The 71,609-nt window shown below is 46.1% G+C and overlaps 1 protein-coding gene across 3 annotated transcripts; it reads right to left on the reverse strand.

The window, feature by feature from the left end:
- Positions 1–11,412: 11,412 nt before the first annotated feature.
- Positions 11,413–52,549, reverse strand: MYL3 (myosin light chain 3). Of its 3 annotated transcripts, XR_014540518.1 has the most exons (8): positions 52,126–52,549; positions 39,307–39,334; positions 28,679–28,828; positions 27,547–27,720; positions 25,388–25,465; positions 22,821–22,856; positions 12,895–13,336; positions 11,413–12,837 (listed from the first exon to the last, which is right to left on the reverse strand). XR_014540518.1 is itself a non-coding variant. In XM_083580061.1 (7 exons), exons 1-6 carry the CDS (start codon positions 52,255–52,257, stop codon positions 22,828–22,830), a joined length of 591 nt encoding a protein of 196 aa, XP_083436187.1. In that variant the 5' UTR covers positions 52,258–52,421; the 3' UTR covers positions 11,413–13,336; positions 22,807–22,827. The 3 variants fall into 3 exon arrangements, 2 of the variants coding, with proteins under 2 accessions (XP_083436187.1, XP_083436186.1); XM_083580061.1 differs by having other exon boundaries at positions 11,413–13,336; positions 22,807–22,856; positions 52,126–52,421; XM_083580060.1 differs by having other exon boundaries at positions 11,413–13,336; positions 52,126–52,417.
- Positions 52,550–71,609: the final 19,060 nt, after the last annotated feature.

Below are 71,609 nucleotides of genomic sequence, written 5' to 3' on the forward strand. Positions count from 1 at the left end.
ATGTTTGCTGATTGGGAGCAGTTGTGGACCACCGGTATGAAATTTACGGCATGTATTGCCTTAAAGGAGAACATTATGAAAATGATTTACAGGTGGTACATGACCCCAGTCAAGCTTGCTAAAATCTATCACCTGCCTGATAATAAATGTTGGAAATGTAAAGAAGCTGAGGGAACATTCTTTCACCTCTGGTGGACTTGCCCAAGAGTTAAGGCTTACTGGGAAATGATATATAATGAACTTAAGAAAGTACTTAAAAGTACCTTCCCCAAGAAACCAGAGGCCTTTCTCTTGGGCATAGTTGGCCAATGGGTGCCAAAGAAAGATAGAACATTCTTTATGTATGCAACAACAGCAGCAAGAATACTTTTAGCTAAATATTGGAAGATACAGGATCTACCCACCGTGGAGGAATGGCAGACGCAAGTGATAGACTACATGGAGATGGCTGAAATGACTGGCAGAATCCGTGACCAGGGAGAAGAATCGATGGAACAGGACTGGAAAAAGTTTAAGGACTATCTACAAAAATACTGTAAAATCTTTGAGTGTCAATAGGATGTGGGAAGTAAAAGTAACAGGGTTTGTGTGACCTTGGCCAAAGGTGTGTGAAAAGAAGAATCTAAGAAAAAAAAGGATAAGGGGTTATGAATAGAACAATATTATGTCATACTTTATAAGATGAGGTACGGATTAAAAAAAATGGAAAATGGGGACATAATAATTAGAATATAACATTAAGTAGGGTTGAAACAAGGTTTTGAATTTGCTGAATCTGATTGGAGTAAAGAGGAACACAAAAAAGGGGGATGTGAGGAGGTCAAGACAGAGGGGCATGGAACTTTACAAATTTAAGAAAGAGTGTTTTTCTTTTTTCTGTTTTTTATTTTTCTTCTTTTATTTTTTTCCTTTTTCTGTCACATATTGTTGTTTTTCTTGAGCTTTATGTATGGAAATGATACATTTTGAAATGATGAATTCTTTGTTTTCTAAAACTTTAATAAATATGTATTTAAAAAAAAACAACAAAAGCATCCATTCTTTGGCGATCAGCCTTCTTGATGGTCCAGCTCTCACTTCCATACATCACTACTGGGAAAACCACAGCTTTAACTATATGGACCTTTGTTGGCAAGGTGATGTCTCTGCTTTTTAAGATGCTGTCTAGGTTTGTTATTGCTTTTCTCCCAAGAAGCAGGCGTCTTTTAATTTCGTGGCTGCTGTCACCATCTGCAGTGATCATGGAGCCCAAGAAAGTAAAATCTCTCACTGCCTCCATTTCTTCCCCTTCTATTTGCCAGGAGGTGATGGGACCAGTGGCCATGATCTTCGTTTCTTTGATGTTGAGCTTCAGACCATATTTTGTGCTCTCCTCTTTCACCCTCATTAAAAGGTTCTTTAATTCCTCCTCACCTTCTGCCATCAAGGTTGTGTCATCTGCATATCTGAGGTTGTTGATATTTCTTCAAGAGGTACTACCCCTCCCCTAACACCCCACGTACCCCAATCAATTAAAACAAGTGAAGCAAGCCTGTGAGTAGGAACTGAGACACGACACACAAGGAAAAACAGGACAGGTTGGGAAGAGGAAAGAGAAGCCCTTTGATTCTTACTACTATTTTAAATATCCGGTGCATTCTGAGCTCCGCCTGTTTTTCAAGGATGCTGAAATCAAACACTACATGCATCCACATTAAAATAGGGGCAATTACTGGCAGAAATGACTGGCAGAATCCGGGACCAGGGAGAAGAGGCGGTGGAAGAAGATTGGAAGAAATTTAAAAACTATTTACAGAAATATTGCAAAATTAATGAATGTTAGAATGATGTTGGATAGAAATTGAGTGGTTTCCAGCTGTAATGCTTTAAGAATATGGAAGAAGGGTTAATTAGGTAAAAATAAAATAACTAAAATGGTGTTGCATTGGAAATAAGTGGTATTGGCAACAAAGTTAATAAGAATATGCAAAAATGAATTGATAATGTATGAAAATACTGAGTTATAAAATGTTAAGTTATAGAGATAAGATAAATGAAAGAGGGTAAGGATTTGCTGATTTGATTATTTAAATGGGAATACAAGAAGGGGAGGTGTGAGGAAGTCAAAGAAACAAACAAATGAGTTTTAAGTTATGAAAAATAATTGTTTTTAATTTTTCTTGTTTTTTCTGTATGTTTTATCTTTTTATTTTTTATTTTTTCTCTTTTGTTATTATGTGTTTTTGTATGTTTGTCTTTGTGAAATCTTAATAAATATTTCTTAAAAAAAATAAAAATAAAATAGGGGCAATTAGCCCCATTGCCGTCACATGTAATACATGTAGCGATATGTCGAAAACAGCACATCCAAATCATCTAAGCCAGGCACCCCCAAACTCGGCCCTCCAGATGTTTTGGGACTACAATGCCGATCATCCCTGACCACTGGCCCTGTTAGCTAGGGATGATGGGAGTTGTAGTCCCAAAACATCTGGAGAACCAAGTTTGGAGATGCCTAATCTAAGCAGACGTTCTACAGCTTATTGCTATTCAAAATTAATTGCCTTTAATATAAAGGCTGACAATTTTGGGTTTGTTTTTTTCTTCCATTCCTCGCTGCTTCCAGCTGCTTCAGAGAAGGATCAGCAAATTCAAATCAGCAAATGCCAGCTGGCTTATTTTTCCGAACAAGAATTACAGGGATTTCTTTGACAAGATATTTCTAATTGGCCCATTCTCTCTCTCTCTCTCTTTCTCTCTCTCTCCCTCCTTTCTGTCCTGTCTCCATTTATTCATTTACTGCATTTAAGAATTACATCCTATGAAGCCATTTCACAGCGAAGAACGATTGTGTTTCCTAGCTGCACCTCTTTAAAAAGAAAAGGAAGAAACTCACAAATACGTATACAGATAAACAGATGGTATGGAAGGAGAGGCAGCATAGTGTAGTGGTTAGAGTGTCGGACTAGGAACCGGGAGAGACCAGGGTTCAAATCCCCTCGCTTGGCCATGACACTCACTGGGTGACCTCATGGGGCAGTCGCTGAACCTCACAGCCTATCCTACCTCACAGGGTTGTTGTACCACCTTGAACTCCTTGGAGGAAAAAGTGAAATTTAAATGAAATGGAAGGCGCCTTCCTGGTGAATTGGTATAAAATGGTCTGGAAATGGATACTTTGTTGAGAAATGCATGAATAAAGGTAGAATAGCACAGGCTATAAAATGAAAAGGGTACTTTACGGCAGAGTGGTAGAGTTTTATTATGCATACAGTGAAGCATGGCTATAAAAGATTTCGTACTTCCCAGGTGTGCAGCCTGGGAGTCATTCTGGACTCACAGCTGTCCATGGAGGCGCAGGTCAATTCTGTGTCCAGAGCAGCAGTCTACCAGCTCCATCTGGTACGCAGGATGAGACCCTCCCTGCCTGCAGACTGTCTCGCCAGAGTGGTGCATGCTCTGGTTATCTTCCGCTTGGACTACTGCAATGCGCTCTACGTGGGGCTACCTTTCAAGGTGACCCGGAAACTACAACTAATCCAGAATGCGGCAGCTAGATTGGTAACTGGGAGCGGCTGCCGAGGCCACATAACACCAGTCTTGAAAGAACAACATTGGCTTCCAGTATGTTTCCGAGCACAATTCAAAGTGTTGGTGCTGACCTTGAAAGCCCTAAACGGCCTCGGCTCAGTATACCTGAAGGAGCGTCTCCACCCACTTCGTTCTGCCTGGACACTGAGGTCCAGCTCCGAGGGCCTTCTGGCTGTTCCCTCCCTGCGAGAAGCCAAGTTACAGGGAACCAGGTAGAGGGCCTTCTCAGTAGTGGCCCCCGCCCTGTGGAACGCCCTCCCACCACATGTCAAAGAGAAGAACAACTACCAGACTTTTAGAAGACATCTGAAGGCAGCCTTGTTTAGGGAAGTGTTTAATGTTTAACAGACCACTGTATTTTAATACTTTGTTGGAAGCTGCCCAGGGTGGCTAGGGAGACCCTGCCAGATGGGCGGGGTAAAATAATAAATTATTATTATTATTATTAGCCCTTTTGCTTGATTTGATCATTGTTATCTTTGTGTTATCTTTTGGGGGCCTCAGGAACCTGGGTATACAACATGGACTTGAATGGACTCTTCAGATCTGGAAGGAGATTTCTTATCTCAGGGAGAGAGGGTTGGGAGATACATTTTTTTCATTGCCAACTTCTGTGCTTGTATCACTTTGTAATATAGTAATTAAATAAACAGAGAATTAAAAATAATTAACAGATCTCTCTCACACACGTTTCCTGTAACTGTTGCATCAAGTAATGAAGACAGAGATTAAGCCTTTCAAGTAAGTTAAACCTTCCCAGTAATTTAATAATACACCGATCGGCTCATTTGAAATATTATATCCTGTGATCTGTTCGTTATAATGCAGACCTAATTTCCAAATGCTTTTAATTTTAATTTAGTGCTCATTCCCCCCCACCCCTAGAGAAAAGTTTCTTTCCCTTCTTTGCTGACTTTGCATGCAAACATATTTGCTTATTGATTTATTCATTCATTTACTCACTCGGCCCATTTCTGGCTCTCCTTTCGAAATGCCTGCTTCTATTTGGGTTTAAATTTTGTGAGCTCTAACCACTCATCGTCGTCTCACCACCACTCCCCTGGCTTTGAGCCTTCTTTCCTTGGGGGTTCCCCAGCTGGTCCCTTCAACCCGTCCTCTGCCTGAAGGAGCGTCTCCACCCCCATCATTCTGCCCGGACACTGAGGTCCAGCTCCGAGGGCCTTCTGGCGGTTCCCTCACTGCAAGAAGTGAGGTTACAGGGAACCAGGCAGAGGGCCTTCTCAGTAGTGGCGCCTGCCCTGTGGAACGCCCTCCCACCAGATGTCAAAGAGAACAACAACTACCAGACTTTTAGAACACATCTGAAGGCAGCCCTGTTCAGGGAAGCTTTTAATGTTTGATGCAGTACTATATTTTAATATTTTGTTGGAAGCCGCCCAGAGTAGCTAGGGAAGCCCAGCCAGATGGGCGGGGTATAAATAATAAATTATTAGGTAAAGGTAAAGGTAACTGGACCATTAGGTCCAGTCGTGACCGACTCTGGGGTTGTGGCGCTCATCTCGCTTTATTGGCCGAGGGAGCTGGCGTACAGCTTCCGGGTCATGTGGCCAGCATGACTAAGCTGCTTCTGGCGAACCAGAGCAGCACATGGAAACGCCATTTACCTTCCCACTGGAGCGGTACCTATTTATCTACTTGCACTTTGGCGTGCTTTCAAACTGCTAGGTTGGCAGGAGCAGGGACCGAGAAACGGGAGCTCACCCCGTTGCGGGGATTTGAACTGCCAACCTTCTGATTGGCAAGTCCTAGGCTCTGTGGTTTAACCCACAGTGCCACCCGCGTCCCAAATAAATTATTATTATTATTATTATCATTATTATTATTATTATTGCAATTGACTTGACCAAAGTCAGAAAGGAGCATCCTTCTCCTAACCGTGAACCCCCCCCCCCTTTTAAGAATTGTTTGGAAGGTGCCAATCTCAACAAAATGGCCAAGTTGCCCACAGTGAGAAAGGAAATAACCAATGCAGACAGCGTTTTGTGGGAGCGAGTAGCCACAACGCCCATTTCCTTGCCCGTGACCTGAAGCACTACTAGACATGATGTAAACGCTCAATCATTGTTCCTGGGATTTGGGTTATGGTGAGTTGGGCTGTTTGTGTATCTGTGGGCGAGGGAGAGGGAGAAACAGACAGTTTGCCAGTGGGCTGCAGGATGGATATTGGAAACGACAAGCAGTTGGGTGAGGTCTCTCCAGCTGATTTATGATACGCAAGATGGTTTCATGGTCACGTACTGAGGTCGCTTTGCGGCACAAGTTATTCATAGAAGCAAGGTCATCAGAAAGTCGGGTTTTGGAGAACAAAACTTTTGCTAATGGGTTCAGAGGCTGCGCTTGGTTCTACATAGATCAGCCTTCCCCAAGCTGGTTCTCTCCAGATTTTGCTGGACTACAGCTCCCATCATCCCTGACATGGTGGCTGGGGCAGATGGGAATTGGAGTCCCATGCCATTTGAGCCCCCACCCCCAAATTATTAACTAATATATAAATCTTAGAATCACAGAGTTGTAGAGTTGGAAGAGCTCCAAAGCATCATTTAGTTCATCCCCCAGCAATGCAAGAATAATTTGTTAAATTCAACTAATTATTTTGTTAATTCCTGGTTGTCAATCTGTTCCACCACCATCAGCCACTTTTGAGATTTTGGTGCCCTTGCAGGAGGAATGCCCACCATCAGATCAGAGGTTTTGTTCCTTAAGGCTACTAGCCATTGTGGATTTCCTGAAGGCAACTGGTTGGACACTTTGAGAACAGGATGGTGGACTAAATGGGCCATTGGCCTGATCCAGTAGGCTCTGTTTTCTTAGGATCTAAGGTCCCCACAAGAAGGTGGAGCCTGGGAAAGGTAGTATGAGAGGCAAAAATGTGGTTTGCTTTCCACATTTGTTGGAGCAGGTCTCTCACTTGGAGCTCTCCATGGTGCTGAAATGCCCTGTGGACTCCAGTACGAGGACATTACAGTGGTACCTCGGGTTACATATGCTTCAGGTCACATACACTTCAGGTTACAGACTCTGCTAACCCAGAAATAGTGCTTCAGATTAAGAACTTTGCTTCAGGATAAGAACAGAAATCATGCTTCGGCGGTGCGGCGGCAGCAGGAGGCCCCATTAGCTAAAGTGGTGCTTCAGGTTAAGAACAGTTTCAAGTTGAGAACGGACCTCCGGAACAAATTAAGTACTTAACCCAAGGTACCACTGTACTTTGTTGTGCATTGCTCAAGATTGCCAGAAAACAGGGCTGGCGCCAAGGGTCTGCACCCCAGCCAAGGGCCTGCTGAAAAGAGCCCCCTGGGCCTGCTCCTCTTCTTCACCATTGCAACCTACTTGCTCTCTGACCTCTTGCTCTGGCAAGCAAATCAACAGCAGCAGTGGTGGGGAATAGTTAGAACATCTGCCAGGACCTGTTTACCCATTGGCTCTGCCGGGCATGAGCAAGCAGGTGGCAGTAACAGGTAGAGGAGAGGGAGAGCAATTGGCAACCATGGCAGGAGAGCAGGGATTGGGAACCCAAGAGTCAGATGCACCCACCCATTTTCTGGCCCTTTGTGCTCTGCACCCCATTCGAGTGCTTGTGCCTGGCTGCAATGTGTCCTTCAAAGGTATGAATGCCTTGCAGAATGTAGAATGTAGATGTGTGGCTTGTGTACCAGTTCCATCTGGTATGCAGGCTGAGACCCTCCCTGCCCGCGGACTGTCTCGCTAGAGTGGTGCATGCTCTGGTTATCTCCCGCTTGCACTACTGCAGTGCGCTCTACGTGGGGCTACCTTTGAAGTTGACCCGGAAACTACAACTTATCCAGAATGCGGCAGCTAGACTGGTGACTGGGAGCGGCCGCTGAGACCACATAACACCAGTCCTGAAAGACCTACATTGGTTCCCAGTACGTTTCCGAGCACAATTCAAAGTGTTGGTGCTGACCTTGAAAGCCCTAAATGGCCTCAGCCCTGTATACCTGAAGGAGCATCTCCACCCCCATCATTCTGCCCCGACACTGAGGTCCAGCGCCAAGGGCCTTCTGGCAGTTCCCTCCCTGTGAGAAGCCAAGTTACAGGGAACCATACAGAGGGCCTTCTCGGTGGTGGCACCCACCCTGTGGAACGCCCTCCCACCAGATGTCAAAGAGAACAACAACTACCAGACCTTTAGAAGACACCTGAAGGCAGCCCTGTTTAGGGAAGCTTTTAATGTTTAATAGATTGTTGTATTTTAATATTCTGTTGAAAGCTGCCCAGATGAAACCCAGCCAGATGGGCGGGGTATAAATAAATTATTATTATTATTATTATTATTATTATTATTATTATTATTATTATCCAAGACAGGAGGATGAGGGCAACCATACTGTACTCTACTGTCACAATGGCAGGCAGGCGGAAAGTGATATCGCTGCTTCAAGAACCAGGCATTGGGGGCCTTGACAGCCAGTATGGCTCCACAATATCATCATCATCATCATCATCATCATCATTATTGCAGTGGTACCTCGGGTTACATATGTTTCAGGTTACATACGCTTCAGGTTACAGACTCCACTAACCCAGAAATAGTGCTTCAGGTTAAGAACTTTGCTTCAGGATGAGAACAGAAATCATGCTCCAGCGGTGTGGCATCAGCAGGAGGCCCCATTAGCTAAAGTGGTGCTTCAGGTTAAGAACAGTTTCAGGTTAAGAACGGACCTCTGGAACGAATTAAGTACTTAACCTGAGGTACCACTGTATTATCATCACCATGCTCACAATGTTCAGTAAATAAACCAGAAAATAACACTTGTGACTGTATCTTATTTTCCCTTTTAATAATTGCATTGTGGGGGGCTGGGTGAGGAGAAATCTTCCGCACCGGGTACCACCTGACCTTGCTGTGCCTCTGGATGGAGAGGAAGAGATCAGCTCAAAGCATCTTTGAGAATATACCGCAATTGGGGCTCTCAAGATGCATTTGTGACATTTGAGATGTCCGGCGATCCCCTTTCCCTGCAATCGTTTCCCCATATGCACCCAGTCAAATGTCTTTGGGACTTGAAAGGCGATGTCCCAGGGTAGCGTTTGGCTCATGCCAAGGACAGATCTGGCGATTATTTTTAGCTTCTTGGAAGAGCAACTGTGTCCAGGACAATTCCTCCTCGGGAGAGTCCTTTGTTCTGGAAAGAGAGGCATGAACTGATTGCTTGGGACAGTTGCGGCTTCCTGAACTTTCGCACCGGCAGGGCACTCGCTCCTGTTCCTGTCAGTCACGAGTTCGAAACACCTGCGTGGTTTGGCGATTTGGGTTGGCAGTTCATGCTATGGGCTTTGTTTCCTTGTGAAGAAGTTGTGGTTCTTTTTGGGGCAGCCGGACAGGTGTTGTGTCATAAAACAGGCTAAGACTGACAAAGACAAAAGGCAAAGTTGGGAGAGAGATAAGCTTTTCCCCCACAGAACAAAGGAGCTCTGCATAGCTCAAAAATAGCCGGGTGAAGAAACTGATATGGCCTCGTCGTGCTCTCTAGAGATGTCCTGCGGGCATAAATTTATGTCTTCTCAGGTTACTAGACCCCATAAGGGTCTGAGAATGCAAACAAGGCTTCCACGCGATGGAAAAAAAATTAAAATAAATAAAACGCAGATAGGTCAGATCTGAGCTGAAACAGGCCATCCTTTAAAAAAAGTGTTCTCCCAATTTAAATCTGCTTGCAAACATCTTGGATAGCTAAATATAGGCTGCATTCATCCCCTTTCCTTAAGATTTCCCTAACAGTTAATTTCCTCATTCTTTGAGTTTTCACACAATGTAAAATCCACTTCCAGAAATATAGCAGAATACAGTACAAGTTTGGGATTCATTTCCAAGTTCTTTGCAAACAGGTTTTTTTCTTGTTTTTTCCTGGAAGCAGATAATGAGCGCTAAACTTGTGCTATGTTCTGCTTTATTTCCAGAAGTATATGTAATAGACAATCTTTATAGAATTCCTTCAAATCATAAAAAGTTCAAAATAAAATCTTTAGTCTCAAAGTCTCTGAAAATCTTTAAATGAAGCGAGTTACCAAACTTAGTGCGGTGGAAGACAAGCTGTGAAGCTTTGTGTATTCAACAATGATGTCCAACACTGAACAGTAATTCCGGATATTGACTACTGTTTCGTAGAATTCTTCATCAGCGTGGTGGGTGGATATAAAATGCTTCATAAACCCATCTTGTTTTGAATGAATGTATATAAATGAAAATATGAAATGCTGTGGAACAGTGCTCATTCGAAATAAGATGGGTTTATGAAGCATTCTATATTCACCCACCACGCTGATGAAGAATTCATTTTGAACTTTTTATGATTTGAAGGAAATCTATAAAGATTGTCTATTACATATACATATGGTCAGCGTGTTGCCTAGACATTGTTGACGTTCTCTTTGCAAAACAGGGGCTTGCGTCACATGAAAGCTCAGATATAATGTGGAAATAAACAGTATGGGAAACCTCAGGAAAATGGAGTAGATGGTTGTGTGGATGCATCCACAGAGTAGCATGAAGATCATAGAATCATAGAGTTCGAAGGGACCCTGAGGATCATCTAGTCCAACCCTCTACAATGTACACGCAACTGTCCCATATGAGAATCGAACCCGCAACCTTGGCTTTATCATGCTCTAACCAACCGAGCTATGGAAAGGTGTGGTTTCCCCTCCCTCCAAGAGCTCCAATCCAAATAAAGTGTGCCATGCATTAAAAATTCTGAGCCCTGCAGATTTACTGTTTGAGGAGGAAGGAGTGCTGTCAGCAGGCGAGAATTCAGTAATAATAATAATAATAATAATAATAATAATAATAATAATAATTCAACCCCCCATTCTTCTCCCAAGCAGCTGACCATTGTATCACTGTCTATTTTATTGTGTTTAAAATATATTGCAAACCTCCTCGAAAACTTTGAGTAAAGCATTCTGGGAAACAATTTATAATGAGTTGAAAAAAATGTTTAAAATAACGTTTGTAAAAACAAACAAACCCAGAGGCTTTTTTTTTTCCTATTAGGAATCTTAGGTGCAGAGATACCAAAGGAACAGAAACTATTATTTGTGTATGCGATGACAGAAGCACGGATACTACTGGCCCAGAGATGGAAAGAAGATTAAGTCCCAACCAGAGACGAATGGTTGATGAAGATGATGGACTATGCCAAAACGGCAAAATTGACCCGGAAAATCAGAAACCAGGAAGAGAAGAACTTTAAGAAGGAATGGGGGAAATTTACAACGTACTTAAGAGAACACTGTAAACAACTAAAACAGTTGGCAGGCTTTGAGTAATGCTTGTAGTGTACAAAAAATTATGGTTAAAATGGACTATTTTTAAAAAATAGAGAAAATAAGAGAAGCAGTTGAAAAAAGATTGATAATGGTAACCAGGGAAGGGCAGAGGGGAGTCGAATAATTCAGGGAATCCTAAATCATGGGTAGGCAAACTAAGGCTTGGGGGCCGGATCTGGCCCAATCGCCTTCTAAATCCAGCCTGCGGATTTATTGGCGTGTTTTCACATGAGTAGAATGTGTGCTTTTATTTAAAATGCATCTCTGGGTTATTTGTGGGGCATAGGAATTCATTCATTCCCCCCCCCCAAAAAATATAGTCCAGCCCCCCACGAGGTCTGAGGGACAGTGGACCGGCCCCCTGCTGGAAAAGTTTGCTGACCCCTGTCCTAAATGATGATCTTTGAATTTTAATTTGCGACGTAAAGCTTAATAAAAAAAAAGATTTGACAAAAGAAAGAGAGAAAACTTTGAGTAGTAGTCAGGGTATAAATACTCCTAAGTAAGTCAGCAAGCAAATAAATAAATAAATGACGATGCAAATATTTATTTTCCAGGTACCAGGCAGCAAAAATGGACAACTGTTAGTCATCAACAGATCGCTCGATGGAGGGGACTTTTCTCCTTCTGCTCCCAGGTTCCCAGACGGACAAGGAGAAAGTGTGAAGGTATTTTTTGATGTCTTCTTCTTCTTTACCTGCAGAAAGTGCGAGGTTCGATCCTTGCTGGCATCTTCCGGTGGATCCCTGGAATCCCTTGACTGAAGTCCAGGAGAGCCACTGTTTTTGTTCAGTGGGGAGAACACTGAGTTAGGTGGAGCAATGGTGTGACTCAGTATAAAAGCAGAGTCCTCTTTTTCTTTCTGGCAAGCTTTGTTTGGCTTTGTTGAGGTTTGGCTTTGTTGAGGTTGAATCCTGACAAGACAGAAGTACTGTTTTGGGGGGACAGGAGGCGGGCGGGTGTGGAGGACTCCCTGGTCCTGAGCCCCTGAAGGACCAGGTGCGCAGCCTGGGAGTCATTCTGGACTCACAGCTGTCCTTGGAGGCACAGGTCAATTCTGTGTCCAGGGCAGCTGTCTACCAGCTTCATCTGGTACGCAGGATGAGACCCTTTCTGCCCACGGACTGCCTCGCCAGAGTGGTGCATGCTCAGGTTATCTCCCACTTGGACTACTGCAGTGCGCTCTATGTGGGGCTCCCTTTGAAGGTGACCCGGAAACTACAACTAATCCAGAATGCGGCAGCTAGACTGGTAACTGGGAGCGGCCGCCAAGACCACATAACACCGGTCTTGAAAGACCAACAATGGCTCCCAGTACGTTTCCGAGCACAATTCAAAGTGTTGGTGCTGACCTTGAAAGCCCTAAACGGCCTCGGCCCAGTATACCAGAAGGAGCGTCTCCACCCCCATCGTTCTGCCCGGACACTGAGGTCCAGCTCCGAGGGCCTTCTGGCAGTTCCCTCGCTGCGAGAAGCCAAGTTACGGGGAACCAGGCAGAGGGCCTTCTCGGTGGCGGCACCCGCCCTGTGGAACGCCCTCCCACCAGATGTCAAAGAGAAAAACAACTACCATACTTTCAGAAGACATCTGAAGGCAGCCCTGTTTAGGGAAGCTTTTAATGTTTGATGTTTTATTCCTGTTTTTAATCTGTTGGGAGCCACCTATAGTGGCTGGGGAAACCCAGCCAGATGGGTGGGGTACAAATAATAAATTATCATCGTCATTATTGTTATTATACATCCCAATAACCATTTTTTTGAAATGGCTAACTTCTCTGGAACATGAGGTAGCTTGGCTAGGTATAACCATTTTAGCACAGCTACATACAGGAGCCAAAGATTAATGCGTTTTTGTATGTCAGTAAGAGAGGCTTAACAGTGCTTAGTTGCCAGGACTATCTCCAATAGTAGTAAATCATGATTGTGTTACTACTACTAGTAAATTACTATTGTGTTACTACTAGTAGTAAATTACTATTGTGTTACTACTAGTAGTAAATTACATTTTTGTTACTACTAGTAGTAGAAGAGGACTACAATTTCAAGCTAATCGAGTACCAACATTGGTCTTTGCCTAGAACAATGAGTCGCAGCATCCGAGCTCAGGGATCTGTAGTCTTTATTACAGGATAAAGACAGGGATAAGGTGGAGCTGCCCCAAATAATTAAGGGGATGGAGAGAAACCAGTGGAAGTGGGTCTGTGGAGAGGGTTGGGCTCATTCAGGAGAAGGAAGTGGAGGTGGCTGTTCCAAGCAGAGGGAACGACCTGGCGGAGGATGTGAGGAATAGGGTGGCCGGTGGCCAGACTGAGTGAAAAAGAGCCCATTCCAGAGGGACAGAGACAAACACAAGACGGTTGATGGAATCTGAGCATCGATTCCAACTAGAAATACTAATTTCATTCCATGGGTTCGGTTGAAATCCAATCTCGGTATCCAGTTCCGGTTGATGTGGCCTAAAAACAAAGTTGGAAACAAAGTTTTATTCATTTGTTACTGCGAAATAGGGGGGAGGATCGATCAATCAATTGATAGATGAGATAGATAGATGATAGATAGATGATAGACAGATAGATGATAGAGATAGATAGATGATAGATGATGGATAGATAGATGGATAGATAGATGATAGAGATAGATAGATGATAGATGATGGATAGATAGATAGATGGATAGATAGATAGATGATAGCTAGATAGATGATAGCTAGGATAGATGATAGGTAGGTAGGTAGATGATAGATAGATAGATGATTGATAGATAGATAGATAGACGATAGACAGATGATAGATAGATAATTTGATAGATGGATAGTTAACTTGGATTTTGGAAGTAATGACTGGTTTTTTTCTGTTTTTCTTTTTCTTTTTTCTTTTAGTATTGTAAGATGTTTTGTTTTGTGTTTTTCTTATGTTATATTTGTTATAAATGTGGAAAATCAATAAAAAAAATTGGGGGGGGGGAGATATCAAACCCCTGAGGGAGATAGAGATAGAGATAGAGATAGAGATAGAGATAGAGATAGAGATAGAGATAGAGATAGAGATAGAGATAGAGATAGAGATAGAGATAGAGATAGAGATAGAGATAGAGATAGAGATAGAGATAGAGATGATAGAGATGATAGAGATGATAGAGATAGGGATAGAGATAGAGATAGAGATAGAGATAGAGATAGAGATAGAGATAGAGATAGAGATAGAGATAGACGCAATGGGCAGCGTTGGCTACAACTTCGTTGAATTACTCAAGGCAAGAAGTCGCAGAAGAAGGAATCTGGGAAAAGTGCCTATATAGGAGCTGTAAGTTATCTGACGAGAACGGGCCGTGAGCCAGGCAAGTACTTGACCTTCGGGGGTCAAAAAAATAAGCAGCGCCCGGATGTAACAAATTGCTCCAGATTATCGAGATTTCGCAGCCTGTGCAAGAAAGGGAGCCAGCAAAGGAGGCTGCTCTGTGTGTGGGCTGAGAATTAAACAACATCCCACATGGGAAAAGGTATCGGAAGAGACGGAGAGTGATTCACGAGCTCTGGGATAAGGAAGGAGCAAAAGTTTCCACGTGGTGGGTTTTGCTGCTGCCTGGCGAGATGGGGGCTTGGATGGTTTTAGATATGCCTACCGGGACGCGGGTGGCGCTGTGGGTTAAAACACAGAGCCTAGGACTTGCCAATTGGAGCTCCCGTTGCTCGGTCCCTGCTCCTGCCAACCTAGCAGTTCGAAAGCACGTCAAAGTACAAGTAGATAAATAGGAACTGCTCCGGCGGGAAGGTAAACGGCATTTCCGTGCGCTGCTTTGGTTCGCCAGAAGCGGCTTAGTCATGCTGGCCACATGACCTGGAAAAACTGTCTGCAGAAGCAGGCAAATGCCGGCTCCCTCGGCCAGTAAAGCGAGATGAGTGCCGCAACCCCAGAGTCGGCCACGGCTGGATCGTTCTGCCAGGACACTGAGGTCCAGCACCGAGGTTCCCTCACTGCGAGATGCCAAGCTACAGGGAACCAGGCAGAGGGCTTTCTCGGTGGTGGCCCCCGCCCTGTGGAATGCCCTCCCACCAGATGTCAAAGAGAAAAACAACTACCTGATATTTAGAAGACATCTGAAGGCAGCCCTGTTCAGGGAAGTTTTTAATGTTTAATAGGTATTTTAGTGTTTTGTTGGAAGCCGCCCAGAGTGGCTGGGGAAACCCAGCCAGGTGGGCAGGGTATAAATAATAAATTATTATTATTATTATTATTATTATTATTATATTATAATGGTCAGGGGTCCCTTTACCTTTACTGGCAGCTACCAATTAGCAGAGCTTCCATGTTCAAGAGCAGTATCTCTCTCTCGGTACCAGCTGCTGGGATTGACAATCTTGTTTTCTTTATGCCCTGCTTGTGAGCTTCCCCAAAGCAATATTTTTTAAAAAATTATAATTGAGGAACAGCCCACATCAGGAAGTCCCCCATATTTCCCTTAATACAGTGGTACCTTGGTTCTCAAACACCTTGGTTCCCAAACACCGAAAACCCAGAAGGAAGTGTTCCAATTTTTGAACGTTTTTCGGAAGCCGAACGTCTAATGCAGCTGTTGGCTATTGTTTCCAGGATGTCTGCACCAATCAGAAGCCCTGCCTCGGTTTTCGAACATTTCGGAAGTCAAATGGACTTCTGGAATGGATTAAGTTCAAGAACCAAGGTACCACTGTATTTGGCACTTTTGTTTTTGCTATTTATTTTGTGTTTTTGTTTTTGAGGCTTTTTCGGTTAATTTGTTTTTGTGACTGTGCAGAACCCAGTTCAGCTACTGATTGATTGATTGATTGATTGATTGATTGATTGTGTGACTGCAGAAATGGATAAAAGTCCCCCATCCAAACAAGGACTATTATCAGTACAGCTAAGAATTTTTTAATCATCTATTGTCTTATTTATTTTATAGTAAATTGCTGTTTTAGGGGTTGATTTAAAAAATCTGGAATGGATTAATCCCTTTTGCATTACTTTCTATGGGAAAGTGCGTCTTGGTTTTGGAACACTTTGGTTTTGGAACGGACTTCCGGAATGAACTAAGTTTGAGAACCAAGGTACACCATAAGTGAGTCTGTCTGAGCAACTCAACTCACAAGGAGGGATCGACTGTAAAGATCCCCAGAGAGGGGACAGGGATCCAGCAGGTTCCTTCTCAAATTACTTGCTGTGGTCTACTCTGTGGAGTCCATATATTAGAGATGGACAGAGTAGCCAGTTCTGTCCTGTTTCACTTCACTGGAACTCAGTTGCAGATCTGTTCCTTTGCGTGCAGATTCTGTGATTTTTTTGAAAAAATATGTGTGCCCGCAAAAGTTGTGCACACATTTGAAATGTGCTCGTTTGCAATGTAAACTACACATTTCTAAAAATGTAAAATAAGAATCCTTCAGTGATTTTCAACTCTTTCATCTAGAAAACATACCCTTTCCATTAGATTTTAACACAAAATATATATTTTCTGTGTTCATCTTTTGCACACTACCAACTGCTTCATTAAATCCCATGCTGCTTCAGCAAATCCAAAGAAATGTGCATCTCACAGGGACCTGAGCAAGTTTGGAAGCCTCAAATCTGATTGGTCCACTGTGGAAAGTAGACCAAACAATTTTTTCTGGTCTTTATCACGTACTTCCAAAAGGAAGATCAGAATAACACAGTGATTTGCTGTGATGAAAGGAAAAGAAGGAAGGACAAGGGAAAACATTTTTGTTTTCTTTCTGCTCCTTATTTTTCCATCGTTAGGTTCTGTCCAAATTTCCACATCAGTTTCTGATTTTTTAAAAAAAGTCCTTTTGAGTAATTTTCAATTCAGCACCATGCAGCAATTTTCTCCTTATACACACATTCTTATATTCCATTTGGTCCAGAGTACACATCTTGCCATCAAACAGCCCCAATTGGCGATGCATTTTGTATATTCTTCTGCATGCTTTACCCTAGTACAGTGGTACCTCGGGTTAAGTACTTAATTCGTTCCGGAGTTCCGTTCTTAACCTGAAACAGTTCTTAACCTGAAGCACCACTTTAGCTAATGGGGCCTCCTGCTGCTGCCGCGCCGCCAGAGCACGATTTCTGTTCTCATCCTGAAGCAAAGTTCTTAACCTGAAGCACTATTTCTGGGTTAGCCGAGTCTGTAACCTGAAGCATATGTAACCCAAGGTACCATTGTATAGACATTTTTGGGGGGTAGGTGTTCCTTAGACAGAAAACAACATTGCAAAATGGTTTGTGTATTGTTTTCGACGAGGTAGGTGTGCCTTCAGGTGTGAACTGAACCAAATTTCTCCCCCCACATCCATCCCAGGAAAGGTAGGGGGTTGAGACAGGGAAGCTGATACAAATAGAGAAGACTCTTTTGACGATGGATTAGCTATTGCAGGGCAAAGAGTCTAAGAACATCAGTGTGATGGCCTGGGACTCGGGCTCAGACTCGGAACCAGAGGGGTCTCGGTCTGCACCGGATCATTTGCCTCAGGCATCATCTGAACCAAGTCTGGGGCCTGATCCTGAAGAACCCCAGTCTGCACAGGTTCGCCTGCAACAAACCCCAGCTGGGCCGAGTCAGGGGCCTGAGCCTGCCCTGGCTCCAGATGCGGGGATTACCTCGTTGCCTTCAGCTGGGCCATCATGTACAGCTGCTCCACTACCGGTTGGGTCAGGGGAGGCTGAGGCGGCCCCTGGGTCTAGTAACCCACCGACGTCCCCCGAGCTGCAGAGACTGAGGTCTGAGAGAAGGAGAGACTCGGGTACTCGCAGGAGAAGTGCTCACCTTTGGGCAAGACAGGGAGGTGAGTCGCTGGGGGATCAGGACCAGCCGTTACCCCGACAGAGATAAAAGGCTGTCAGACCCTGCTCCAGGTTGCGGGAGCAACATTGCTGTTTGCCTGAGATCCGGTGCCTGACCTTGCCTGGTTTCCTGCCTTGGCCCTGTCGGATTGACTCCAAGTGCAACCTTCGGATTCTGGACCGGACCTGGACCGTGTTTCTTGGGTTACCACCAGGGCCAGCACAATCAGAATCATGGAATTGTGGAGGTGGAAGGGACCTTGAAGGTCTTCTAGTCCAACCTGCTGCAACACAAGAATCTCAGAGAAAGCATCCATGACAGATGGCCATCCAACCTCTGTTTAAGAACCTCCAGGGATGGAGGGACAGCTCATACTGTCAGGAAGTTTTTCTGTATGTTTAGTCGGTATTTCCTTTCTTGTAATTTGAAGAGCCTACTGGATCAGGCCAATGATTTGCAAAACAGTCTCCCTTGGCATCTGTCTTTCTTTCTTTTTAAAATTATTTTTATTGAGGATTTTCTTGATCCCCCTTGAGAGGTCTGCATGATGGATATCTTTGCAACTGGGAAAGGCTTGGGGCATTGCAAAACGTGCTTTGAACAGGAAGTCTGAGTGAAAAAAGAGCGAGGGAAACATTTTGGAGGTCCCAAGTGCAAGGTGGTTAGATTGGTCTCAGCTAGGGCCAGGGCCTTTTCAGTACTGGCCCTGACTTGGTGGAACGCTCTGTCCCAAGAGACCAGGGCCCTGCGGGACTTGACATCTTTCCACAGGGCCTGCAAGACAGCGCTGTTCCGCCTGGCCTTTGGTTTGGACTCAGTCTGACCCTTATTTTTCCTCCCCTTACGGTTTTGATCTATGGGCTACTTATAAAATGAGGCTGCATTTTAAACTGCATTTTAACTGCATTTTAATTTGGTTTTTTTAAAAATTATGTTTTTATTGTAATTTTACTGGTGTTGGCCGCCCTGAGCCTGGCTCTGGCTGGGGAGGGCGGGGTATAAATAAAATTTATTATTATTATGGGGGCAGTGCAGGGCAGTATTGAAGCAATGATTCTTCAACATCAACTTCGTTGGATGGGTCATGTTGTGCAGATGCCTGATGATTGTCTTCCAAAGCAACTACAGTGGTACCTCGGGTTAAGAACTTAATTCGTTCTGGAGGTCCTTAACCTGAAACTGTTCTTAACCTGAAGCACCACTTTAGCTAATGGGGCCTCCCGCTGCGCCACCGCTGCATGATTTCTGTTCTCATCCTGAAGCAAAGTTCTTAACCTGAAGCACTATTTCTGGGTTAGCGGAGTCTGTAACCTGAAGCATCTGTAACCTGAAGCGTCTGTAACCCGAGGTACCACTGTACTCTATTCCCAACTTAAAAAGGGAAGGCGTAATGCTGGTGGTCAACAAAAGAGGTTTAAAGACTCTCTCAAGGCAAATTTTTAAAAATGTAGTATAAACACTGACAACTGGGAAACACTGGCCTGCGAGCGCTCCAGTTGGAGAACAGCCTTTACCAAAGGTGTCATGGGCTTTGAAGACACTCGAACTCAGGACGCAAGGGAGAAACGTGCTAAGAGGAAGGCACACTTGGCAAATCCACACTGTGATCAACTCCTGCACGGAAACCAATGTCCCCACTGTGGAAGGACGTGTGGGTCCAGAACAGGTCATCACGGTCACTTACGGACTCATTGTTAAAACTGTTTATGGAAGACAATCTTACTCGGCTACGAGGGATGCCCAAAGAAGAAGAAGAAGCAGGGCAAAGACAGAGGGAATGGCATGCATATGATGAGAAGCAGGAGGAGAGCTGCAAAGGTATGGCTCAGTCGTAATCTTAAAGACTGAATTGAAAACATTGGAAGAGAGCTGCAGGATCAGGCCAATTGCCCATCTAGTCCAGCATCCTGTTCTTACAGGGGCCAACCTGTGGGAAACCAGCAAGCAGGAGTCGAGCACAAGAGCAACTCTCCCCATCTTTTGGTTTCCAGAAACTGATACAGTGGTACCTCGGGTTACATACGCTTCAGGTTACATACGCTTCAGGCTACAGACTCCGCTAACCCAGAAATAGTACCTCGGGTTAAGAACTTTGCTTCAGGAGGAGAACAGAAATCATGCTTTGGCCGCGCAGCAGCAGCAGGAGGCCCGATTAGCTAAAGTGGTGCTTCAGGTTAAAAACCTGAACCTGTACAGTGGTACCTCAGGTTAAGTACTTAATTCGTTCTGGTGGTCCGTTCTTAACCTCAAACTGTTCTTAACCTGAAGCACCACTTTAGCTAATGGGGCCTCCTGCTGCTGCCGCACTGCCGGAGCACGATTTCTGTTCTCATCCCGAAGCAAAGTTCTTAACCTGAAGCACTATTTCTGGGTTAGCAGAGTCTGTAACCTGAAGCGTATGTAACCTGAAGCGTCTGTAACCCGAAGTACCACTGTATTCAGAAGGATTTCCTGGCTCTGTGAAAGTTCAACATAGCCCTCCTGGCTACAAGTCATCGGTGGCCCTTCTCGCCACCTCCACAAATTTGCCCAATCCTCTGTTAAAGCCACCCACGTTGGCAGCCGTCCCTGACTCCTGAGGGAGTTCCATAGCTTGACTCTGTGGTACGTGAATAAGTCCATCGTTTATCTGTCCCAAATCTTCCAACTCTCAGCTGTGTTGCAGCCCTTGAGTTCCAGCATTAGGAGAGAGGGAGGAAAACTGTCCTCTGTCCCCTTTCTCCTTGCCATTCACTCGAACTCAGAATCCTGACTTTATCTTCTCCTCTGGTTTGCTCTCTCCCTGGGGTTTTGCTGACCGGATGAAAGCCCATGTTTTAAAGGGCTTCGGCCCCACAAGCTGGGATAATTTCAGATCTCCCTGAGCAAACAAGATCAGGAGGCAACGACAGATAAATAAACCAGAGCAGCGGGAAAACAGGAACTGATAGTACAGAGTTTGGATTGTTTTCTAATTTATCTAAGACACACAGACTGTTTTTTCCCCTTTTGCCCACAAAGTTCCGGTTGCATCCTAGGTCACCCCCTGCCCCCAAAGAGCCTAAAAGATATCAGCAGAGGTTCTGAGAAATCAGATGTTTCTGTTGTTGTTCTGTGTGTGTTTTTCTTCCAGGAAGAAACATGGACTCAGTGACTGTGGAAGAGCTGATCCGAGCTGCTTTGCAATGGCAAAATCGGCTGCATTCAACATTTAAGGCTCTAGGATACCACTTTAAACAGCTCTTGTTTGCCCCAAAGAATCCTAGGAGCTACAGTTTGTTCAGGGAGCTGAGAGTTGTTTGGAGGTCCCTATTCTCTGCCCAAAGCCACAATTCCCAGAGTTCCCTAGGAAGAGGCATTGATAGTTAAACCACTCTGAGAACTTCAGCTGAGGGGTACAGGGTCATCTATTCCAACCCCCGGCAATGCAGGCATCACAGTTCAAGAATCCATGACAGATGGCCATCCAACCTCCATTGAAAAATCTCCAAGAAAGGAGAGTCCACCCAGTGGCGTAGCGTGGGTTGTCAGCACCCGGGGCAAGGCAAGTAATTTGCGCCCCCTAACCTGTGGATTTGCGCCCCCTAACCCATGGATTTGCCCTAACCCCAGATGTTGCGCCCGGTGCGGCCGGCCCCCCCTGCACCCCCCACGCTACGCCACTGAGTCCACCACCTTCAAAGGAAATCTGTTCTGCTGTCGAACTGTTCTTACCGCCAGGAAGTTCCTCCTAATGTGTACTTGAAACCCAAACCACATGATTCTTGTCGTTTGAATCAATTGGTTTGGTTACTACCCTCAGGAGCAGCAGAAAAGAAGCTTGCTCCATCTTCCATAGATAGCCCTTCCAGATATTGGAAGATGGCCATCATATCTGTGATGTCCTGGGACTGGGGCTCGGACTCGGAACCAGAGGAGACTCAGTCTGCACTGGATCCTTTGCCTCAGGCATCACCTGAACCAAGTCTGGGGCCTGATCCTGAAGAGTCCTAGTCTGCACAGGTTCCCCTGCAGCACACACCAGCTGGGCCGAGTCAGGGGCCTGAGCCTGCCCTGGCTCCAGATGCGGGGATGACCTCATTGCCCTCAGCTGGGCCATCACTTACAGCTGCTCCACTACCGGTTGGGTCAGGGGAGGCTGAGGCGGCCCCTGGGTCTAGTAACCCACCGACGTCTCCCGAGCTGCAGAGACTAAGGTCTGAGAGAAGGAGAGACCTGAGTACTCGCAGGAGGAGTGCTCGCCTTCGGGCGAGACAGGTGAGTCACCGGGGGATCAGGACCGGCCGTTACCCCGTCAGAGATAAAAGGCTGTCGGATCCCGCCCCAGATTGCAGGAGCAGCGTTGCTGTTTGCTAGAACCTGCCTGAGACCCTGTACCAGTCCTTGCCTCGTTTCCTGCCTCGTGTCCTGCCTTGGCCCTGTTGGACTGATTCCTAGCGGAACCTACAGATTCTGGACCGGACCTGGACCAGGGTTCTCGGGTTACCCCCGGGCCCAGCACAATATCTCGTCTTCTCCAGGCTACACATACCCATCTCGCTCAACAGTTCCTCAAAAGTTTTGGTTTCCAGACCCTTGATCGTCTTGGTCTTCTTCCTCTGCACCCTTCATTTTGGATAATCAGCAAGGGCCCTTCATTTAAATTATCTAATAATGGAAAGCTATATAAATATAGTCCCATGAATCCCAAAACCAACCCGTTTGTGAATAACTGTAGCTCTCCAGATGTTCTAGATGCAAGCCAACTCCCATCAGTTCACAACATCTGGAGAATCACAGTTTCCTCACCATTTTGCTGTATATGGATCAATCTATTGAAGATCTCTTTAGCTTCTGCCTTCTGGAAGAAGGTACAGGGTTATAAAGACTAGGACTAGCCGCCTGAGAAACAGTTTCTATCCAATTGCTATTTTGGTTTTAAATGTAGTGTAATGTAGTCTCCATGTGAGTATATTGTATTCAATTGTGGGGTATCAGAGTTTTTAGGGGCTAACCAGGTTGGGATAGTTGGGATAGCAGGCTTGTTGGTTTTTGAATGTAGATTTTTCAATTTCGTTGTTCTGTATGGGACAATGACAATAAACATTTTTGTATCGTATCTGGGGTGGTGGGTGGGGTGGGGTTTCAAAAACAAAAGAATGATTACCTTGTTCGGCTTACCTGCCATTCAACTTGCCATGATATGCTTCACAAACGCTGGAAAAAAAGGAAGAGAGTCATTACTGTCTCAGAGGTAGTGTTGTGTAATGGTTAGAGTGTTGGGCTAGAGCTTGGGATATGAGGGTCTGAATCCTGACTCAGTCATGAATCTCACTGGGTGTCAGAGACCAGGCTGAGGAGTACTGCTCTGATGAAGAATGGTGGGAACCTCTCCCTCCAGCTGTTCCTGACCAGAATCCTGAAGTTGCCCAGGACAGTGGAGCAGTATAGATATGGAGCAGTGGTTTGCAGAGGGGCATAGTTCTGAAGGCAAAAGTTGAGACTGTGGGATGTGATACATAAGTAGCAGTCAAGTACAACATTCCTTGTTTTCCTAGAGTGGACATGCGGCGGAATGTTTGGTCCAGCCAGTCGAAAACTTCCTGTTTCCTCCTGGCTGGGACATACTTCCTTTGCATGTGACTAGAGGTGGGCGTGACCTCACCTGTCCAGGTAACAAAAGGACAGGGCACGCAGCACTCTCTCTCTCTCTCTTTGACTTCCTCCATTGTTGGAGCAGCTTTTTAGCTAGAGATGCTCTGTTAGCTTCCAGCCAACAGAGGACACTGGGATTATTCCCATATCGCAGGCTTTCTCAACCTGTGGGTCCCCAGATGTTGTTGAACTACAACTTCCATCACCCCTAGCTAGCAAGGCCAGAGTTCAGAGATGATGGGAGTTGTAGTCCAACAACATCTGGGGACCCACAGGTTGAGAACTGCTGCATATGGGATAGCTCCACGTGTATATACTATGTAACTAAGTCTGCCTTCAGGGATCCATCTGTGAACTGATATTGTAAGTAAACTTATTTTATTGACTTTACACAAGATTGTGGCATCTTTTGTGGCACCCCGAAATTTTCCTTAATACAGTGGTACGTTGGTTCTCAAACACCTCGGTACCCAAACGCCAAAAACCCGGAAGTAAGTGTTCTGGTTTTGGAACGTTTTTCGGAACCCGAACGTCCGATGCGGCTGTCAGCTATTGTTTCCAGGGTGCCTGCACCAATCAGAAGCTGCACCTTGGTTTTCAAACATTTCGGAAGTCAAATGGACTTCCGAAGTGGATTAAGTTTGGCGTTTTTGTTTTTTTGCTATTTATTTTGTGTTTTTGTTTTTGAGGCCTTTTCGGTTACCGTATTTTCCGGCGTATAAGACGACTGGGCGTATAAGACGACCCCCCAACTTTTCCTGTTAAAATATAGAGTTTGGGATATACTCGCCGTATAAGACTACCCCTCTTCCAACGCACACCAAATAAAAATTAAAAAACCAGTCTCCAGTCCGGCTCAGAAATCCGCTCCACTCCCCAGTAGCCGGGGGCTTCTGGGACCAATTTTCAAGCGAATTTCTGCTTCATCTAGAGAGCTTGGTGTCCTCTGATTTAATTTGCTGTCGTTTTATCCTTTGGTGGGGAGTTGCTGCAGGAGCTGCTTCTGTAGCCGGCGTAAAAGACGACCCCCGACTTTTGAGAATCATAGAATCATAGAGTTGGAAGAGACCACAAGGGCCATCGAGTCCAACCCCCTGCCAAGCAGGAAACACCATCAGAGCACTCCTGACATATGGTTGTCAAGCCTCTGCTTAAAGACCTCCAAAGAAGGAGACTCCACCACACTCCTTGGCAGCAAATTCCACTGTCGAACAGCTCTTACTGTCAGGAAGTTCTTCCTAATGTTTAGGTGGAATCTTCTTTCTTGTCGTTTGGATCCATTGCTCTGTGTCCGCTTCTCTGGAGCAGCAGAAAACAACCTTTCTCCCTCCTCTATGTGACATCCTTTTATATATTTGAACATGGCTATCATATCACCCCTTAACCTCCTCTTCTCCAGGCTAAACATGCCCAGCTCCCTTAGCCGTTCCTCATAAGGCATCGTTTCCAGGCCTTTGACCATTTTGGTTGCCCTCCTCTAGACATGTTCCAGTTTGTCAGTGTCCTTCTTGAACTGTGGTGCCCAGAACTGGACACAGTACTCCAGGTGAGGTCTGACCAGAGCAGAATACAGTGGCACTATTACTTCCCTTGATCTAGATGCTATACTCCTATTGATGCAGCCCAGAATTGCATTGGCTTTTTTAGCTGCCGCGTCACACCAGAAGATTTTCCTGGGTTAAAAAGTAGTCTTACACGCCAGAAAACACAGTAATTTGTTTTTGTGACTGTGCTCAGCTACCAATTCATTGATTGTGTGACTGCGGAAATGGATAAAAGCCCCCCATCCAAACAAGGACTATCATCAGTTCAGGTAAGAAAAAAATGAAGTTTTAATTTTTATCATCTACAATTCTGTCTTATTTTATAGTATAGTACATTGATTGTTGCTTTCATTTAATGGATCAGTAGTCTCGTTAGATAGTGAAATTCATGTTAAATTGCTGTTTTAGGGGTGGTTTTTAAAAGTCTGGAATGGATTAATCCATTTTGCATTACTGTCTATGGGAAAGCGCACCTTGGTTTTGGAATGCTTTGGTTTTGGAACGGACTTCTGGAACGGATTAAGTTTGAGAACCAAGGTACCACTTTACCTTCATAGCTGATGCAACCATTGGAGTCTTCCTGGCCAGCCATTAGTTTATCGACCTCCTCCTCAGTCAACCTTTCACCTGGAACAGAAAAAAAGATACATAAATTGCCTCAAATTTTCAGGGTTAAGAGCCCAAAGCAAATGACAAGCAGGGCTATGTGATTTGGTCAAAGCTCGAATCGCTAACTGATTTTGGGGGGCAAGATTCCAGTTTTAGCCGATTCAGGCCAAAAAAGTTGGCTAAAATGTTTCTGTATATTATGTCCGCAGCCAGAATTCTGTATGCCCAGAAATGGAAAGAAGTTGTTGTTCCAACAAGAAAGGAGTGGATTTTTAAAACTACTGGACTATATGGAGATGGTGAAATTAATGGCAAAAACAAGAGACCAAAAAGATAAAATGTTTGTGGAAGAGCGGAGATCCTTTTTGGAGAAAATATTATAGCCAAATAAAATTGCAGGCAGGACGTAAAATATACCGTAAACAAAGGAATGAGAATGATAAAGGAATGTAATATGGAAAGAAGTCCCAGCAAAGAAGGAATGGATGCAAAAACTTATGGAATATGCAGAAACGGCAAAACTTACCGGAAGAATAAGAAATCAAGATAACAAACTTTTAATAAAAGAATGGAAATGGTTTGCTGAATATTTACAGATGAATTGTAAGCAGATAAGAACATTGGCATGATTATTGTAGTATATTTAAAGTACATAGTTAAAGTAGATGAATAAATGAGCAAATTAAGTTAATTTGGATATGCAGAAGATATTAAAAATAATTTTAAGGAACTGCAGAAAGAGGGGGGAGGAAGTCAAGTTTTGAAATGTCAAAAAGGATTGTAAAATCAGTGAAATGTAGAAACCTGAAAAGTATAAATAATTTTTAAAAAGATAAAGGAATGTAATATGTACGTTATAGAAATCAGTATTACGTTTAAGGCAGTAGAGAAAGGATTTGAAGAGAAACATCATGAAAGGAAGGATGGATGTCAAATGGCTCGGAGGCTTTTTATCTGACTGTCTACCATGGCATTCCCTCTTCAACCAAAATGAGGAATTTCAGGGTGCTTAGAGCAACATCTTCCAGCTCACAGTCTTTGGTCCCTCAAGATTAACTGTGATCTCCAAGCAGAAACAAAGCCGAAAATTTCAGAAAACCTGAAGTCATCATTTGTCCCGCTCGACTTTGATCACAGTATGTGGCTGGAGAATTCCTTATCCCAATAACTTCGTTTTTGCAAAGAAAAAGGGAAATGAAGGACAAGTTTTTCTAGCCCTCCAGACTGCAGAGAGAGCTGTTTGCATATATTTTATTTTTAACCAATTAAACTTGTTATTGCACTAGTCATAGGCCATGGCATCATTCAGAAGGAGAACAAAAAGGGGGGGAGGCAAAAAACAACAATAATAATTATAAAAATCATTGGGCACAGACATACAATAAAACCACGGTCACGGCTACTAAAATTATTTGTTGCATTAAATAGAATAGAATAGCAGAAGATTCTCAGGGGAGATGTGCCAAATTAAATATCCAAATCCCCTTTGCAGTTGACCGCTATTCTGTCTAGTTCCTTCCTCCTGATCTTCTTAGTTGCCGGCGCATAGAGTCCTGCTTTACAAGTAACAAAGTCCTTGGTGTCACTCAGTAGCCATTTCACCCATCCCTATGCACGATCAAATCCATAATCTTTCAATGTGGGAACAAAGTGGATAAGGTTGGAACAAAGTGGATAAGGTGTTGCGGCAGTCCTGCCCCTCCATCGTTACACTGTAATTCGCAGCGCCACCTGTCTGTGGCCAAGTGAACTTCAGCGTGACGACACCCTTACATGCTTGTTATACGTTACGATTAGATTGATCGATATAGATATAGATCACAAAATGTATACAGCTAGTTTACATTGTGACCTGCCCTGAGATCTTGTGTTGAATGGCGGTAAATAAATTTTGATGATGATGATGATGATGATGATGATGATCCTTCCAACTCTATTTATTTATTTTATTTATTAAATCTATATACCACCCTTCATCTGAAAATCTCAAGGCAGTTCACAAGATAAAAAATACAGGACAAAAGCCACAGTTCTGTGAGTCTATGATTCCAGCAAAATCGGCTTAGAGGGCCGTGTTATAGGACTATAGATCCGCTCACCAAGAGTGGCCAAAACATGGCGAAGTTCGGCTCCCATGACCTTGCCGTTCCCTTCCTTGTCGAAAACCCGCAGGCCTTCCACGAAATCCTCGTAGGTCCCGGTGTCTTTGGCTTTGGAGATGTGCTGCAACATGGGCAGGAAGGTGTCGAAGTCTAACATCTTGTTGTTCATTTCTGAGGATGGACAAACAGGAAATCGGGTTAGAGCTGTCCATCCGTTTAGCATGCAAGTTAAGGATGCAAACAATAAGGAACAAGGGGAACACCCAAAATATAACATGAAGGCTCTGAGATCATGGTAAGGGATACATCGCCGCCACCACCATCTTATTTTATTTTTTATACCCCGCCCATCTGGCTGGGTTTCCCCAGCCCTTCTGGGAAGCTCCCAACAGAATATTAAAAACACGATAACACATCAAACATTAAAAACTTCCCTAAGCAGGGCTGCCTTCAGATGTCTTCTAAAAGTCTGGTAGTTGCTTTTCTCTTTGACATCTGACGGGAGGGCGTTCCACAGGGCAGGCGCCACCATAGAGAAGGCCCTCTGCCTGGTTCCCTGTAACCTCACTTCTCCCAGGGAGGGAACTGCCAGAAGGCCCTCAGAGTTGGACCTCAGTGCATAGCTGACAACTTTTCCCTTTTTTAAGGGAAATTCCCTTATTCTGAATAGGATTCCTCGCAAGAAAAGGAAAAAGTTGACAGCTATGCCTCAGTGTCCAGGTGTTCCACAGGGCGAGCGCCACCACCAAGAAGGCCCTCTGCCTGGTTCCCTGTAACCTCACTCATCTCAGGGAGGGAACCGCCAGAAGGCCCTTGGAGCTGGACCTCAGTGTCCAGGCAGAACGATGGGGGTGGAGACGCTCCTTCAGGTATACTGGGCCAAGGCCATTTAGGGCTTTCAACGTCAGCACCAACACTTTGAATTGTGCTCGGAAATGTACTGGGAGCCAATGAAGGTCTTTCAGGACTGGTGTTACACAGAGATGGTGTGTGATGGAATAAAATGTCAGAGTGAGACCCCTCCTCAATAACCTGTAGCTCATTGGCACCAACACTCCTAAGACAGATCTAGAAGTGAAACCTGTCCGGTGAAGTTGCCGTCACAAAAACAGGACAAGAAGTCTCTCACCATCAGGTTTGGGCCGGCCGAGGACCTTGAGAACTTCTGCCTGGGTGGGATTTGTCCCGCAAGCCCTCAAGACGTCTCCGCACTGCGCATACGTGATTTTCCCTTCCCCTTTCGGGGTTCGGTCGAAGAGCATGAAGACTTCCTTGAATTCTGTATAGGAGAGGAGAAAAACACAAAACGCTTGTTGAGGAAGTGGGAGAGATGGCTCAGGAAGTCAGGAGAGAAGAAAGGAAGGGAAAGGTAACAAGGAATGGATGCGACCGTGGAAAAAGTTGTTTATGAAAAAGACAAGCCTGCATTAGCATTATTATTTTCAAGGGATCCTGACCCCCTGTGTTTTGCTTTGGTTTTTATTTTTATTTTTATGAACTTCGCTGTTGATCTTGATATCGGAGATGTTTACATTCCATCTCCTGTGGACATCCTGGAGGAACTGCAACAGAGAAAGAACCAGGTCAGGAGGCTAGGAAAAATCAGTAATTGCTCAGAAACCCATGTCAGAGATTGACCTCTGAGGCGTTCCAGGGCAGGACAGCAGTCCTCAGTGCAAAATAAAAATATGAAAACACCACAAGCACATCCCACTTTGTCTCTAACATCTCTGTAATTAAAACAAAAAAAAATTTTCCTTCCAGTAGCACCTTAAAGACCAACTAAGTTAGTTCTTGGTATGAGCTTTCGTGTGCATGCACACTTCTTCAGATACCTGAAGAAGTGTGCATGCACACGAAAGCTCATACCAAGAACTAACTTAGTTGGTCTTTAAGGTGCTACTGGAAGGAAAAAAATTTTTTTGTTTTGACTATGGCAGACCAACATGGCTACCTATCTCTGTAATTAAATAGGCATTATGGGCATCTGTGGCACTGAGGGTTCATTAGCTAACGGCTAGTGAGGTGGCGCTATGGGTTAAACCACAGAGCCTAGGACTTGCCGATCAGAAGGTTGGTGGTTCGAATCCCCGCGACGGGGTGACCTCCTGTTGCTCGGTCCCTGCTCCTGCCCACCTAGCAGTTTGAAAGCACGTCAAAGTACAAGTAGATAAATAGGTACCGCTCCGGCGGGAAGGTAAACGGCATTTCCGTGCACTGCTCTGGTTCGCCAGAAGTGGCTTAGTCATGCTGGCCACATGACCCGGAAGCTGTACGCCGGCTCCCTCGGCCAATAAAGCAAGATGAGCGCCGCAACCCCAGAGTCAGCCACAACTGGACCTAATGGTCAGGGGTCCCTTTACCTAGTGAGGTGGTCTGTGTCTGGGTTTTATCACTTCATGCCACAACATTTCTGAATGCCCCCCCCAAAAAATCACCGCACATAGAAATGTAGCAAATAAGAGTAAAGGGTTCAAGCTAGCCTTCGCCTTCCATGCTCCTTTTTTTACTCCAGGGAATGATTCATAGCAGAAGTCTTTGAGAGGCCACATATTCACTCTGAAGTGGTACAGAGGGCAGATCATCTGGGAACCTGGACGCAATTCTAGGTTGGGCTTACAGGATTGGAGGTTCCTGACCTCGTATGTCAGTTGGTTAGATAATGCTGCTGATACAGAGGAACCTTGAGTTGCGGATGTAATCCATGACGGAGGCACGTCCGCAACCCACAGCATTCGCATCCTGAAGTGCCGCGTCCACGCCGGCACGATTTGGTGCTTCTGCGCATGCGCGAGCGGCGAAACCAGGAAGTAACCCGTACTGGTCCACAACCCTTAAACACGTAACCTGAAGCATCCGTAAATGAGGTATGACTGTAATGCCAAAGTTGTTCTTGTTGTTAATACTACTACTTCTACTACTACTACTACAGTCATACCTCGGGTTACAGACACTTCGGGTTGCGTGATTTCAGGTTGCGCACTGTGCCAAACCTGGAAGTACTGGAAAGGGTTACTTCCGGGTTTCGCCGCTTGCGCATGCGCAGAAGCGCTAAATTGCACTTTGCGCATGCACAGAAGTGCCGAATTGCAACCCGCGCGTGCACAGACGTGGCGCTGTGGGTTGCGGACGCTGCGGGCTGTGAACATGCTTCCCACACGGATCACGTTTGCAACCCGAGCGTCCACTGTATTAGTATTTATAAGCTGTTTGTCTCCTTCATGGATCACTGCCTTGCCGTGGCGAAGGGGCTTGAATAACTCAGACAAGCTATGAGCCATGCTGTGCAGGGCCACCCAAGATGGACAGGTCATAGTGGAGAGTTTTGACCAAACGTGATCCACCTGGAGCAGGAACCGGCAAGCCACTCCAGTATCCCTGCCAAGAAAACTCCATGGACAAAGACAACAGGCATATAAAAGTTATGATGCTGGAAGATGAGCCCCTCAGGTCGGAAGGCGTCCAACAAGCTACTGAGGAAGAGCGGAGGACAAGCGGCTGGGCCAAAGCCGAAAGGTCGCTCAGTTCGAGAGCTGGACCATAAAGAAGGCTGAAGAATTGATGCTTTTGAATTCTGGTGCTGGAGGAGACTCTTGAGAGTCCCATGGACTGCAAGAAGATCCAACTTCTCCATTCTGAAGGAAATCAGCCCTGAGTGCTCACTGGAAGGACAGATCGTGAAGCTGAGGCTCCAATACTTTGGCCACCTCATCAGAAGAGAAGACTCCCTGGAAAAGACCCTGATGTTGGGAAAGATGGAGGGCACAAGGAGAAGGGGACGACAGAGGACGAGATGGCTGGACAGTGTTCTCGAAGCTACCAACATGAGTTTGACCAAACTGCGGGAGGCAGCGGAAGACAGGAGTGCCTGGCGTGCTCTGGTCCAGGGGGTCACGAAGAGTCGGACACGACTAAACGACTAAACAACAACAACAACAACAAATCTGTTTGTAGAGCCATCTCCCAGCACACCATAAAACCCACTGAACAACTTTGGGTTCATTTTTGGGCGGTTGGGTTTGTTTTGTTTTGATGGTTAACCTACCTCACAGGGTTGTTGCGTAGACAGAAAGAGGACTCAGAGCTCATTCTAACCTCTCAGTTGCCTGGAGCATGGTGCTGGTAATGTCAAGGTTGTGGGGTTCATTCCCCTTAAGGGACTGATGTATATTCCTGCATTGCAGTGGGTTGGACTAGATGATCGCCAGGGTCCCCTTCCGACTCTATGATTCTATGGCCTACTGCTGTCTAGCAATGGGGGAGAAATCCTAATTCACACTCCCTGAAACAAAATACGATTAGCTTGCAGCTGCTGCTCTTCGTTAATTGCTACGCAGTACCGTGCGTTGAATTTCTTTTGGAGGGGTATTATGTTACAGATTTATACTTTAATCGTATGTTTTGGTAAGCCATCCCATGGCTTGTGCAAAGGGGCAATCTATGAATCGCCTCTAATTCAAGCTTCCCCAACCCGGCACTTTCCAAACGACTACAGCTCCAAGCCAGTTTGCACTGAGGGAGCAAAATTGTGAACTGAAGTAGGGCTGTCCTTTGAAATCCGCCCTTTCCCAAATTTTGTGATGCAATTCTCCATTCCAAACTGTGTGTGTAAAATGCGAATGCAAAATGTGTGTGCAAAAATCCATATATATTATTGTATTATTGTATTTTAATATTCTGTTGGAAGTATAAATATGTTGTTGTTGTTGTCCGACTCTTCGTGACACCCCCCCCCCCGGACCAGAGCACGCCAGGCACTCCTGTCTTCCACTGCCTCCCGCAGTTTGGTCAAACTCATGCTGGTAGCCTCGAGAACACTGTCCAACCATCTTGTCCTCTGTCTCCCCCTTCTCCTTGTGCCCTCCATCTTTCCCAACATCAGGGTATTTTCCAGGGAGTCTTCTCTTCTCCTGAGGTGGCCAAAGTCTTGGAGCCTCAGCTTCAGGATCTGTCCTTCCAGTGAGCACTCAGGGCTGATTTCCTTCAGAATGGAGAGGTTTGATCTTCTTGCAGTCCATGGGACTCTCAAGAGTCTCCTCCAGCCAGATGGGTGGGGTTTAAATTTTTATTATTATTATTATTATTATTATTATTATTATTATTATTATTATTGAAAAGTGTGCATTAAAATGCACAAACTAATGAAAATAAGCCCAAACGCACTGTTTGCTTGAATAGCTTTGTACGTTAGGTGAAACTGCATGCAGGAATATTGGGAGAAGTGCACACTAAGATGCTGATAATTTTTTATGAGAACCTCTTTGTAAAAAAAGATCAGAAATCAATGGTGAAATGCAATGAACTCAACTTAGCCTGGAAAAAATGAGGAACTGAAAGCAAAAATTGACAGGCCCCCTCGTCACGATGCGTGTTATGGATCTATTTTTTGATGTGTTTTGCTTCTTGAAATCTGTTCAGCAAGCATCTGCTTGACATCTGCTTTTCCTGTCTATTTTTTCACGTGCAAAATACGAATTTCAAATTCATTTCAGCTGAGATGAAATGCAACGTATCGTTTTGCTGATAGCTTGACAGACAAGGCTTAAACTGCAGTGTGTGTGTGTGTGGCAGCAATGATTTTTCTTCCTTTCCCGACATTTTCCTCACAGTATTTTGCACAGCCCTGGCTTACTCTCACTCTTAATGGACTTCCCTTGCCACCCCTGGGGTCATCATGCAGTAAGACCTGACGGACACCGTTGTGGTGTAATCCTGCTCAATACGAGACCCTCGTTGGCTGGGATCACCTGTCTGATTGCTCCGACAAAGAGAAAGATATAGCAGCCGGGGGCCAGTGGGAGAATGATGCACAACAGACACCACCACCAATTCAAACAGGGACAAATGGTAGAATAATAATAATAATAATAATAATAATAATAATAATAATAATATTTTATTTATACCCCGCCCTTCTCGGTTCAGAAAACCAGGCTCAGGGCAGCTAATAACAAATTTAAAACACTTGATGCAACAAAAAAAAAACAGCATAAAATACAGTATAAAACGTGAATTACAATAAATTCAGAATTTAAAAATCAATTTAGGGGGGAAATCCATCCAATAAACATTAGATGGTCATCAGGGCTAGCTGGCTAAATTAGTCCTATTTGGGCCAGTGAGGAGACCAGGGGAAAATTAGCTGTGGGATCCCAGAGCGGGTGATCTTCATAAAAGGGGGGGGGAGGGAGGGAGGAAGGGGAATAAAAGATCAGGCTAAGTTCAAATTGACAGCCAGGCGGAATAGCTCTGTCTTACAGGCCCTGTGGAAGGAAGTTAAATCCTGCAGGGCCCTAGTCTCATGGGACAGAGCATTCCACCAGGTCGGAGCCACCACTGAGAAGGCCCTGTCCCTGGTAGAGGATAGGGATCAACTAGTCCAACTCCCGGCAATGCAGGAATCTCAACGGAAGCATCCATGACAGATGGCTATCCAACCTCTGCTTAAAAACCCCCAAGGAAGGAGCGTCCGCCACCTTCCAAAGGAGTCTGTTCCACCATCAAACAGCTCTTATTGCCAGAAAGTTCTTTCTGATCTTGAGTCGGAATCTCCTTTCTTGTAACTTGAAGCCATGGGTTCGAGTCCTACCCTCAAGGAGCAGGAGAAAGCAAGCTTGCTTCCTCTTCCATGGGACAGCCCTTGAGATATTTGAAGATGCCTATCATATCACCTTCCAGTCTGCTCATTTGCAGGCAAAACATACCCAAATCCCTCAGCTGTTCCTCATCTGGCTTGGTCTCCAGACCCTTGGTGTGCTGGGCCCAGGGGTTAACCCGAGCAATGCAGTCCAGGTCCGGTCCCCAATCCAAGGGTTCCGCAAGGAGTCAGTCCAACAGGGCCAAGGCAGGACACGAGGCAGAAAACCAGGCAAGGTCAGGCACCGGATCTCAGGCAGGTTCTGGCAAACAGCAATGTTGCTCTCTCAATCTGGGGCGGGGTCCGACAGGCTTTTATCTTTGTTGGGGTGACGGCCAGTCCTGATCCCCCTGTGACTCACCTCCCTGTCTTGCCCAAAGGCGAGCACTCCTCCTGCGAGTACTTAGGTCTCTCCTTCTCTCAGACCTCAGTCTCTGCAGCTCGGGAGATGTCGGTGGGTTACTAGACCCAGAGGCCGCCTCAGCCTCTCCTGATAGTGGAGCAGCTGTAAGTGATGGCCCAGCTGGAGGCAACGAGGTCATCTCCGCATCTGGAGCCAGGGCAGGCTCAGGCCCCTGACTCGGCCCAGCTGGTGTTTGTTGCAGGGGAACCTGTGCAGACTGGGACTCTTCAGGATCAGGCCCCAGACTAGGTTCAGATGCCGCCTGAGGCAAAGGATCCGGTGCAGACTGAGTCTCCTCTGGTTCCGAGTCCGAGCCCAAGTCCCAGGCCATCACACTTGGTCATCAAACATTCTAGTTTGTCAATATCCTTCTTAAACTGTGGTGCCCAGAATTGGGCTCAGGACTCCAGGTGACCAAGACAGAATAGAGCAGGGTTATTACTTCCCTTGAATGGGACACTAGACTTCTGTTGATGCAGCCTAGAATAGCATTAGCTTTATTTGCTGCTGCATCCCACTGTGGACTCCATATTTTCCTTCGCCTACTGTCTGGTGTCTCAACCCCCTCATAGCATGAATTGTCAGCTCCTAGGAAGGAGTCACCCCTTCATGGATCACTGCCTTGCCGTGGAGAAGGGGCTTGAATAACTCAGAGAAGCTATGAGCTATGCCGTGCGAAAGGCTGGGCTGGATGAATCCCTAGCCGGAATTAAGATTGCCAGAAGAAATATCAACAACCTCAGATATGCAGATGACACAACTTTGATGGCAGAAAGTGAGGAGGAATTAAAGAACCTTTTAATGAGGGTGAAAGAGGAGAGCGCAAAATATGGTCTGAAGCTCAACATCAAAAAAACGAAGATCATGGCCACTGGTCCCATCACCTCCTGGCAAATAGAAGGGGAAGAAATGGAGGCAGTGAGAGATTTTACTTTCTTGGACTCCATGATCACTGCAGATGGTGACAGCAGTCACGAAATTAAAAGACGCCTGCTTCTTGGGAGAAAAGCAATGACAAACCTAGACAGCATCTTAAAAAGCAGAGACATCACCTTGCCAACAAAGGTCCGTATAGTAAAAGCTATGCTTTTCCCAGTAGTGATATATGGAAGTGAGAGCTGGACTATAAAGAAGGCTGATCGCCGAAGAATAGATGCTTTTGAATTATGGTGCTGGAGGAGACTCTTGAGAGTCCCATGGACTGCAAGAAGATCCAACCTCTCCATTCTGAAGGAAATCAGCCCTGAGTGCTCACTGGAAGGACAGATCCTGAAGCTGAGGCTCCAAGACTTTGGCCACCTCATGAGAAGAGAAGACCCCCTGGAAAAAACCCTGATGTTGGGAAAGATGGAGGGCACAAGGAGAAGGGGATGACAGAGGATGAGATGGTTGGACAGTGTTCTCGAAGCTACCAGCATGAGTTTGACCAAACTGTGGGAGGCAGTGGAAGACAGGAGTGCCTGACATGCTCTGGTCCAGGGGGTCACGAAGAGGCGGACACGACTAAACGACTAAGCAACAACAACAACAACAACAACAACAACAACAACAACAGGAAGGAGTCAAGCTGTGTTGGGCTATACAGCAAAATGTTGTCTATCCTGCTTGGCTGCATGGGAGATTTTTAAGCAGAGTTTGGATGGCCATCTGTCATGGATGCTTCAGCTGAGATTCCTAAATTGCAGGAGGTTGAATGAGATAACCCTTGGAATCCCTTCCAACTCTTCAATTCAACGATTCTGTGATTTCTACCCACCACAATTGCCATTTCGACCCTGAAATCGCAACACCAGACTCTTTGATGCAGCCTCCCTCTCAGAGTTTGCCCAACGAAAGCTTCTATTCTCACCCTGTTGTCTGCAAAGAATCCCGGACGCAAGGCCTGTTATTTCATTTTTTTAACGAGGGAACGCGATGGCGGCAGAGGCGGCAGCTCCCACTCCCTGGCAGCTGAACAAACATGGAAACTTTTCAAAAGAATAATAATGAAAAATAAAAATATCAGCCTCTTCTGCTTTCGCTTGGGCCTATCATTATCTAAACTCCTCGTCAGCAGGATCCGCTGGGTTCATGGAGGAGCCATTGAGAGAAAGCTCTGGCTTTGCTGACCACAGACAGTGGGATTGGGGTTGTGGGGAACGTCTTCCCTAGAGAAGGAGAAAAAGCTTCGGGAAGGCAATCTGGGTCAAATCCCCCGGAAGCCCCAGAGCAATGATCATATCCAATTTGTCTCGCCTAGAGAGCTGGACCATAGAGAAGGCTGATCGCCGAAGACTTGATGCTTTTGAATTCTGGTGTTGGAGGAGACTCTTGAGAGTCCCATGGACTGCAAGAAGATCAAACCTCTCCATTCTGAAGGAAATCAGCCCTGAGTGCTCACTGGAAGGACAGATCCTGAAGCTGTGGCTCCAAGACTTTGGCCACCTCATGAGAAGAGAAAACTCCCTGGAAAAGACCCTGATGTTGGGAAAGATGGAGGGCACAAGGAGAAGGGGACGACAGAGGACGAGATGGTTGGACAGTGTTCTCGAAGCTACCAGCATGAGTTTGACCAAACTGCGGGAGGCAGTGGAAGACAGGAGTGCCTGGCGTGCTCTGGTCCAGGGGCTCACAAAGAGTCAGACACGACTAAACAACTCAACAACAACAACCAGTTGTTGGAAGCCACAAGAGGGAAGAGTGGCTCTTCAGCTTAAATCCTGCTTCTTGCATGTTCCCCAAAGGCATTTGCTTGGCCACTGTGGGAACAGGATGCTGGAATAAAGTGATCCTTGGCCTGTGGGAAACCCACAAGCAGGACACGAATTCAAGATCCTTCTCCCTTCCCGTGGCTTCCAGCAAATGATCTTCAGAATCAGAGAATCTTAGAATTGGAAGGGTCCCAAGGATCAACTAGTCCAACCCTCTGCAATGCTGAAATCTCAGCTAAAGCATCCATGAGAGATGGCCATCCAACGTCTGCTTGAAAAACTCCAGGGAAGGAGAGTCCACAACCTCTCATGGGAGTCTTTCCCACTTTTCCAACAGCTTAGAAAGTTTTCCCAAATGTTTCGTCAGAATCTCCTTCCTTTAGTAAAAGGCGAAAGATTTATACGATCTGAGGTGAAACCAGAGTATGGTGGGGTCTGGGAATCCAAAGGGTGTACAACTATAATCTGTTTTTTATTTTGTTTGGTTATTAGTATGAAAATTGGGGAATTCGTGGAAGGGAATTTGGGTCGACTTTAGAAAAAGGTTTGAGCACTGAGGTACAAATATTGATGTCTATAAGTTAAAATTGGTTTTTCTAAAATGAATTAAATATAAAAAGGTTAAAAATTGGGGATAGGAACTTGTTGAACTAACAATTTGAATTGGAATACAAGAAGGGGAGGTGTGGGGAAGTCAGGGAAATATGGTATTGAAAATATGGAATTGTAAACCTTATGTGTTTTTAATTTTTTTGTTTTTTCTTTTTTGATTTTTTTGTATTAAATGTGGAAAATTTTAATAAATATTAAAAAAAAAACAGAATCTCCTTCCTTGTCACTTGAAGCCATGGGTTCGAGTCCTCCCCTCCAGAGCAGGAGAAAACAAGCATGTTCCCTCTCCCATGTGACAGCCCTTGAGATATTTGAAGATGGCTCTCCTATCTCCTCTCAGTCTCTTATTTTCCAGGCTAATCATACCCAGCTCCTTCAACCGTTCCTCACAAGGCTTCGTTTCCAGACCCTCCATGCCTATTGGTCATTGAGAGACTTCTCCTCCATGGAAGGTCTGCCTTTACAACGAGTTGAAAGCAGGAGAAAGAAAACCAGAGTCTTTCAAGAGGCGCTGCATCCTTGCGACACACCCGTGCCAGATTTTGCAAAGGGGCTGGGGGGGGGGAAGCCAAAATATTTTAATCTAAAGAGCGTATGGAAACAGATGAGGTTGTTGTTTAGGCTGTCAAATGCTGGGGAGGAAAGCTGTACAGAACAGGGGTGGTTTGGCATGCAGCAAATGTGCTTAACACATGAGAGAGTGGGGTGCTGATCCAACACTTTGGGCTTCCCTGGTTTGCAAACTTAAATGCGACCGAGATGATCGAGGCTCCTATGACGGAAGTCTGCTAGCCTGCTCCCTAAAATATCACTGGTTTGCTCATTTCTATATATAGGGTGCCTACATTCTGCATGGCAACATGTGCAAATGGCTTGAGATACGTATCTGGTCCATAAATTACCATATAGCATTTATTCAACACACACAAAAGTGACAATTTGTTGTTGATGAAGGACAGCTGGACATATAAAGGGCCCCATTACCTTCAGTAGCTTAGAGCCGCATCAAATCTAAATCCGGCCCTGACCCAGATCAAGATCAAGGTAAGTCATAGTCCTACTCTATTCTGCCTTGGTCAGACCACACCTGGAATACTGTGTCTAATTCTGGGCACCTCAGTTTAAGAAGTGTGTTGACAAGCTGAAAGGTGTGCAAATGAGGGCGACCAAGACAGTCAAGGGTCTGGAAACCAAGCCTGATGAGGAACGGTTGAAGGAATTGGGTATGTTCAGCCTGGAGAAGAGGCGACTGAGCGGAGATATCAGAGCCATCTTCAAATATCGGAAAGGCTGCCTCATGGAGGATGGAACAAATATCTCTATGATTCTATGATGCACTCTCTCTCTCCATGAAATAACTGTTAACATTGCTTCAGAGAACAGGGGGATTTGTGAAAGACAGAAAAGTTACTAACCTTCAAGCTGTTCATTGCTGAATTCAACCTGAAAGCAAAGAGAGAGAGAGAGATTATTTACTATGATTCTTCTCCTTGATGTCCCATGACATTGACAAGGCTGACACTTTCTGGCGCGCTCATTTTGCTTCTCTTACTTGAAACGAGTGCTCTGTTGCTTATGCATTAATGACTCCCAAGCTGCGCACCTGGTCCTTCAGGGGCACAGTTACCCCATTCAGGACCAGGGAGTCCTCCACACCTGCCCGCCTCCTGTCCCCCAAAACAGTACTTCTGTCTTGTCAGGATTCAACCTCAATCGGTCAGCCACCATCCATCCTCCAACCACCTCCAGACACTCACGCAGGACTAAAATGCAGGGGCTAAAATGAAGGGGCTTCAAATATACTCGGAGTCGAGAGTGGATTTCATGCTCTTTATTCAGCTCATAGTGGTGAGGAGGAATGGAAGTTCCCCCAGAATGTCTGCCTTATATACATTATTTACACAATGGGCCCCTTGTGATTGGCTAATTCCAGGATTCTCCTGTAGGCCAATCAGGTTGCGGATTCCCTTCCACCTGGAGCTGGATTGGGTGACTCCTGTGGACCAATCAGACTGCTGCATTCTGGATCCTATTGTTCTAGGACCAATCAAACTGCTGCATTCTGGATCCTATTGTTCTAGGACCAATCAGACTGCTGCATTCTGGATACTATTGTTCTAGGACCAATCAAACTGCTGCATTCTGGATCCTATTGTTCTAGGACCAATCAAACTGCTGCATTCTGGATCCTATTGTTCTAGGACCAATCAGACTGCTGCATTCTGGATCCTATTGTTCTAGGACCAATCAGACTGCTGCCTTTTGGATCCTATTGTTCTAGGACCAATCAGACTGCTGCATTCTGGATCCTATTGTTCTAGGACCAATCAGACTGCTGCATTCTGGATCCTATTGTTCTAGGAACAATCAAACTGCTGCATTCTGGATCCTATTGTTCTAGGACCAATCAGACTGCTGCATTCTGGATCCTATTGTTCTAGGACCAATCAAACTGCTGCATTCTGGATCCTATTGTTCTAGGACCAATCAGACTGCTGCATTCTGGATCCTATTGTTCTAGGACCAATCAAACTGCTGCATTCTGGATCCTATTGTTCTAGGACAATCAAACTGCTGCATTCTGGATCCTATTGTTCTAGGACCAATCAAACTGCTGCATTCTGGATCCTATTGTTCTAGGACCAATCAGACTGCTGCATTCTGGATCCTATTGTTCTAGGACCAATCAAACTGCTGCATTCTGGATCCTATTGTTCTAGGACCAATCAAACTGCTGCATTCTGGATCCTATTGTTCTAGGACCAATCAGACTGCTGCATTCTGGATCCTATTGTTCTAGGACCAATCAGACTGCTGCATTCTGGATCCTATTGTTCTAGGACCAATCAAACTGCTGCATTCTGGATCCTATTGTTCTAAGACCAATCAGACTGCTGCATTCTGGATCCTATTGTTCTAGGACCAATCAGACTGCTGCATTCTGGATCCTATTGTTCTAGGACCAATCAGACTGCTGCATTCTGGATCCTATTGTTCTAGGACCAATCAGACTGCTGCCTTTTGGATCCTATTGTTCTAGGACCAATCAGACTGCTGCATTCTGGATCCTATTGTTCTAGGACCAATCAGACTGCTGCCTTTTGGATCCTATTCAACTCAGTACATAACAGGACTACAACCCTCAATCAAACCAATATTTCCTTTTGAATGCCTTGTAACCTGTGGGGGGTTTTGGCATTTAAATAAACTGTGGAAGGGTCCAAAACATGCCCCTTTCCTGCACCAAATATCTTGTTCGGTTATCTCAGTGGATGGAGGCAGAAAGCTCAACGTTGGAAAAAGAGATGAGGGCTCCACTCTTCAAGAATTCTGACACAAAGGCAGCATGTTTGCACGCCCAGGCACACATACAAAGAAAACCTCGTCTCATCAAGACACCACAGTGCCTCATTATCTTAGAAGGGAAAAGAGACCCTGTAAAGTGTGTCCTCAAATCCTTAAATCTTGCTCCAGGGGTCTTGTGTAACATTTATTTGTCTCAGCAGTTTAAGCAGGTTTCCTCAGGAAGTGGAGTTTTAATTTCATTTTACAAACAGCAGCAGGTTTTATATTTAAAAAATAAAATACTCAGGAGAAATGCGGTTCCTTTTGCTAGGACGATTTCCTGGCACAACACCAAGCGAATAGAATGGGACCCTGGCCTTCCCAAATGTTCCTGGTGCTATTGCAACATGTTTTTGGGAGTCTAATGAGGACTGGCACCTTGAGCGTGTGGTTGTCTGTCTTGTTCCTTTGACTCCTAAACTGAGTTGATGCAAAGCCTCCATCCTTTGATTGAGAACATGCCTCCATCCTCTTCCACAGCCTGGCGGGAATTAGTGAAAAGCACTGGCAAAGGAGAGGTGCAGACTTTTCGGAGAAATGACATGGTCTTTTGGCAAGTGCCACAGCCAGAAATATAAAGCATTTCACAGACTGGCTGTCCCCCCTGCTAATGGACTTCAGAAACATGATTTCAGATTCCATGCCCTTCCACATTTCTCTGATGAAAATAGGGATGTCCCATTCCATAATGAAAATTTTACTAATTATACCCTGCCCATCTGACTGGGAACTCTGGGCAGCTTCCAACATATCGTATTTTTCACTCTATAAGACACACCTAAAGTAAGGGGAAATGTGTGTGCGTCTTATGGAGTGAATACAGGCTGCACAGCTATCCGTGAATCCAGGAGAGCGAGAGGGATCGGTGCTTTCACTGCGCAGTGATCCCTCTTGCTGTTCTGACTTTGCTTCGCTGGAAAGGCACTGCGCAGAGAAGGAGAGAATATTTTTTTTCTTGTTCTCCTCCTCTTAAACTAGGTGCATCTTATGGTCAGGTGCGTCTTATAGCGTGAAAAAATACGGTATATAAAAACACAATGAAACATTAAACATTAAAAAAACAACCTTCCCTATACAGGATTGCCTTCAGATGGCTTGGGGGTCGAATAGCTCCATACCCTTCAACATTTATCCAACGAAAATAGGGACAGGAAGGAAAAGTGGGACATTCTGGGGTCAAATCAGAAACTGTGATGCCTTCTCTAAAACAGGGATACCCCTGGAAAATAGGGACACTCAGAGGGCTTGAAATTCTCAATTTCTTGTGTTTTCCCAAGGCTTACCAAAAGCAGGCATGGACAGTCGGTGTTTTTGTTGCTTGTTTGTTTGTTTGTTTATCTTTTGCTTTTAGACAAATCTACACTATCTGCAAGTCACGTTTCAGCTTTTCAGCACCCCCTAAATTTTGGAGTCTGGAAGTTGGAAAATTCAACACGCAGTCGCATCACGTGAAAGAGGAAATCATTAAAACCATATTGGTTGGGTTCGGAAGCTAGACGAAGGATGTATCTTTGCAGATGACACCAAACTGGGAGGGGTGGTTAATGCCACAGAAAACAGAATCAGAATTCAAGAAGGATGTTGTCAGAGCTGCCCGAGATCCCAGCTCACAAAGGACCAACGCCGCTTCGTTGTTAAGTACGAAAGTCTTTATTGAAGTTCAGTTTCACTTCCACAGCCGCAGCGTGCAGCTCTACGTCTCAAACTCTAGACCGCTGAAGCTCCGTCTGAATCTCCTCCCCCCCAGACACCAGTTTAAGACTCTAGCCTTGCTCCACCTCTTCCTCTGCTCTTTCCTCCTCTGGTTCCGCCTGTCCGTTGGGGTCTCGCCCTTTCTAGACTCTTCTGATGCTGAATCCCCTGAGCCTTCCCCCTCCCTCCGGCGGGCTTTAGGAGCTGGTTCCCCATCCGGGTCTCCTGCTGTCCCCCGCGCCTGTACATTTGAACTTGGCGCGCGCGCCCAGCCGGCAACTTTCCTCCTGACCATTTCACTGCTGCTGTCACTGCTTCCCACTTCGGGGAGGCTAGCTGCAACTGACCTCCCCTCCGTTCCCCCACTCTCCGATGGAGGCGTGGTCAGCCCTGACTCATCTTTTCTCCCCGCTGGAGGAGACGCTGGTCCTGACACATGTGACTCTTCCCCCCCACTACGCTCTGGTGGGGAAACTGGTCCTGATCCCCCGCTGCTGCTTTGGGGGTCCCCACTGGCTCCTTGTTTCTGGTGCGTCCCCCCTGGGACCCCCCTTGCCCTGACCATTGGCGCCCCCTTCTGGGAATCTTCTGATTCGCTGGAGAAGCTCATGGAATCTCTCGGGTCACTGTCATACTCCCCTACGCTGCCCTCGGAATCTTCCCCTTCGCTCTCCATTTCCTCTCTCCCCTGTGCTCCTGCTCCCGAGCCCCTGACAGATGTCCTTTTCTCTGTCCCGAATCTTCCAACGTGCGTTTTCATTGGATGTCCAAGAATTCTAGTGCTTTGTGAGAGGGAGAAAACCCTTTCTCTACTCACATTCTCCAGGCCACCTGTGATTTTATAGGTTTTCTCACTAGCCACGCCCCTTCTCCCTAGGCCACCCCCCATTGGTCCTGCTCAGAGTGTCCTTGCCTGTTTCAGGTGCATCCTGGAACTCTTGCTGCTTCTTGCTTGCTTGGATGAAGGCTTGGAAGGGTGTGTGAGCGGCTGCAGAAACTAACTTACCATCCATTTAAAATAGATTTAATAGAAGCGGAGGTAAAACATTATCCAAAATGTATGATCTGTTATTAGAATGGTTTACAAAAGATGAAGAAGTGAAAGAAGCAATGATAAAATGGGCTATAGATTTTGGGCATAAGATTGAATTGGATGCATGGTATGAGTTGTGGAATGTAAATATGAAATTTACGGCATGTACGGCTTTAAAAGAAAATTTAATGAAAATGATTTATAGGTGGTGCTGGAGGAGACTCTTGAGAGTCCCATGGACTGCAAGAAGATCAAACCTCTCCATTCTGAAGGAAATCAGCCCTGAGTGCTCACTGGAAGGACAGATCGTGAAGCTGAGGCTCCAAGACTTTGGCCACCTCAGGAGAAGAGAAGACTCCCTGGAAAAGACCCTGATGTTGGGAAAGATGGAGGACACAAGGAGAAGGGGACGACAGAGGACGAGATGGTTGGACAGTGTCCTCAAAGCTACGAACATGAGTTTGACCAAACTGCAGGAGGCAGCGGAAGACAGGAGTGCCTGGCGTGCTCTGGTCCAGGGTGTCACGAAGAGTCGGACACGACTAAAGACTAAACAACACCCCACTTATCTGGCTGAGTTTCCCCAACCACTCTGGGCATCTCACAACAGAAAATTAAAAACACGACTTAACGACTAAACAATAACAACAATCTAGCTCAATATTGCCTGCAGCCCTCCAGATTTTCAGGCAGGGGGTGTCTCCTAGCCCTACGTGAGGATGCCCTTGAGGACTGAAACACCATCCTTGCAGGCGAAAACCCTTTCCTGGCAGGAAGATGCAGCGGCGGAAGAACTACTTCTCTCTGCTGTCCTTTCCTCGAGCTGGACAGCTGCAAAAGGCGATGGGAGTTGTGCCAGGAAAAAGCATGCCTGCCGCTCACTCTCCTCCTTCCTTTTACGTTCGCAAACAAGTGGTTCTATTTTGGACGGTGACAAAGGGTGAGCTCAACAGGAGCCAGGTAAACGGGAGAGGAGGCAGGCGCAGTTGTCCGGCTATTAAAAGCCTGACAGATCATCCCCGTTCCCTCTACCTCTGCCCTTCTCAAGCCCAGGCAAAGAACAGACTGTGCTCATCGCATGAAATAAAAGCAAGAGGCAGAGCGCAGGTTAGAAGCCCGAAACATCTCACTTATTATTGCTTTGTTTGTTTGTTGCACAATCACGGGACAACTCAACTCTGTATTAGTTTGAATCACTGTACGCAGCATTTTTTCAAAATAATGTAAGAAAGGGGCATGTAGATGTGAAATGTGGGGAGATCTGCCTTGGTAGCTCAGTCGGTACAGCATGAGACTCTTAATCTTCGGATCATGGGTTGGAGGCCCATGTTGGGCAAAAGATTCCTGCATTGCGGGAATGACACTTGTTGTCCCTTCTGATACTGCAATTCAATGATTCTCTGATAACAGAAAGGAAAGGATTAGGGTGAAGTTACTCAATGAAAGGGACGCGGGTGGCGCTGTGGGTTAAACTACAGAGCCTAGGACTTGCCAATCAGAAGGTCGGCGGTTCGAATCCCTGCGACGGGGTGAGCTCCCGTTGCTCGGTCCCTGCTCCTGCCAACCTAGCAGTTCGAAAGCACGTCAAAGTGCAAGTAGATAAATAGGTACCACTGTGGTGGGAAGGTAAACGGCGTTTCCGTGCGCTGCTCTGGTTCGCCAGAAGCAGTTTAGACCTGCTGGCCACATGACCCGGAAGCTGTACGCCATCTCCCTCGGCCAGTAAAGCGAGATGAGTGCCGCAACCCCAGAGTCGGTCATGACTGGACCAGGGGTCCCTTTACCCTTTACCTTTTTTACTCAATGAAACAGACATACATTTAATGTGCAAACTTCACAACCGTCCCTCGCTGAGGTCCCCAAAGGAATGGGGCGTTCTTCTTAAAAGTCTGAGATGACTTAACCATGTAAACAAACCACCGTTGCTGTTCTCTGTGGGCAGGAAATGGCCGTCTTTAATATTTTCTTTCTCATCAAATTTAGAAGCACAGAATACAGACGATCCTTTTTAATGCGAGAACGTTAAAGGGACCTGCAGGATGTGGCCAAGAGCCCATTAGGGCATGTTGAATTCCCAACTTTCAAATTCCAAACAGGAGGGGTGCTAAAATGTTGGCACATGACTTGGGAATCCAAGAGATATTTTGGTTAAATTAATATCATTTAGTTTTGCTTGGTTAAGCAAAATGGGTGTGAAATTGCATAGAAACCATTCAAAATAATTTCTAAGTACTTGCAGATTGTGTGTGTGTGTGAGAGAGAGAGAGTGTGGTATTTATTTATTTATTTATCATTACCTGACATTTTCAGAAGGTAAAATTAAAATTATTTAGTTTTTCATCAAAGCTGTCTTTCATCAAAGGCAAACTTACGGAGATAAACGTTGTGCAGTTGCAATAATAATAGCCGATTCCTCACACCCCGAAACATATTTTAAAGACCGCTTGCTGAAGAAATTTGCAAAAGTTCACCCCTGAAAATGACACACCCTAATGGCCTCCTAGCATCCTGGTCTCCCATTGGCCGACCAGATGCCTGTGTGAAACCTGCAACCAGGATTCGAACACAGGACCAACTCTCCCTACCAGCAATTCCTGCTATTCAATAACACCCGACGCAGCCAAAATGGCTCAAAATGTATGTAGAGAGAGAAATCCACAACCATTTGCCTCCACTATGTCAGCGGGGTGGCAATTGCGTGGTGAGTTCCCTCCCCCCCCCCCAGTGGAAATAAAGACACATGACACAATTATTAAGGTTAATGGGCTAAATAACGCCACAACTTTATTGGTTACAGGTGAGGAGTGGTTTTGGCTTAGGCATAGGTCCTAACCGACTATCTCCGACTTCAGCCCGTCCGCTTGAAGTCCGGGGAGGGTTAACCACCAGTAGGGGGAGTCCTGCTGATGCACATCAACTAGGAACTCCCCCAGGGTCACCGATAGGAATTTCCTGGAAATTTCCATCTGAATTATCCTCAACAGAAAGGACTCTGGGTGTGGGTGTGTGGGTGTTTTTTGGGGGGGGGAAGGTGCTATTAAACATTTTTTTCAATTCATTATAAATCATTTCCCAATACTCTTTTAGCCTTTTACAGGCTTGAGATCCTCAATCTTAAAGAAAGGAGCAGATAAGAACATAAGTAGAACTCTGCCAGATGAGGCCAATGGCCTGTCTTGCCCAGCATCCTGCTCTCACAGCAGCCAAGCAGGATTCGAACACAAGACCACATCTCCTCTCCTGTGCTTTCCAGCAACTGACCTTCACAAGCATTGCTGCCTCCAGCTGTGGAAGCAGAGCAGAGCCGTCACAACTAGGAGGCGTCCGTAATCCTCGTCTGCATGAATTTGTATCATCTTCTTTTAAAGCCATCTAAGTGGGTGGCCATCATCGCCTCCTGTGAGAGGGAGTTCCACAGTTTAACTACCATATTTTTCACTCCATAAGCTGCACTTTTTTCTTCCTAAAAAGTAAGGGGAGATGTCTGCGTCTTGTGGAGCAAATGTGTGGTCCCTGGAGCTGAATTGCCCAGGGGCGAAAAGCAGATCATGCTCTCTCTTTTTTTGAAAGAGGGAAGTGGGTGTTGAAAGGAAGCCGCTGATCGGCAAGCGATCGGGAGGGAGATAAGGGATGCTAGCAATAAAGGAGGCTGCCTGGGAGGGGGGAGGTAAAGACAGCTAACTTACAAAGGGGGGGAACAGGAAGACTAAAGCAATAAGGAGAGAAATTAGAAGAAAAGGAGGAGCAAAAAACTGCTCCAGCTAAGGAAAAGACACTAAGGCAAACAAGAGGGAAGGGGGTGTTGAAGGGAAGTAGCTGATCGGCAAGCGATCGGGAGGGAGATAAGAGAGGCTAGCGATAAAGGAGGCTGCCTGGGAGCGGGGAGGTAAAAGCCCATGGATCCTCGGGATTTTTGCATTGGGTAACCCCAAATTCACCATCAGATCACATAGCATGTCCATGGCTACAGCCTGCACCACAAAAATCATACATCCACTGTTTCGTTCAGAATAGTATTTTTTCCCTTGTTTTCCTCCTCTAAAAACCAGGTGCGTCTTATGGTCAGGTGCATCTTATGGAGCAAAAAATACAGTATGTGCTGCATTGATTTACCTGCTCTGGGTGTCGTACTCCATTCTCTGAGTGGTGGAAGAAGCCTCTTGGGCACCTGGGACGGTGTGCCCAGGGGTGGGGCGAACCACCCATAGGGGCAGGGTACGGGGCACCCATAGGAACGGAACAGGGCACTTGGTGCCCATAGGGGTGGGACGGAACAGGGCACTCGGTGCCAATAGGGGTGGGATGGGATGGGGAGTGTGGAGCCCATAGGGACAGCACAGCATAGTGCCCATATAGATGCCCTACAAGTGGGTGGGGAGGCAGCAGACGGGCAGCGTGGAGCCTGCGGGCACCATGACGCATGGTTCGTGCGCGCTGCAGGCCCCAAGGTGAGTACCGCTCAGCATTTTGTCACCCCCTGTCAGGGTGACACCCAGGGCAAACCGCCCCTCCTAACTACCCCACCGGATTTGCTCTGCCTAGCGAAGTACGGACATCATTCAGGATCACGCCAGCACTGTGCAAACTCAAGAAGCTCGGAGCCGCAGATGTGGGCTGTCAAGTTGAGATGGGCCAAGCCTTCTTAACCTAGAAGAGTTTGGACTTGGTATCCCGCCTTTCACTCCCCTTAAGGTAAAGGTAAAAGACCCCTGACTGTTAGGTCCAGTTGTGGCCGACTCTGGGGTTGCAGCGCTCATCTCGCTTTTTTGGCTGAGGGAGCCAATTACTTCAACTTCCTAAGCATCTGAGTATGCATGCCTAAACAAGAATGCTTTTAGCAGGTGCCTGAAAACAGTCTAGCAAAGGCACGTGCTTTATTGCAATAGGCGGGGAGTTCCAAAGTGCAGCTGCTGCCAACCTAAACAATGCAGTACAGATATTATGTGGAACCTGTAGTAGTGCTTGAAACTACTGAAAGGGAGGTTTAATTTATTGTGATTTCATCATGTTCTGTATTATCTGAAAAGGAAAACATTGATTTAAAAAGCAGGACTGCAAAGCAGCAATCTGCTCGCCTGCGAGTCTCATCGTGATCAGCGGGACTTATTCCCAAGCTGACGGTGCATAAAATTGGTTGCAATTCTATGCACCCCTTGCATCCAAAAAAGGTAATGGTACCCCTCACTGTTAGGTCCAGTAGCGGATGACTCTGGGGTTGTGGCGCTCATCTTGCTCTATAAGCCGAGGGAGCTGACGTTTGTCCGCAGACAGTTTTTCAGGGTCATGTGGCCAGCAGGACTAAGCCGCTTCTGGCGAACCAGAGCAGCGCACGGAAACGCTGTTTACCTTCCCGCCGGAGCAGTACCTATTTATCTACTTACACTTTGACGTGCTTTCGAACTGCTAGGTTGGCAGGAGCAGGGACCGAGCAATGGGAGCTCACCCCATCGCAGGGATTCGAACCGCCGACCTTCTGATCGGCAAGTCCTAGGCTCAGTGGTTTAACCCACAGCGAGTCTCAAAGCGGCTAACATTCTCCTTTCCCTTCCTCCCCACAACAAACACTCTGTGAGGTGAGTGGGGCTGAGAGACTTCAAAGAAGTGTGACTGGCCCAAGGTCACCCAGCTTGCACCCCAGGCAGGTCATTTCTGTGCTGCTAATACAGCAATTTGACTTCACCCCCAGAAATGCACTTTGTTGTCTCTTGAGACAGACAGACGCCAACAAATTTGGGTACAGCTCTGAGATATGTGTAGCCATCCTTGAGCTTGATATTATTATTATTATTATTATTATTATTATTATTATTATTATTATTATTACAGTGGTACCTTGGATCTCAAATGCCTTGGTACTCAAACGCCTTGGTTCCCAAACGCCGAAAACCCAGAAGTAAGTGTTCCGGTTTTCCAACATTTTTAAGAAGCCGGTTCAATGAGGCTGTCGGCTATTGCTTCTGGAGCGCCTACACCAATCAGAAGCCGCGCCTTGGTTTTCAAACATTTCGAAAGTCAAACGGACTTCCGGAACGGATTAAGTTTTGCGCTTTTGTTTTTGCCATTTATTTTGCTTTTTTTTTGTTTTTGAGGCTTCCCTGGTTAATTTTTTTTGTGTGTGACTGTGTGGAACCCAGTTCAGCTACTGATTGATTGTGTGACTGCGGAAATGGATAAAAGCCCCCCATCCAAGCAATGAATATTATCAGTGCAGGTAAGAGGGGAAAAAATAGTTTTAACTTTTATCATCTACAATACTGTTTTATTTATTTTATGGTACAGTACATTGATGATTGCTTTCATTTTATAGATCAATGGTCTCGTTAGAGAGTAAAATCCATGTTAAATTGCTGTTTTAGGGGTTGTTTTTAAAAGTCCGGAATGATTAATCCGTTTTGCATTACCTTCTATGGGAAAGTGCGCCTTGGTTTTGGAATGCTTTGGTTTTGGAACAGACTTCTGGAACGGATTAAGTTTGAGAACCAAGGTACCATTGCATTCCCCTCCATTTTCCCTGATAGGACTCAAGGCAGTTTGCAGCGGCTAAGATGGTCCTGGGGACAAACTTTTCTCCCCATCCATAACTCCTTGTCTGCGGGATCTGTACTGTTAACCAGGCTGAATTCAAGGTTTTGGTCCTGAATTATGCTACCCTATACAGTGGTACCTCTAGTTATGAACTTAATTCATTCCGGAGGTCCGTTCTGAACCTGAAACCATTCTTAACTAGAGGTGTGCTTTCGCTAATGGGGCCTCTTGCTGCTGCTGCGTCACCGGCACACAATTTCCATTCTCATCCTGGGGCAAAGTTCTCAACTCGAGGGAACTCTTCCAGGTTAGCAGAGTTTGTAACCTGAAGCGTTTGTAACTCGAGGTACTACTGTATAGCTCAGGACCAGCTTACTTAAGAGATGTCCTTCTCCCTTACGTACCAAGGAGGTCACTGCGTTGCACAGGAGAATATTTCCCTAAAATATCAGATGTGTACACCCAGTAAACCAGGGCAGGCTTTCGGTATGGTCGCCCCGTTCTAGGGAAGAGCATCTCTCTTGGGATGTGGCACGTGCCCACCATCAGTTCTTTGCAGGGAAAACGAAATCAATGGGTTCTGTTATTTTTGGAAAAGGTTTCCCAGCTGGATGAGAAGGTCTCTACATTAACAGACATTAATTCTCTATTGTCTTAAAAACTATTGTTGGTGGAAGAATCACTGGGTTCGAGAGCTTGCTTAGGGTTCAAATGAGAGTCAGTGGACACTGTGGGGATACATGGTTTTACTTAAACCTATCTGCAACCTGGACATAGGATAGAGGGACTCACAGCAGTAACACCCCAGCAGATCTCACTTCTCCATTAGTCACAACTTTGGATGCAGCACAGAGCAAGCAGGTCTCTGTGTCTCCAGCTTCCAGCCTGCCTCTAGCTCAGCTCACACCCAAAACTCTGTTTCTCCTATTTAGCAGCTAGGTGAAGCAGAGAGAGGTTCATCCATTAGCCAGGAGGCTACCACCCGTTAGCTGTGGCTCCTACAACTTAGCTCATTCTTTTGGGATGCGAACGAGGGTACTTAAAAGTGAGCAGCTGAGCTCCTTGTCTTACAAATAAACTTGTCTGAGCAGTTCAGCAACGGTTTAGATTCCAACTCTCGCTGGGCACAGGAACCCAAGACTTGGAAGAGACTCAGGGCATCATCCAAACTGACACCCCCCCCCCCCGAAAAACTCACAACACTGTCCTTAGCTCCGGTTGATTTACTTGTGGTGCTTTCAAAGCTATCGTACTTGTTTTTGTGTCAATCACCTTGTAGGGAAGAAGGAGAAGAAGAGGAGGAGGAGGAGAAGGAGAAGGAGGAAGAAGAAGGAGAAGAAGAGGAAGAGGAGGAGGAGGAAGAAGAAGAAGAAGAGGAAGGAAAAGAGGAAGAAGAAGAAGAGGAGGAGGAAGAGGAAGGAGAAGGAGGAAGAGGAAGGAGGAAGGAGAAGGAGGAAGGAGAAGGTGAAGGAGGAAGAGGAAGGAGAAGGAGAGGAGTACGAGGAAGGAGGAGAAGAGGAGGAAGGAGAAGAGGAGGAGGAGGAGGAAAAAGAAGAAACTTCACCCAGTACCCAAGGAGGGAACAATCCTCCCCTGCCCTGTTAATGCACAATTTAAAGATGTCAAAAAAGACACTTACTTTGATGTTTGCCGGGTTAAACTCCACTTCCTTGCGGACTTCTGGCTCGGGTGGGGGTGCTGGTTTAGGGGCTGCTTTGGGCTCCTCTTTCTTAGGTTCTGCTTTCTTGGGTTCTGGTTTCTTGGGGGCCATGGTGGTGGTTCTGCACTGGGATGAAGGAGAGGCTGGCCGCTCAGGGGGTGATCCAACAGAGCGAAGGATGTCCCTCCTGGCAGAGGCCTTTATCCACCTCCCGGTCTTTGTGTGTCACACGCCGTGTCGCTTGGCTTCCAAATCAACCCCCACCCCCACCTCAGCCATTGCCCCCTCCCCAGCCACACATACCAGGTCTCACAATAGGGCCATTCCTATAAAAGGAGAAGATATCTGGCCCGTCTATTTTGGAGCATCCACTTAGGGCATTGTTCTGAATTAGCGTTGAAATGGAATGATGGTTGGAGGGTATCGGGTACGGAGCCTGGAGAGAGAGGTCAGAACAGCCCATCTTGGGGCGAGGTGGGGGGGCAGGAACGTGGCCAGCTGTATCGATTTCATCCCCTGAGGTGCAGAGAGGACGGCTGTTCCCCAATGGCACTCCGGGCTCAAGGAGGGAGGCTGGAGCTGGTTTCATCGCAAAGCCGTCCGGAACGAATCGGTTTGGAGGAAATTAACCGGCGAGGAGTGATCAAAGAAAGAGCTGGCAGGTTGCAGTTGAGTTTCATAGAATTGTAGAGTTGAAAGGGAGTCTTCTAGTCCAACCCCTGCAGCAATTATTACTATTATTACTATTAATATTATGCCACCCATCTGACTGGGTTTACCCCTGCCACTCTGGGCGGTTTCCAACAAATTAAAACCCAACAAGACATCAAACATTAAAAACTTCCCTATACAGCGCTGCCTTCAGATGTCTTCTAAAAGTCAGACAGGACCAGTGCTTTTTTCCTGGGGGGATGCAGGGGTACACATACCCCTAAACATTTTGGGGGGAAAGGGATGTGGTCTAAACCACTGAGCCTCTTGGGCTTGCCAATCGGAAGGTTTGAATCCCAGTGACAGGGTGAGCTCCTGTTGCTCTGTCCCAGCTCCTGCCAACCTCGCAGTTTGAAAGCACGCCAGTGCAAGTAGATAAATAGGTACCACTGCAGCGGGAAGGTAAACGGCGTTTCCAAGCCCTCTGGTTTCCACCACGGTGTCCCATTGCGCCAGAAGTGGCTGGCCACATGACCCGGAAAGGTGTCTGTGGACGAACGCCGGCTCCCTCGGCCTGAAAGTGAGATGAGCGCCGCAACCCCATAGCCGCCTTTGACTGGACTTAACCGTCCAGGGGTCCTTTACTAAGTTTGGCCTCATTGAGGGGCAGTATTTCAATATGAGTAGGAAAAAGATAGTACCCAAAAACATATTTTTGGAAAAAAGCACTGGGCAGGTTTAAATCAGGGCAACTTCCATTTGAATCCCCTCTAAAACATGCGACTTAACTTGACTTCCCTATGAAGAAATGTTTAATTGTTTGGGACTTTCCAGTTTGGAGAGAAGGCGAGCGATGCCTGTTGCACGATGTTTGTTGCTTTCCTTCGGACAGCTAGGTGCTTCAGAGGCAGAAATGTTTGGCAAAGCCTTGGCGATCCTCTGCTGCACAGTATATTCTTCAGACTCGGGCGAGAGTCTCAGATTCCAGCAGGGCAGGGATGGACAGTGGACATTTAGCCTGAGATATCCTCTGACTTTTCTTTTCACTGGATCTCCTGAGATATAAGATCTGCTTTTCCCCTTTCCCTCTCCTCTAGCTCACCCCCTTCCCACCTCCTCTTCAAATCCTCACCTTATATACTTTAAACTTTTAAATGTTAGAGCCGCTACACTACTGCCCTTTTAATTCTGCCTTATGTAGACAGCTTTGTTCTACTGAAGCCTGCCGTGCTTCGCAGACCGCAAATCTCTGGGAAATGTACATATATAAATAAGTTGGCCGTGACTGACAGCTATTTATATCCTGCTCTCTGGTTGGCGGAGCGGCTTACAAATGCCAGGGATGAGACAGTCCTTGTGCTCGGGCTCACCTGTCTAAAAGACATGGCACAAAAGGAAAAGGCGTCTGGAGGGAAGAAAAGAAAAGCAAGCTCGGGCGCTAGTCCTCCGTTGCAAAGTTCTTGTAATGTAGGGTTGCCATATTTTGAAGAGGCTCTCATTCTACATGCCCCAACTATATAGAAGCTGTGATATATTGCTGAGGGCAGTGGGAGAAGAGAAAAGGAAAGCAAGTCTTCACCACCAGTTATGTCTATGTCGTATCCAGAAAGTATAGCCAGTTTGGCAACTTTTTAAAATCCACCTGGACAGAAATTTAACCCTGAAAAAGAGGACGTGTCCTGGAAAAAGAGGACGCATGGCAAGCCTACAATGACTGGAGCTGTGGCCGAATCACAGATCCCAAAGCCAGTCAAGCTGATTCAGATAGCCCAGGATTTCTCCAGGTCGGTTTGGGTCCACTTTGGGGCTCTCAAAAGGTGGGGGGCAGTCTGGCGACAAGGTGATCGGGGAGCAAGGAGACAGACAGGTAGCTGGCCGGTTGTGTCTCCTTCTCCCCCTTCCTGACTGCATGTTTTGTTAAGGATTCAATCCCTAATTAAAGACTATTCAATGCCCACAAATCAGTCTGGGAACCAGACCCAGGTGAGGTCAGCCCCAGATCATCCTGGGTCAATTTGGAGGTGTTCTGTGTGGGATGCAGGTGAGGATATATTGTTTGATTATAGCCTTTCCAACTTGTGTAAACAAGTTCACAATTTAGCAGAGTAACATTCCCCTTTCTAAACTCACAGCGGATGCGTTAGCTCAGGCTCGCTAAAGCCTCTATAATAACTGCTCTGGTATTTTCCCCTTATTCCCGCATAAAAGATAAGACACTGCACAGTCTTCTATAAAAGTATAAACAGAGTTTACTCACATTCTGTTCACAATTGGATCCCAGAAGGCAGGCTTAGAAAAGTAACATACACCTGGAAACTATCTCATAAGGAGACAGTCCCTTTGTCCTCTCTTGGCTGGAGGCCAAGAGAGCATCTTTGGCTAAGCAGATGTTGCTTCTTCGATGCATGTAGTCAAAGAGAGAGAGATGGCTGCCCTGCCCTGTGCTTTTGTCGTTACCTGCACAGGTGAGGCCACGCCCACCTCTAGTCACATGCAGAGGAAGTCTGTCCCAGCCCATAAGGAAACAGGAAGTTTACCTGCTGGCTGGACAAACATTCCTCCCCATGTGTAAACATGTTCACTCTAGGAATGTTGTACTTGACTGCTCTTGTGTTTCACATCCCACACTCTGAAGCACTGGATCAGGCCCCCAAGTGCAGCCAAGTGTATTTATCAGATTCCCACCCCATTTAGAATAAGCAACCTGGCTTATTCTTGTGGCCACCTGAGGTTGCTGCCTTACAAAGAAACTTGTCTGACAAGCTCAACAACAGAATCCTCTGTCTAGTTTCTCACTGGGTAAAGGACCCCGGGAATTGGAGGGGACTCCAGAGATCATCCAGACTGACCCCAACCTGTACCCCAAACCTACAGCAATATATATAAAAGGAGGATTTTAGACCGAACTCCATAGCCTGTATCCAAGTGTAGCTAGCTTGATGTCCTTGACACACTTCCAAATTATTTATTTAGTTCTTACATTTATATACCACTTTTTTTCACACAAAAAGCTCAAGCTGGCATACATGGTTCTCCTCCTCCTCGCCATTTCATCTTACAACAACCTTGTAAGGTAGGTTACATTAAGAGACAGTGACCGGCCCTAGGTCACCCGGTGAGCTTCGCGGCCGTGGGGATTCGAACCCTGGTCTCCCAGGTCGTAGTCCAACACTCTTAACCATTAGGCAGCTACCTCCTGTTGCTTGTCCCTAGTATCGCATCCCCTCCAACATTTCTCAGGTGGAAACAGGGACATCCTATTACCAAACCCCTCCATTTCTCTTGATGAAACAGGCGACATCATATTCTATCTCCTCCAATGTTTCTCCGGTGAAAATAGGGACATCCAAAAGCGGAATTGAGTCAGATACCAGGACGGTTTCTGTAATTCCAGGACTGTCCCTAGAAAATCAGGACACTTGGAGGGTATCTGGTATCTCTCACTCAGAGGTAGAGTTCCTCTGGCTATGGAGGCTCTCTTCTGAGCTCCTTGTAGCTCCTAGCTTGACTGCATCCCTGGGTGAGCCTTGCCATAGTGTTTCATAATAATAATAATAATAATATAACAATAATAATAATAATAATAATTTATTTTTTATACCCCACCCATCTGGCTGGGTTTCCCCAGCCACTCTGGGCGGCTTCCAACAGAACACCAAAATACAATAACCTATTAAACATTAAAAGCTTCCCTAAACAGGACTGCCTTCAGATGTCTTCTAAAAGTCTGGTAGTTGTTTTTCTCTTTGACATCTGGTGGGAGGGCATTCCACAGGACGGGGGGCCACCACCAAGAAGGCCCTCTGCCTGGTTCCCTGTAACTTGGCTTTTCTCAGTGAGGGAACCGCCAGAAGGCCCTCGGCGCTGGACCTCAGTGTCCAGGCAGAACGATGAAGGTGGAGATGCTCCTTCAGGTCTACTGGGCCGAGGCCGTTTAGGGCTTTAAATGTCAGCACCAATACTTTGAATTGTTCTTGGAAACGTACTGGGAGCCAGTGTAGGTCTTTCAAGACCGGTGTTATATGGTCTTGGCGGCCGCTCCCAGTCACCAGTCTATCTGCCGCATTCTGGATTAGTTGTAGTTTCCAGGTCACCTTCAAAGGTAGCCCCACATAGAGTGCATTGCAGTAGTCCAAGCGAACAGTGAACCAGTGAACAGATTCTTTTGTTAAGGCTGGCGGCCTGCAGGCACGTTGCATTCCTTTTTAAAGCGCAACTTTCCACCAGAGCTTGGCACCCCGAGCCAGAATCTTGCCCCGTGATGTCATGCGTATACAGTAAAGCCACTTCCCAAAAATACCACCTCCCTTTTCGCATTTGGCGGAATTCGGCGGGGAAACCCGATCTGGCTTTCGAGCACTGAAACGCAACACCCCGGCGAGAGCTTAGAACAATACTTGGGAGGTGAAGTTTTGCCTGCGCAGACGGTCTGCTCCTGCCCACCGGCTCAGCGAGGGAATATGGAGCGAAGCCAGCGGTGTCTCACTCCAGGGAACAGCACAAAACCTTCCTAAAGTCTGAGGATCTGGGGTTAACCACGTGGCTAACCACTGCCTCAAAGGCTCATCTCATAATGGAGAAACACCCTCTCCGGATTCTGCCGTCCCATTTAAAGTGTTGAAAATTCACGGTGAAATCTGTACATCCATCCAAGTGGGAGTGTGCGTGTTCCCCCTTCAAAAAATGTGGAGTCCCCTGTTCCAGATGGGAAATCGTCCCTGCGATCTCTGAGAAGTGATAATAATTTTTTTATTTTTAGGAGGGGAGCTGCTGGCCTTTTGAGGAGGCTAAGAAAGTGAGGCCTGAGCCAGGGACTTTGCTAGGTCTGATCAGCATCATACAGCTTTCTCCAATTGAAGCGCAGAGTGTTTGAGGACCGGGACATTCGCAGGGAAACCAAAATGCTTGTTTACAAAGTTATTGTACTACCAACCTTACTGTATGCTTGTGAAACGTGGACCACTTATAAACGCCACCTCCAACTCCTTGAAAGATTCCATCAACGGTGTCTCTGAAAATCTTACACATCACTTGGGAAGACAGGCAAACTAATATCAGGGTACTGGCAGAAGCAAAGATCACCAGCGTGGAAGCACTGATTCTTCAGCATCAACTTCGTTGGACTGGTCATGTTGTGCGGATGCCTGAAGATCGTCTTCCAAAGCAACTACTCTATTCTCAACTTAAAAATGGAAAGCGTAATGCTGGTGGTCAACAAAAGAGGTTCAAAGACTGTCTCAAGGCAAATCTAAAAAAATGTAGTATATACACCAGCAACTGGGAAACACTGGCCTGCGAGCGCTCCAGTTGGATAACAGCCTTGACCAAAGGTGTCATGGGCTTGGAAGACACTCGAACTCAGGACGCAAGGGAGAAACGTGCTAAGAGGAAGGCACGCTTGGCAAATCCACACCGTGATCAACTCCCGCCTGGAAACCAATGTCCCCACTGTGGAAGGATGTGTGGATCCAGAATTGGCCTCCACAGTCACTTACGGACTCAGTGTTAAAACCGTGTTTATGGAAGACAATCTTACTCGGCTATGAGTGATTACCAAAGAAGAAGAAGAAGCTCAGTTATACCTCTTTAAATCACCACGAGCTCACCCAAAGGAATCCTGGGAATTGTAGTTTATAAAGGGCACCGAGCGTGGTTAGGAGATCTCCTATTCCCCTGGCAGAGCGACAGTTCTCAGAGTGGTTTAGCAACCAATCCCTTCTCCCCAGGGAACAGGGGCAAATCCCAGCAATGCCAGAGGCATCGCATGAAAGCCTTACCTGGCGCACTCATTAATTTTTTAAAGGAAAAACAAAGGCAACTTCTTATGTCTCAGTTTGGTGGGATTTTATTGAAGACATTAAACAAAATAAAAATGCATTCACCTATTCCACAGCTCTCTCAAGATATTTGGGGTAGGCAACATGTAATTGGTTGAAAAAATATTTGATGTCAGATGGAGCCTTTTATTATTGCTGCTCCTTGTGCCTCTGATATTTTCAGCTTATGTTTCTGTATACATCAGAATCACAGAATTGTGGAGTTCAAAGGGACCTGGGGGTCATCTAGTCTAACCCCGCACAAGGCAGGAATTTTAACCCACAGTACCCCATCCGATCTGAAACCATACCAGATCCGGCTTAGCTTTGCAAATGTTCTCACAGTTTTATTGCCGCACCACTAGGTAAAACACACCTCTTGTATTTTATTTTATTTTATTATTTTTTCTCTCATTTCTTATGATGGTACTCTCCACTTACCTGTCCTTATCATATTTCAAGTATCCTGGTAACCGGTTCTATCTTGTGAATCCCAAGCCAACCTGGGTTCAATTTGGTTTATTCTTTAGGTGTTTGTCTCTGGAAGTTCTGTTTTGCTATTCAGGTTAGATGGGTAAAATATAATTTTTTAAAAATGCTTTTTTTAAAAAAAAAGGGGGGGAGCAGGGAGAAATTCCAGACGCCAAGGCAAATCAGTGGGAGACAGCCACTTGGCCACGGCCAGTAGAACTGTAGAGTTGTAAGGGACCCCAAAGTCATCTAGTCCAACCCCCAATGATGCAGGACTGTCCTGCCTGTAAACTGGGGGTGACTAACCTGCCACCCTCCAGATACTTTTGATTGATGGGGCCTGTGTGGAGAGGGTAACAATGTTCAGATTTTTGGGCATTGAATTACAAGAGGATCTGTCCTGGAGTGTCAACACAAGGGGGCTTGTGAAGAAGGCGCAGCAGAGACTGTACTTTTTGAGAATTCGAAGGAAAAACCATCTTCCGCAGAAACTGCTGCTTGCCTTCTATCACTGTGCCATTGAGAGCGTGCTCACTTATGGCTTATGTGTGTGGTACGGAAGCTGTACTACCCAGGACAGGACGGGGTTGTGCAGAGTTGTTAAGGCAGCAGAGAGCATTGTTGGCTGCCCACTCTCCACCTTAGAGCAGATTTATGCCACAAGGTGCCATAGGAAGGCACTGGACATAGTAAAAGATCCATCGCATCCTGGTCACTGTCTCTTCGAGCTCCTGCCGTCGGGACGGAGATACAGGACGATGAAGACAAGAATGAGCCGTCTTAAGAACAGCTTCTTCTCCAGAGCGATCTCGGCCCTGAATGGGAAGCCTGGACTTTGAAAGTCATCTAATCTTCCTTGCTGTACTATACTGTATTGTTTTAATTGGTGTTTTTATGGAGCAGTCAAGTAATTTCGTTGTCCCTGAGAGGGGGCAATGACAATAAAGATATTATTATTATTATTATATTGCTAGCCACAACTCTCCTGCTCCCTGACCACAGGGTGGGGCTGGCAGGAGTCGGGAACCCCAGAAAATTTGAAGGGGAGGCAGTGGCGTAGCAAGGTAAGGTGGTACCCGGTGTGGAAAATTTCTTGTCATCCCTCCCCCCCCCACACTGAATTTATTATTATTATTATTATTCGTTTATTTTTTATTATTAGTTGCCTGCAAAAATGGTTTGACTTTATTTCATATTCTCTTACAAAGGAACGTGGATTCTGGGCATCTGATAACAAGTAGGCAACTGCGGACAGATACTTAAATCTACGGGATGGATTGTGTTTTGGCTTGTGTTATTATATTTATATTTATTTATTTAATAAAATTTATTTCAAAAACCACAACCTGCAAAGTGGTTTACCAAAACAAACAAAACACCACAGCAGTAAAATCAAGAAAAATTAACAACCCTACGTTAAAACATGCAAAAGCTAAAATATTAAAACCGTACCTCAACTTCCTAAGCATCTGAGTATGCATGCCTAAATAAGAATGCTTTTAGCAGGTGCCTGAAAACAGTCTAGCAAAGGCACGTGCTTTATTGCAATAGGCGGGGAGTTCCAAAGTGCAGCTGCTGCCAAGCTAAACAATGCAGTACAGATATTATGCAGAACCTGTAGTAGTGCTTGAAACTACTGAAAGCGAGGTTTAATTTATTGTGATTTCAGCATGCTCCGTATTATCTGAAAAGGAAAACACTGATTTAAAAAGCAGGACTGCAAAGCAGCAATCTGCTCACCTGCGAATTTCGTCGTGATCAGCGGGACTTATTCCCAAGCTGACGGTGCATAAGATGGGCTGCAATCCTATGCAGCCCTTGCGTCCAAAAAAGGTAAAGGTACCCCTGACCGTTAGGTCCAGTCGTGACCGACTCTGGGGTTGCGGCGCTCATCTCGCTTTATTGGCTGAGGGAGCAGGCGTACAGCTTCTGGGTCATGTGGCCAGCATGAGTAAGCCGCTTCTGGCGAACCAGAGCAGTGCATGGAACACCGTTTACCTTCCCGCCGGAGTGGTACCTATTTATCTACTTGCACTGGCGTGCTTTCGAACTGCTAGGTTGGCAGGAGCAGGGACCGAGCAACGGGAGCTCACCCCATCGCGGGGATTCAAACTGCCGAACGTCAAATCTTCACCAATGCCAACTATCCAGACTGGTACTACATGGGCCAGAAAAAAGCCAGGGAAGTCCCCAAATAGGAGTTCGATCACAGAAGGAGAAAGGAAAAAAGAGAGAAAGAGGGGGAGGGAATTGATTTGATTCCAAGCCAAAGGCCAGGCAGAACAACTCTGTCTTACAGACCCTGCGGAAATAAATCAGATCCTGCAGGGCCCTGGTCTCATGAGACAGAGCGTTCCACCAGGCCGGGGCCACTGTTGAAAAGGCCCTGTCCCTGGTTGAGGCTAATCTGACTTCCTTAGGGCCCGGGACCTCTAGAATGTTACTATTTATGGACCTTAAGGTCCTCTGTGGGGCATATCAGGAGAGGCGGTCCCGTATGTACGAGGGTCCTAGGCCGTGAAGGGCTTTAAAGGTCAAAACCTTTATGACATCCAGGGCGACCCGCACCCCCCCTTCCTACGCCACTGCAGAGGAGGCACCCCTAGCATAAATCTTTGGCAGAATTCGAATCTTGGCCTCATACTGCAAAAGCAGTTCTTCTCTTTTCCTGCTCTTAGCTGACTCCTCCCTTTGAACAAAACAGAACTCACACAATGAGACACTGTTTCTCATATATATATATATATCACACAGCTGCAGAAACAGGCTTTTACTTCTTTATTTAGAAGTTTCCCCCCACCCCACCCGTCAGTCTCACTCACTTAATTTACTTTTTTAACAGAATGCCCCAAAACACAATGGGGATTGCGTATAAATAGCAGAAGCTGGTCTCAATTAAATCCACCAAAGTCTGCACGTGCCTTTGAGAGCTCTCGCTCGCACTGTGTTGGGGGGGGGGAGCTACAGTTCCCCCTTTCTCCCTCGCTCCCCCATCTTTCTTTCTTTCTTTCTTTCTTTCTTTCTCTCTTTCTCTCTTTCTCTCTTTTTCATTTCCCTAAATTAATCCATTCCCTGATGGGGCAAGGTCTAAATGCATTCCAGACATATTTATTTTTCTGCTGACAGCCAATGTTTTGGGGGGAAAGAGGGGAGGGGGGGGTTTAAGAGAGCCACATGATACCCTGGGTGGAAGTTTGGAAAGAACTGCAACTCAGATCGAATTCTCCAGCGGGAATCGGGGATTGAAGCCGTAATGCAAAGCAGAATGGCATTGTGAAAAACTGAAGTCTCCTCAGCTGAAGTAATATCGGATGCTTAGCAAGCTGGAATGAAGGCTGTTGTGCAAATTCAACTGGTTTCATTTTGTGGAAACCACTTTTCCCCCCAGGTGCTAAAGATCACTTCAGACAAAATGCTCACCTTCCTCCTTTTCTTGCCCACTTTGCGGAATAATAATAATTTATTATTTATACCCCACCCATCTGGCTGAGTTTCCCCAGCCACCATGGGCGGCTTCCAATCAAGTGTTAAAAACAATACAGCATTAAATATTAAAAACTTCCCTAAACAGGGATGCCTTCAGATGTCTTTTAAAGAGAAGATAGCTGCTTATTTCCTTCACATCTGAAGGGAGGGCGTTCCACAGGGCGGGTGCCATTACCGAGAAGGCCCTCTGCCTGGTTCCCTGTAACTTCACTTCTTGCAATGAGGGAACCGCCGGAAGGCCCTCAGTGCTGGATCTCAGTGTCTGGGCTGAACGATGGGGGTGGAGACGCTCCTTCAGGTATACAGGACCTCTTCAGGTATACAGAACCTCTCCACCCCCCAGCAGTTTCCCAGGGGGCCCTGAAAATGCTTTGCTTGCAGTCAGCTTCCATGTTCCTGGCAGGGGGGCATTTATTTGCTTGTTTTACCCAGTCGATATCAGAGAGTGGAGGGCAGGGAGCCTTGTGGCCTTCACTCCGAGTTGGCTTCACCTGACATCAGGTGTGGGGCAGGTGGGTGTGGCTTGAGGGAGGCAGTGGCATATGAAACCCATTCTGGACCTAAGGAGGCATAGGGTCCAGAACCTGCCCGCCCTTTCTCTTGAGGTTGCCGCCAGATAATTCCCTCCCCTGCTCTTTCTTCGAGCCGAGTGCGAAATCACACGACACAGAGAGGCTCACGCAAAGACCTGCTGGACTTTGGAAAAGTGGGGGAACTTTTGAACTCGGAGTGCACTTTCAGTATCCCAGATCGACGGCAGGAGGGGGATGCTATAAAGGTTTTTATTGCTGTTTATTTGGGAAATGACTGGCTAGGAGGGAGAGAGGCCATGTTGCCTGTAAACGGGTCAGACTGTTGATCCCAAACTCCCAGCCAAACTTTATGGCTCTCAGGATCATCGTAATCGACTAGACCGGGGAAGGTTATTGGGAAGCCAGGAGTGAAATCGGCTGTGGCAGGCGGGAAGGCTGCCGAGGAAACCAGCAGCAGGGGTTTATACTGCGACCTTCCGCACCCAAAGAATATGCCCTGCCGCTGAGCTATATGGACTTCTACATGCCAAGCATGTGCTCCACCACTGAACTATGTGGCCCTTCGCACACTGACCTGCGCCGGCCCACAAGGAAGCATCGCAGAGCATCAAGAAGGTGCTATAATGGTTTTATTGCTGCATTTTGGGGAGGGATGACTCAGTGGGCGAGTGTGAAGCCATATTGCAGCAGACAAGCTGAGTTTTTGCTCCCAGACTCCTATCATAGGAGATATGAGAGCTATCTTCCAGTATCTAAAGGGCTGTCACATGGAAGATGGAGCGAGCTTGTTTTCTCCCGGTATTACAGGACCACAAGTTTCACATGAGTCCACAGTGTGATGCTGCAGCAAAAAAGGCTAATGCTATTCTAGGCTGCATCAACAGAAGTATTGTGTCCAGATCAAAGGAAGTACAGTGGTACCTCAGGTTACATACGCTTCAGGTTACGTACGCTTCAGGTTACAGACTCCGCTAACCCAGAAATAGTGCTTCAGGTTAAGAACTTTGCTTCAGGATGAGAACAGAAGTCGTGCTCCGGCGGCGCGGCGGCAGCAGGAGGCCCCATTAGCTAAAGTGGTGCTTCAGGTTAAGAACAGTTTCAGGTTAAGAACGGACCTCCGGAACGAATTAAGTACTTAACCTGAGGTACCACTGTAATAGGACCATTGCCTTGGTCAGACCACACTTGGAATACTGCGTCCAGTTCTGGGCACCAGAATTTAAAAAGGATGTGGACAAGCTGGAACATGTGTAGAGGAGGGCGACCAAAGTGATCAAGGGTCTGGAAACCAAGCCTGATGAGGAACGGTTGAAGGAGCTGGGTATGTTTAGCCTGGAAAAGAGGAGACTGAGAGGTGATATGAGAGCCATTTTCAAATATCTCAAGGACTGTCACATGGAGGTTGGAGCACGCTTGTTTTCTGCTGCTGTGGAAGGTAGGACCCGAACCAATGGATTCAAGTTACACACAAAAAAGGAGATTCTGACAAAACACCAGGAAGGACGATGGTAGCAAGAGCTGTTTGACAGTGAAATAGACTCCCAGCAGAGATGGTGGACTCTCCTTCCTTTTAAAGCACAGGTTGGGTAGCCATCTGTCATGTATGAGTAAGTTGAGATTCCTGCATTGAAGGGGTTTGGACTGCATGAAACCTTGGGGTTCATTCTCTGGTTGCGACAGCTGCTACAGGCAACCAGAGAAAGCTTGATTCCAGGTCTCTCTCAGCGTCACCCACCAGTGATTCATTCTCTGGCAGTGTTCAGTGGAAACCAAATTCGGGAGAAAACAAGCCCATTGAAGGACACAGCTAGGGGCAAAGTCTACAACCTGCCATCAGTGCTGGCGACCTCTTCAATCCCAGCCAACGCAGGCAACCCGAGGCTTTATCAGGCCTATGATTAAAACTGATTGCAGAGCCAAGCTTGGCTCAAAGAAAGGCACGGGCCCTGGAATCTTAATCGAAACCTTATGTACATTCTCCAAAGCACTTCAAGACCCACAACATCATAGGGTTGGAATCCAGCGTTCCCTGGCAATAACTAAAAAAAAAAAAATTCTCATTCCCTAGCCCCTGCTTGGCAGCTTCTTTGAAATAAACCAATTGCTGTGAGCCACACGATTGGGTAGCCACATCAAAACGAAACCGCAGGTACTGTAAGCAACCTCAATCGCAGCTGCGGAACACTGAAATTCAGAAAATATTAATGCCGTTCACAGAGGTAGCAGACGGCCAGGGTTTTCGTTTGCTTGTTGAAGTTCGTAAAGCAATCGGAGCTCCGATTGGGAGATCAACAGTCAAGCATTGTCCCCCTGCGCTGCAATGGTTGTTCCCCAGAAGAGGACGCTGCTGGCTTGGTGTTCGCTGCACCTGAGCGCCCCCAGTGCAGGTGGCCAGAAGGAGTATTGCACCTTATTGACTCAATAGTTGTCAGGTGATGCAAAAGGGGGTGTGGCAACCGAACTTCCTTACACAATGGTACCTTGGTTCTCAAACCTAATCCGTTCCGGAAGTCTGTTCCAAAACCAAAGCGTTCCAAAACCAAGGCGCGCTTTCCCATAGAAAGTAATGCAAAACACAGTACATTGTTTATTGCTTTCATTTTATGGATCAATGGTCATAAAATCCACGTTAAATTGTGCTTTAGGGGTTGTTTTTAAAAGTCTGGAACGGATTAATCCGTTTTGCATTACTTTCTATGGGAAAGCGTGCCTTGGTTTTGGAACGCTTTGGTTTTGGAGCGGACTTCCAGAATGGATTAAGTTTGAGAACCAAGGTACCACTGTAGAAAAAGGCTGCATGTGAAAAGATCTAAGTAGAAACATGCAAGCATCTTTAAGTGCAGAATCCCCCAAACCCCCAAGCCCTGAAAGTCAAGTTATATATTTTTTTGAAGATGGGGGGGGGGGAATAGCGTGTTAGAAAAAGAAAACACTTAAGTAGATGTTTGGATCCGTCGTACTCAAGAATAGGACCCTGGTAGAGACACATGCCCAACTGGCATGTTCTCTCCCTCCTGGTCGATTGTTCGGGAGCTTCAAAAGCTTTCTTCTGCCCGAACATCACAGCGACTGATATCAACAGACATCAGCACACTTAGGGATCCGCAGAGTTTGCCCGTTATGCATACCAAACCTCAGCAACTCAGCATTTTGGCTAATCTACTTTATTTACATATAAACACACACGGAGCACTGCAACATGGCTCCGTCTCTCTAGCATCAGACAGCAAAGAGAAAGGACAAAGGACAATAGTCCCACTTCACGGAACACAGTGACACAAACATCCTGTCTCCGTCACTTCCCACTCTGTGGAATGAAAACATACACCATCATGTGATAGACAACAGTCCCATGACTGCAATCACGGAGCAGGAATTCTAACAGTAGAAACACCTTCGCAGTTTTAAATGAAGAAATATTTGATGGAGCGATTTGCAAAGCACTAGCAATTCCCTACCTCTCTCATTCCGGCCCCTCAAGGGCCAAAATGTACTCAGAATTATGGTTTCCATAATTCGTCCCCGCCTTACTGGTTGTGGTCATATTCTTAGAACAAAGAATTGTCCTTGGGGAATCTGAAGGAACAATGCAAGAGTCTTTCGTATCTGAGACCAAGTTTGGAATCTGAGCGGAACATAAGAGCCAGCCTGGATCTTATTAAGGATTTGCCAGACCCAATATCAGGTTTCCACAGAGGCCATCTAAATGCCCATAGGAGGCCAATAGACAGGCATGGAAGAGGAGGCAGGAACATAAACATTTGTCTCCAGCATCTTGGGAACTGGGTGTTCTGGCCAAGTATGAAGATCAGCTATGGGGAGTCATTAAGATCAGCTATTTCCTCCACGACTCTCTCCCTACAGACTAGGCAGCCATGCATCTTAAGAACTTAAGAAAATCAGGCCAAGAAAAAAATGGCCACTTAAGGCCACTTAAGAAAATGGCTCTTCTAGCCCAACATCTGCTCTCCCAGGGCCCAGACAGTGGCCTGCGGGAAACCTGCAAACAGGATTCGAACACAAGACCCCTCTCCCCTCCAGTTGTTTCCAGCAACTTGTCTTCAGAAGCATTGCTTTTTAGCCAATTTTCTGTTGATTTTTCAAATTTAAACCCAATTACAGTGGTATCTTGGTTCTCAAACTTAATCTGTTCCGGAAGTCCGTTCCAAAACCAAAGCGTTCCAAAACCAAGGCGTGCTTTCCCATAGAAAGCAATGCAAAAGGGATTAATCCGTTCCAGACTTTTAAAAACAACCCCTAAAACAGCGATTTAACGTGAATTTTACTATCTAACAAGACCACTGATCCATAAAATGAAAGCAATAAACAATGTACTGCAGTCTATCAATCAATCAATCAATCAGTAGCTGAACTGGGTTCCACACAGACACAAAAACAAACAAAAAAGAGCCACAAAAATGAAAAATAAGTAGCAAAAACAGACAGGCCTCAGCGTCACACTCAAATCAGAAGTGTAACACTCAAAATGGAGCACGTTCGGCTTCCGAAAAAAGTTCGCAAACCGGAACAGTTCCTTCCGGGTTTGCAGTGTTTGGGTTCCAAGTTGTTTGAGTACCAAGGTGTTTGAGAACCAAGGTACCACTGTATAAAAATTAATTCCAAATTAATGAAATTGTGTATAAGTGGGCTCCCGCACGCCAGTCTTGATGCGTCCTTGCCATCTCATTATTACCGCGTCCCATAGTCTTATTTCCTTCCAGTTACATTCCATTTTACAAAATGATCACTTAGCCAACAGCTGCACACCTAACGGTTTCTGATCATGCTATTATATTATCTGACATTTCGTAAAACATCAAGTGAGGAACCAAAATCCTTTTCTTTTCAGTCTGCGTGGGCCCAGTCTGATAAATCCAGTTGTTGACTTCATTGGCCTTATATCTCTGCCGCTGATGGTTTTTCCTACGGCGACCTTGGACTGCATTCTTCTCTCAATGTTGTTGCTCCAGCGTGGTTTGGGGTGGAGCTGAAGTCTCAAGATGAAATCCCATCCTCCTCGACTTCAGAAGCATTGCTGCCAACAATTTTGAGGGCAAAGCATAGCCATCGAGACTAGTAGCCTCCACAAATCTGTCTAATCCTCTTTTAAAGACATCCAAGTTGTCGGTTATCCTGTGGCAATGAGTTCCATAGATTAACTCTGCACTGCATGAAGGACTTGGTTTCCTCTGGCCTGAATCTGCTTCATTGGGTGTCCACAAGTTCTAATTTTAAGAGAAAGGGTGGAGAAATTGAAATTGAAATACTTTATTGTCACTTGTACAACTTGTATGGACCTCCAGAACAAATTAAGTTCTTAACCCGAGGTACCACTGTATTCTGAGGAGATGGAGTCTCTGTTGGGCTTTCTTAACCACCTGGGTTGTATTTTTTTTCCAAGTAAGGACTTCACTGAGATAAACTCCTAGGAATTTAAAGGAAGAGACTCTCTCCACACAGTCCTCCCTTCTATAAACTCACCCCTTACAGTGGTACCTCGGGTTAAGAACTTAATTCGTTCCGGAGGTCCATTCTTAACCTGAAACTGTTCTTAACCTGAAGCACCACTTTAGCTAATGGGGCCTCCTGCTGCCGCCGCGCCACCGGAGCACGATTTCTGTTCTCATCCTGAAGCAAAGTTCTTAACCCGAGGTACTATTTCTGGGTTAGCGGAGTCTGTAACCTGAAGTGTATGTAACCCGAGGTACCACTGTACTCGTCTTTTCTCTAAACTGAGGCGTCCCGAACGCTGCCGCCTTCCTTCAGAGGCGCATCATTCCATCCCCTTGGGCATTTTGGTTGCCCTTTGCTGAAACGCGTCGTATTTTTCAGAGGACAGTCCTCTCTTAAAAGGGCTGTCAGACAACAGTATGCTTCTGAGCTGTAGGCTGCAAGGATTCTAAATGCAGATTGCTTGAAACGGCAGGAGGGGTGAGTTGCTCTTGGGTTCGAATCCTGCTTGCGGGTTCTACCCAAGCATATGGTTGGCCACTGTGAGAACAGGATGCCGGACGAGATGGGCAATTGGCCTCATCCAGGAGGCTTTCCTTGCATTCCTATGTTAGTCTCCAGGCTGCGTGATGAACTGAGTGTTGCTAGATTCAGAGCAAGGCTGTATATTGTCCCCTGCTTATTTAACTTATATGCAGAATTCATCATGCGAAAGGCTGGGCTGGATGAATCCCAAACCAGAATTAAGATTGCCGGAAGAAATATCAACAACCTCAGATATGCAGATGACACAACCTTGATGGCAGAAAGTGAGGAGGAATTAAAGAACCACTTAATGAGGGTGAAAGAGGAGGGGGAGAAATGGAGGCAGTGAGAGATTTTACTTTCTTGGGCTCTATGATCACTGCAGATGGTGACAGCAGTCACGAAATTAAAAGACGCCTGCTTCTTGGGAGAAAAGCAATGACAAACCTAGACAGCATCTTAAACAGCAGAGACATCACCTTGCCAACAAAGGTCCGTATAGTAAAAGCTATGGTTTTCCCAGTAGTGATGTATGGAACTGAAAGCTGGACCATAAAGAAGGCTGATCGCCGAAGAATTGGTGCTTTTGAATTATGGTGCTGGAGGAGACTCTTGAGAGTCCCATGGACTGCAAGAAGATCAAACGTATCCATTCTGAAGGAAATCAGCCCCGAGTGCTCACTGGAAGGACAGATCCTGAAGCTGAGGCTCCAATACTTTGGCCACTTCATGAGAAGAGAAGACTCCCTGGAAAAGACCCTGATGTTGGGAAAGATGGAGGGCACAAAGAGAAGGGGACAACAGAGGATGAGATGGTTGGACAGTGTTCTCGAGGCTACCAGCATGAGTTTGACCGAACTGTGGGAGGCAGTAGAAGACAGGAGTGCCTGGTCCATGGGGTCATGAAGAGTCGGACACGACTAAACGACTAAACAACAACAATAACAGATTCAGGGCTGATTTTTACTCCTATGTGTTCTGAGCAGAGCTGTCATTCCTTGCTGTAAATGCTCCAAATTTCGTACCTTAAACAGCAAGACAGGTTTCTGAAGGGGAAGACTTGCCTCCCAGCACCATCTTCCGTGAATTTAGCATTTCAGCAGAACCAAAAGTGGGCACACGATGGAGCAAGAAAAAGAAAAAAAGAAACTGTTGACTTTCCTGCCAAGTAGCTGGCAGGGCTCCTGTCTACACACAGAGAAATCTGCTCTGATATTTTGAGCTCCCTGATGCCCAGCCATGCCAGACTTTTGGCAAAGCGCAAACAGAGAATATGATCTTGGCCGTCACGCCGATGCCAAAGAACTCCAGAGGCAATATGTTCCCCCTCCGCTCCTTCTTTGGGTGCCAAATCAGGCTACAAGCCTGTCACTCAGTTACTCAACCTTAAGAACCGGTGGGTGGGTGGTTCCTGTGTCCAGGAGACTGGGCAGCTTCCTCTTCTAGACAGTGTTGGGCTCCCTCCGAAAGAACAGGTCCATAAATCATAGAATTGGAAAGCGGGAAGGGACTCCGAGGGTCATCAAGTCCAACCCCCTTCACTGCAGGAATCTTTTGCCCAATATGTGATTTGAACCCACAGCCCTGAAATGAACAGTCTCACGCGTTCCTGTCTGAGCTATCCAAGATACCCCTGGATCCTAGCTGTCAACTTGCAGATTTGAAAATAAGGGACCAGCAGCCTCAAAAATAAGGGATCAGAAGCCAAAATAAGGGATTTTCCGGGCACAGGTATGTTCAACTTCTGAGCCCCTCCGAGCCAAAGGCAGAAAGCCCAGCCAGCAGCCAAACGAAGCCTCAAGCGGTGGTTCCCACAGCGCAGCAACCCGGCAAACGGGATGCAGCAAGGAAAACCACCGTCACCTTTCCGCTGGGAAGCGCTGAGCAAAGGTGAGTCCCCAGGCAACGCGGCCGATTTGATCGGCACAAGGCATGCAAGCTCCACCCCCCAGTCGTTCTTAGACTCCTTATTGGGTGAGCAACGCAGCTAAGCAACACAGTTGGAGCCTCTCTCCTCCCTGGCTGGCAGGGAGGGAGGGAGAGGAGCTGCTTCCTTTGAAACCCAGTAAATTTAAGGGACATCATCAATAAGGGACAGCAGTGGGACACAGCGCTGGGATAAGGGAGTTTCCCGCCAAACAAGGGACGGTTGACAGCTATGCCCTGGATCCGTTTCTGCCGCTGTAAGCTCAGGTAACCTAAGTGGCTAGGACTGCTGCAGCTGATAAGCCAAATATAGCTGGTTCTTGGACAGGCAGAATGTAGCCATTGAGAGCCTTATCGTCTGTGAATTTGTCTAATCTTCTTTTAAACCCATCAAAGTTGAGAGCCATCATTACCTCTCGTGGGAGCAAATTCTGTAGTTTTAACTGCAGTGGTAACTTGGTTCTCAAACTTAATTCGTTCCGGAAGTCCGTTCCAAAACCAAGGCGTTCCAAAACCAAGGTGTGCATTCCCATAGAAAGTAATACAGAATGGATTAATACATTCCAGACTTCTAAAGAAAACCTAAAACAGCAATTTAACATGA

Source organism: Podarcis filfolensis, assembly GCF_964270895.1.
Source record: "Podarcis filfolensis genome assembly, chromosome: 12".
NCBI classification, from domain to species: Eukaryota; Metazoa; Chordata; class Lepidosauria; order Squamata; family Lacertidae; genus Podarcis; species Podarcis filfolensis.

What these genes read in the sequence shown, in the direction of transcription:
- MYL3 (XM_083580061.1), bottom strand. Translation starts at nt 52,257, where the DNA reads ATGGCCCCCAAGAAACCAGAACCCAAGAAAGCAGAACCTAAGAAAGAG. An exon ending in TTAACCCGGCAAACATCAAA is followed by an intron (nt 39,335 to 52,125) that starts GTAAGTGTCTTT and finishes CTTTGCTTTCAG; the next exon opens with GTTGAATTCAGCAATGAACA. An exon ending in TGGTTGCATCAGCTATGAAG is followed by an intron (nt 22,857 to 25,387) that starts GTAAAGTGGTAC and finishes CTTTTTTTCCAG; the next exon opens with CGTTTGTGAAGCATATCATG.